We start from the raw sequence: 72,089 nt of genomic DNA, 5'->3' as shown, positions 1-72,089 counted from the left end.
TACCGTGCTGCCCCTTTGTTACACAACAGCAGCTGAGGATGAATCTAAACTGGGGGAGATGACAGCACAAGGCACGCTCCCAGAAAGTAACCGCCCCCAAAAAAGATAAGAATAAAAGGACATTATATTTGAAGTACTAAAGCAAAATACGACAGGCGCTGGGCATTTGAAATAAAAACATTTATCATTTCAGATTGATCACTATTCATTCTGAAATAGGGGTGCGATTCAACCGCCATGTTGCGCCTGGTCCGGATCTGGGCACGCCAGTTAAATAGCGAGAAAGACCAAAATCGAGATTCGCGCCAGGCTTATCTCTAGCAGTGACTAAGATATGAAGGAGCACTCCCTTGCTCTTCTTCAAAGTGTGTAGGAGAATCTTTCACATCCACCCGTGAGGGAAGATGGGGCTTCGGTTTAACCTCTCATTAGAGAGGCAACATCTCTGAGTGCTGCATTGAAGTGCTAACCGAGACTCTATGATCAGATGTGTGGAGTGGAGCTTGAAGTTGAAACCATCTGACTCAGTGACAAGAGCGTTACCCACTGAGTCTTAACACTCGCCTGTGTGTACAGGTGAGAACTGCAACCAGTAGCCCCAATAAAGCTTTGGCATCTGTCCAGAAAATTGCCACTGCATGTGTATGTATACATGACAGAATCAGAATAGTGCTGTCAGAACTAACTGCAGGAAGCCTGCCAGCAGTGAGGGAAACCCAGCAAGAAAAAGCAGCTTGCCCTGATTGTCAGTCATATAAACAATCTTGTGCATTTAACTTGATGTTGCCTGCGGCTGCACAGGACCCATGAGTTCCTAATATTTTAAACCTGGCCCAAACACAAGTATCGCACACCTTTGAGAATTCCTGAAATTTGGATTGCACTGTATGTAGTCTAAACACGGAGCTCACAGTTCAATATACTACCCGTGCTAGCACAGCGTGAGGAAGTGAAGAGAATTTAGCTAGTGCCTCTCCGCATCCTCAGACTATTCAACGCACTTTGCAACCAATGGTCTACTGTCTGAAATGTCACATAGGCAGTCACGGATAACGTTTTGCGAATGAATGACCAGATGACGTGTTTTTACTTGAGAAAGGAATGTTAGCCAGTTCACCATGGCTGGGCTCCAATTAATTCTACTCTCCTGCTCTTTCCCCGTCACCCGATAGATACATTTACTCTTCATACATTTATCCAATTCTATTTTGAATATTGCTATTGTGTTTGCTTCCACTGCCTATGCGTCAAGTGCTAGAAATTGGGATGAGTGTAGATTTAGTGTAGTTTTTGCGGTGCAGACCAGCTGGGCTGAAGGGCCTCTTCTGTACTGTATGACTCTCTGGCTCCCTGCTATTCTCCAAACTGCGAATTATTAATGCTCACCTGAATGGGCAGATGGTTTTAACGTTTCACCAGCAAGGCAGCACTTCCAGCAGCGCGGCATCCCCTCAGCACAACATTAGATTTGTCACATGTGTTTGAGAAATTCATTTAAGCTAACAATTCAGTACAGTATTGAGGGAGTGGAGCAGAAGCAAGAGCACTACAGCTGAGCCAGTCAAGTTGTTCAAAAATCACAATGGCCACAGGCCAACAGATGGTGATAGGCTCCCTTCAAGAACCTCCTTCCACAGAGCTCTAACTTTCCCTTGCTCCACCATAATGCACACCAAAAGTCTCCACCCTCCTCCTGACCCCCACATCCAGTGCCATATAAACATACCGTTGGAGTTTAGTAGGTTTTCAGGAAGAACTATTCCTCTGGTATTGATATTGTAAATGTGTTGATGAAGGTTTGTTCAGCTTGACATTTCTAGCAGTATTAAACGTGTCTGAAAATATTCACAACTTGCAAAGAAATAACCAAACAGAGAATGTGTTTGCAAATGTCCTTGGTGTTGGAGAATGTGATGGCGGGAGGAATTCTTGCTCCTGTCTGTGTCTTTCATTCAAACTGTTTCCTCAAGGCCCCCATTCTCTTACACACACTCTAAGGAATGTCCTAGGAGCCACTTTTTGCGCATGTACAGGATATCTTGTTTATTTTGGTTCTGACAGCTCATTAATGATATCAGGATCCCTGAAGACTGCTACAATTTTAAGCAAAATCATTTGATTCTGCGTTACTTTCCAGAATTATTCCTTTTTTTAAATGAAGGTGAAACTGGAGCATTTTAAGTTAGAAATAAAAGTGTTTCTGAAAAGAAATTTCCACTTCAGACAATTCCAATTATGATCTGATATTTTTACTTGAAATCAATTTTGAAGAGACAATGGAATTGCATTCAAAGCAGAGTAAGGTGAGAATTTTAACTCCCAGGCAGGAAAGAGACCTGGTAAGCATCGAGCATCGTGGGAACAGCAATGGGAGGCCCCAGCCTGATTTCAACAGCCGGAGCTCATTAACATGCCGCTGGCCAATTTCCTGAGCAGGAATGATCGGAAAACAGCGGAGAGTTGGGCAGCCCAGAGTCTCTGAAGCCAGGCCTTGGGGTAAGTGCACGGACTGAGGAGAGAATGAGAGGTTCTGGGTTGGTCAGGGCCGTGGTTCCGATCGGGGCAGCTTCCACTTCATGTGAGGGGCCTGTGGGATCACTCCCTGGCCCAAAGCAAAGTTTTAAACTAATTTAAAATCATTTTCTCTGGATTCTAGAGAGTTGGCTGTAATGTCTTAACTCTTCAACATTTATACTTAAAGCATATTTTGATGTATTTTAAGCTGATGATTTGTTTGTGTTAACAGTGCTATGCAGTCGACTCTTTATTTGAAGTCACTCAGGTCGGCTCGTTAGCACATGGGTTAGCACTGTCGCATCACAGTGCCAGGGTCCCAGGTTCGATTCCCGGCTTGGGTCATTGTCTGTGTGGAGTCTGCGCATTCTCCCTGTATCTGTGTCGGTTTCCTCCGGGTGCTCCGGTTTCTGCCCACAAGTACCGAAAGACGTGCTTGTTAGGTGAGTTGGACATTCTGAATTCTCCCTTAGTGTACCCGAACAGGAGTGTGGCGACTCGGGGTTTTTCACTGTAACTTCATTGCAGTGTTAATGTAAGCCTACTTGTGACAATAATAAAGATTATTATTATTAATCTGGTAAATGCAGTGAGTTTTGCTGCAAGTGAGGATCGACACCCAGACCCAGAAAGAAAGAAGACAGTTTTCTCCAAACCCTACTGTCCCTCACACATTTTGAATGGATGCATAAACTCTCCAACCTGATCGCTTCTCGGCCTTTTGGCTAAGATGAGCGTGAGGTCAGGTGTAATGCCTGGATCTGATATGTCTCTCGTGTGGGAACCATGAGTTGGATTCAATTTCAATTTGAATTGGTTTTTGGAGCAGGCAAGGAGCTGGATTCGGGGTTCGCCCCTCTCCACACTCTCAGCTCTGGCTTTGTAACTCTGATAAAGTAATTTAATAAAAAGAAATAAATAAAACTCTCCAACCTGGTGTTTGGCTTCCCAAAAGCTCCTCCCAACGAGAGGACCGAGAGAGAGTGTGTAAGCGGAGGACTCGCAGGGTGGGCATCTATGCTAGCTTCTCTCCAGAAATGGAAACTGAGTCTCTTAGTGGGTGAACAGCTACTCAATTTAAGTTTAGTTGATTAAAAGATTTCAGTTCAGTGAAGAGATGGATTGATTGGTGAATGGATCTAAATTACAGTGTGGTGGCTCTAAATTACAGCTAACCGCCTGGCTTGCTGTTCGATGTCTGTCACTCCACCCTGCTTCTCACTCCTGGGTCATGCATTCTCCCCGTGTCTCCCCTCACAAAAGCCATTTTTGTGGCACTTTTTCACTTTGCCATCCTGCTGATCTTACCCAGTAGCTAGGATACCTATGCTAATTTCAGGGTGCACGGCGAACCGTTTTGCACCTGCCCGTGACCCCACCCGCAGGTCACGACCCCATTTTGAAAAAGCCTGGACTACAGAAGAATATTCAAAAGTTGGGTGTATCCTTGAATGAGTTAATAACACATGTTACTAAGAACATAAGAAATAGTAGCAAGAATAGGCCATACAGCCTATTTACCTACTCCACCATTCAATAAGATCAAGGTTGATCCTTGGCTGAGTTCCACTTTCCCGTTTGGTCCTGAAGATGGAAAAGTTTCATCGCACCCAATAATTAAACATTGAGGAAATGTACAAATTGAATTGTTGACTGAATTGCACAAGAATAAAGTTGTATTATACATTGACGGTAACATGATCTATACATATTGGATACTGAGTCATCACCTCAATCGGTCTAGGTGGACAGGAGACAGAAATAGCTTAGTGGAGATTGTTATCTTTCTCTTCCTGACATCATCATTGAGTTTTCAGATTTAAAAAAAAAAAATTTAGAGTACCCAATTTATTTTTTCCAATTAGGGGGCAATTTAGCGTGGCCAAGCCACCTACCTTGCACATCTTTGGGTTGTGGGGGTGAAACCCACGCAGACACGGGGAGAATGTGCAAACTCCACACGGACAGTGACCCAGGGCCGGGATTCGAACCCGGGTCCTCAGCGCCATAGGCAGAAATGCTAACCACTGCGCCACCGTCTTTAGGATGCCCAGTCGACATACCTATACCATAAAATATCATTCTTTCCCCATGATTTATGTTCAATTCTATGTGAACAACCTGTGCCATTTTTCTCTAGAAAAGAGAAGGCTGAGTGGTCCTTGAGATTAGAGCGGCACAGTTGCACAGCAGTTAGCACTGCTGCCTCACAGCATCGGGGACCCGGCCCGTGTGGAGTCTGCACTTTCTCCCCGTGTCTGCGGGGATTTCCTCCGGGTGCTCCGGTTTCCTCCCACAGTCCAAAGGTGTTCAGCTTAATGGATGGGCCATGTTAAATTGCCCTTCAGTGTCCAAAGATGTGTTTGTTAGGTGGAGTTATGGGGTTACAGAGATGGGGGAATGGGCCTAGGTAGGGTGCTCTTGCAGAGGATTGGCGCAGAGTCCATTTTGGGTGCAATTGGGTGCGACCGTGTTGTTCCTAGCGCAGTTGCAGACGTGATGGGCGATTGGTGGTGGTCTGCTGTGCCCTCCACAATCTAGCACAGCAGTGTGGCAACATGCTGGAGGAGGAGAGGCAGAGGAACATGCGGCCTCGCCTGAGGAGGAGGCAGATCAGGAGGGGCTGGAGGACGACCCCGAGGAGGAGCCAGAGGATGAAGGACAGGCTGCAGCAAGGGTCCGACATGCCAGAAGGACCAGGGAGGCCCTCATCATCTCCAGATTCCCGTAGGATGAAGCTGTGTCCGTCAGCTGAATACCCCCCTCCCTTTTACCCTGCAAATCCCCCCCACTTCCCCCCCAGTCCCCACTTCCCCATTCCCTCCACTCAGTTCACCCCACCCCTCATTTCTCTCCCCCTCAACCCCTCCCCCATTACACCGCCCCTCCCAGCCACCCTAGTCCCCCCTCCAAGGATCTGTGCAACATCACTCCAGGGTGATGGATTTGTGTTGGCACTGTCAGTAGGTCATTATTCAAGACAGGAGAGTGATGATCACTGACTGTGAGGGAAGTGGTGGTGCTCGTCAGGGTCTGATAGAGTCTGGCTCCTGCCTGCTGCTTTCTGTGCCCTCTGGTCTTTGATGCCCTTGGCGGACATCCTCTGGAGGGCCTGGAACCAGAGGGTCCTGGCTGACTTACCGGTGTCACAGGCGTCACTGTGCCATCCTGTTCTGCCTACTGCCCTTGAGATGTACCGGTGTCAGGATGGGGAGAAGTGGCAGACCCCGGATTGGCCTCCAGTGCTTCCTCCTCTCTGAAGGTGTCCTCAGGGCCCTGGGGGTCAGCTGGAATGAACTTCAGAAGCCTCTGAGTGATCTGCTCCTGCCAGTCCTGGAGGCTCCCCATTGTCTGCACATGGTGTTGACGCCCTCAGCGATGCTCCTCAGTGACAGCAGCATGCTCTGGAGTGTCTCGGCAATGTACACCTGTGTCTGGGACATGTCCTTATCGACTGGGACATGACATCAAGGCCAACAGCCATGGTCATCATAGACTGAGCTATACATTGGACACCACCACTCTAGGAGCAGGCGTCATGCTTCAGGTTTACCACTGCGGTCGCCACCCTTGCAGTGTTGGCCTCAGTGCCATGCATTGGCGGCATCATCCCCTGAAGCCTGAAGCCTTTGGAACTCATCCAATCAGCTTTGCAATCACTTGAATGTCGCTGGCACCCCCTCATGAATGTCAGGGCTGTGTCATATAATCTGCGTCAGCTCCAGGATAACCTTGTCCAGAGGTTCAACATCTGGCTGGGACCCAGCTGTGTCCTGGGATTGAGCGGACCTCCAACTGCTGTCGCCCTTGCCTGTTGCTGCCTCCACCTGATGTACATCAGCAACTGTGTGGTACTCACCAGATTGTGCCCCCAAAGTTCGTCCACTAATGTCGCCCACGTGGTGTGTGTCTCTGTGCCGGTGGAAGGTGCGGGTGATAGCTGTGACGCCTTGCCACTGGTCTTCTTGAAGCTCTCTTCCGAGGTGTTCCCTTGAGTGGCGGAGGTGGGGGGGCAATCCGGATTGATCGGCCTCAGCAGATGGTGATCTTGCAAGACAATGGTCATGTGGTCAGTGAGAGGGAGAGGTTAATTTTGTGGGACATCAACAACTCACTTGAGACAGGTCATCTGGGTGAAGGGGCAGTGGATCCTCATCTCTCTGGCATAGGCAGACCTTGCTGTTGGCCACTGCTCTCATAAGAACATAAGAATATAAGAACTAGGAGCAGGAGTAGGCCATGTGGCCCCTCGAGCCTGCTCCACCATTCAATGAGATGATGGCTGATCTTTTGTAGACTCAGCTCCACTTTCCGGCCCGAACACCATAACCCTTAATCCCTTTATTTTTCAAAAACCTATCTATCTTTATCTGAAAAACATTTAATGAAGGAGCCTCTACTGCTTCACTGGGCAGGGAATTCCATAGATTCACAACCCTTTGGGTGAAGAAGTTCCTCCTAAACTCAGTCCTGAATTTACTTCCCCTTATTTTGAGGCTATGCCGCCTAGTTCTGCTTTCACCTGCCTGTGAAAACAACCTGCCCGCATCTATCCTATCTATTCCCTTCATAATTTTATATGTTTCTATAAGATCCCCCCTCATCCTTCTAAATTCCAATGAGTACAGTCCCAGTCTACTCAACCTCTCAAAGAACAAAGAGAACAAAGAAAAGTACAGCACAGGAACAGGCCCTTCGGCCCTCCAAGCCTGTGCCGACCATGCTGCCCGACTAAACTACAATCTTCTACACTTCCTGGGTCCGTATCCCTCTATTCCCATCCTATTCATGTATTTGTCAAGATGCCCCTTAAATGTCACTATTGTCCCTGCTTCCACCACCTCCTCCGGCAGTGAGTTCCAGGCACCCACTAGCCTTCGTGTAAAACACTTGCCTCGTACATCTACTCTAAAACTTGCCCCTCACACCTTAAACCTATGCCCCCTAGTAATTGACCCCTCTACCCTGGGGAAAAGCCTCTGACTATCCACTCTGTCTATGACCCTCATAATATTGTAGACCTCTATCAGGTCGCCCCTCAACCTCTGTCGTTCCAGTGAGAACAAACCGAGTTTATTCAACCGCTCCTCATAGCTAATGCCCTCCATACCAAGCAACATCCTGGTAAATCTCTTCTGCACCCTCTCTAAAGCCTCCACATCCTTCTGGTAGTGTGGCGACCAGAATTGAACACTATACTCCAAGTGTGGCCTAACTAAGGTTCTATACAGCTGCAACATGACTTGCCAATTCTTATACTCAATGCCCCGGCCAATGAAGGCAAGCATGCCGTATGCCTTCTTGACTACCTTCTCCACCTGTGTTGCCCCTTTCAGTGACCTGTGGACCTGTACACCTAGATCTCTCTGACTTTCAATACTCTTGATTGTTCTACCATTCACTGTATATTCCCTACCTGCATTAGACCTTCCAAAATGCATTACCTCACATTTGTCCTGATTAAACTGCATCTGACATCTCTCCGCCCAAGTCTCCAAACAATCTAAATCCTGCTGTATCCTCTGACAGTCCTCATCGCTATCCGCAATTCCACTAACCTTTGTGTCGTCTGCAAACTTACTAATCAGACCAGTTACATTTTCCTCCAAATCATTTATATATACTACAAACAGCAAAGGTCCCAGCACTGATCTCTGCGGAACACCACTGGTCACAGCCCTCCAATTAGAAAAGCATCCTTCCATTGCTACTCTCTGCCTTCTATGACCTAGTCAGTTCTGTATCCACCTTGCCTGCTCGCCCCTGATCCTGTGTGACTTCACCTTTTGTACTAGTCTACCATGAGGGACCTTGTCAAAGGCCTTACTGAATCCATATAGACAACATCCACTGCCCTACCTGCATCAATCAACTTTGTGACCTCTTCGAAAAACTCTATCAAGTTAGTGAGACACGAACTCCCCTTCACAAAACCATGCTGCCTCTCACTAATACGTCCATTTGCTTCCAAATGGGAGTAGATCCTGTCTCGAAGAATTCTCTCCAGTAATTTCCCTACCACTGACGTAAGGCTCACTGGCCTGTAGTTCCCTGGATTATCCTTGCTACCCTTCTTAAACAGAGGAACAACATTGGCTATTCTCCAGTCCTCCGGGACATCACCTGAAGACAGTGAGGATCCAAAGATCTCTGTCAAGGCCTCAGCAATATCCTCTCTAGCCTCCTTCAGTATTCTGGGGTAGACCCCATCAGGCCCTGGGAACTTATCTACCTTAATATTTTTCAAGACGCCCAACACCTCATCTTTTTGGATCTCAATGTGACCCAGGCTATCTACACACCCTTCTCCAGACCCAACATCCACCAATTCCTTCTCTTTGGTGAATACTGATGCAAAGTATTCATTTAGTACCTCACCCATTTCCTCTGGCTCCACACATAGATTCCCTTGCCTATCCTTCAGTAATCTCCTCATAATCCAACCCCTTCAGCTCTGGGATTAACCTTGTGAATCTCCTCTGCACACCCTCCAGTGCCAGTAAGTCCTTTCTCATGTAAGGAGACCAAAACTGAACACAAAACTCCATGTGTGGCCTCACTAACACCTTATACAATTGCAGCATAACCTCCCTTGTCTTAAACTCCATCCCTCCAGCAATGAAGGACAACATTCCATTCGCCTTCTTAATCACCTGTTGCGACTCATGCACTAGCACACCCAGGTCTCTCTGCACAGCAGCATGTTTTAATATTTTATAATTTAAATAATAATCCCTTTTTGCTGTTATTCCTACCAAAATGGATAACCTCACATTTGTCAACATTGCATTCCATCTGCCAGACCCTAGCTGATTCACTTAACCTATCCAAATCCCTCTGCAGACTTCCGGTATCCTCTGCACTTTTTGCTTTACCACTCATCTTAGTGTCATCTGCAAACTTGGACACATTGCCCTTGGTCCCCAACTCCAAATCATCTATGTAAATTGTGAACAATTGTGGGCCCAACACTGATCCCTGAGGGACACCACTAGCTACTGATTACCAACCAGAGAAACACCCATTAATCCCCACTCTTTGCTTTCTATTAATTAACCAATCCTCTATCCATGCTACTACTTTACCCTTAATGCCATGCATCTTTATCTTCTGCAGCAATCTTTTGTGTGGCACCTTGTCAAAGGCATTCTGGAAATCCAAATATACCACATCCATTGGCTCCCCGTTATCTACCGCACTGTTAATGTCCTCAAAAAATTCCATTAAATTAGTTAGGCATGATCTGCCCTTTATGAACCCATGCTGCCTCTGCCCAATGGAACAATTTCCATCCAGATGCCTCGCTATTTCTTCCTTGATGATAGATTCCAGCATCTTCCCTACTACCAAAGTTAAGCTCACTGGCCTATAATTACCCGCTTTCTGCCTACCTCCTTTTTTAAACAGTGGTGTCACGTTTGCTAATTTCCAATCCACCGGGACCACCCCAGAGTCTAGTGAATTTTGGTAAATTATCACTAGTGTATTTGCAATTTCCCTAGCCATCTCTTTTAGCACTGTGGGACGCATTCCATCAGGGCCAGGAGACTTGTCTACCTTTAGCCCCATTAGCTTGCCCATCACTACCTCCTTAGTGATAACAATCCTCTCAAGGTCCTCACCTGTCATAGCCTCATTTCTATCAGTCACTGGCATGTTATTTGTGTCTTCCACTGTGAAGACCGACCCAAAAAACCTGTTCAGTTCCTCAGCCATTTCCTCATCTCCATTATTAAATCTCCCTTCTCATCCTCTAAAGGACCAATATTTACCTTAGCCACTCTTTTTTGCAGAAACTTTTACTATCTGTTTTTAAATTCTGAGCAAGTTACTCTCATAATCTATCTTACTCTTCTTTATAGCTTTTTTAGTAGCTTTCCATTGCCCCCTAAAGATTTCCCTGTCCTCTAGTCTCCCACTAATCTTTGCCACTTTGTATGCTTTTTCCTTCAATTTGGTACTCTCCCTTATTTCCGCAGTTATCCACGGTCGATTTTCCCTCTTTCTACCGTCCTTCCTTTTTGTTGGTATAAAGCTTTGCTGAACACTGTGAAAAATCGCTTGGAAGGTTCTCCACTGTTCCTCAACTGTTTCACCATAAAGTCTTTGCTCCCAGTCTACCTTAGCTAGTTCTTCTCTCATCCCATTGTAATCTCCTTTGTTTAAGCACAAAACGCTAGTGTTTGATTTTACCTTCTCACCCTCCATCTGTATTTTAAATTCCACCATATTGTAATCGCTCCTTCCGAGAGGATCCCTAACTATGAGATCTTGAATCAATCCTGTCTCATTACACAGGACCAGATCTAGGACCGCTTGTTCCCTCGTAGGTTCCATTACAATCTGTTCTAGGAAACTATCGCGGATATATTCTATAAACTCTTCCTCAAGGCTGCCTTGACCGACCTGATTAAACCAATCGACATGTAGATTAAAATCCCCCATGATAACTGCTGTTATCCTTGGGCAACTCCGCGATCTCGAAGGCCCGTTCCTCATAGAGAGTGAGGACTCTGATCTCTGAAACTCCTCCCCTGCCTTCGCCCTTTCCCTCGTTATGGGCTTACTTCTCCTGCGGGGACATAGAGAGGAGATTGTGAGTCGCACGATAGATGGGTCAGTGGGATTTAGCCGGGGGCATGTGTGGGCACCATACCTGGACATGAAGGGGTTGTGCTGGTGGCTGCCAGGGGGTTCTGAGGAACAAGCTTGAAGACCAGATGTGGAAAGGGTGTGAGGTGTCAGCCAGTGGATTGTGGGGGGAGAGGGGGAAAACCTGAGGGGTGGGAGGCAGATCTGATGCCAGGAGAGAGGTGGTAACTTACCCTTGCAGCTCGTTGGAGGTCGTTTGCCTTCCTCTGACATTGGACAGCGGTCCTCCTGGTCAGGATGCCCGCACTCACTGCAGGTGCCACTGCCTCCCAAATGGCATTGCTGACCCTGATGCTGGTTCTCCAACCCCCTCGGTGCCCCATCTCTCATCGACGGCATCGGGAAACCTGGTCATGTTGACATCGCCAAAATGAAGAACAGGTCTGTGCGCTGCCATGCTTGTGTGTTGACTGGTGATGGAGTGTTTGAAAGCAGCTCCCCCTTTGTTAGCGGCAAGTAATTGAGGCGTGAGTTGGGCAAATCAGATGGCGAGGGAACCAGGAATGGCATGATTCACATGGGGGCTCAATTTTGGCATTAAAAGCCGTTGAATACAGGCCATGATCTCGCCAACGTGGCCACTGAGAAACACCCCGCCAAACACGCCCAAAAGCAGATCCTACTTTCTACTTAGGGCAGCATGGTAGCACAAGTGGATAGCACTGTGGCTTCATAGCGCCAGGGTCCCAGGTTCGATTCCCCGCTGGGTCACTGTCTGTGCAAAGTCTGCAGGTTCTCCCCGTGTCTCCATGGGCTTCCTCCGGGAGCTCCGGTTTCCTCCCAAAGACGACCAGGTTAGGTGGATTGGCCATGATAAATTGCCCTTATGACCAAAAAGGTTAGGAGGGGTTATTGGGTTACGGCAATAGGGTGGAAGTGAGGGCTTAAGTGGGTCGGTGCAGACTCGATGGGCTGAATGGCCTCCTTCTGCACTGTATGTTCGATGTACTTTTGTCTGCTGAATCGTGTCATTTACGTCATTCTATGTAAATCATTGAATAGATGAAGGTGCTTCACTGCACAGCAGGACTCAGGAAATTTTAATTTTGTGCTTTATGTGAAATGGGCACTAGCTATCAACTTTCTAGCAGGGACCTGAGCCCTGAACTGCTTGCTCCTCATATTCTGCTCCTATCAACTTTTTCTTTCACGCTGAATTCACTTCCAAAGCTTGTTTTTCTTATTGTTAATTAATCACTTTTCAGTCAACAGATGGGATGTTTGATGTTCATTAATCACAACAGTTAGATATAATAGTGATATTTGCATTAATCAAGCACTTTATCAGATCAAAAAGTTGAATTGTCTCAAAGCACTTCACACAATGAATTACTTCTTACAGTGCTGCATCAGTTGGCATCCTTCAAGCATATCAATAATCTCACTTTGTTCATATTATCCGTTCAGGTTCATCAATATTTTCAGTATTTTGGACTTGGGGGATGGTAGAGAGTTCAAATCTGAAATTTCTCAGGCCAGCACGGTGGCCTAGTGGTTAGCACAGCTGCCTGACGGCGCCGAGGTCCCAGGTTCGGTCCCGGCTCTGGGTCACTGTCCGTGTGGAATTTGCACATTCTCCGTGTCTGTGCGGGTTTCGCCCCCACAACCCAAAAATGTGCAGAGTAGGTGGATTGGCCACACTAAATTGCCCCTTAATTGGGTAATCTAAATTTATATATTTTTTTAAATCTGAAATTTCTCCAAGCATTTACAGTTTAGTATGGAGCTGGCAACATCCCATCAGCTGTTCCTGAATATCTGGGAATGGTTTATTAAACTAAATAGTAGGTCTGAATAAAGGAACAATAATTCTTACCGAAATGTCTGGCATTAGATAGATATATATTTATGAAGAGGGAAAGTGCCTGGATTCCTTTTACATCTCTCCTTTCTGGAAATGAATGTACGAATGTACTGTCTACTTCAGATATTTCCGGTCTTTTTAGAATAAAAATCCTTCGATGACACTGGCAAGATCCCATTTATTGCCCACATCACGTAGCCCTGAGAAGGTGATGGTGAGCTTGTTAGCTGGGGAGTTCAGAATTAGGATTCCTGATCATTAATCATCTGAACTTTGCTCATTTGCATTCTTAAAGTTCAAATTCAATCCCACCCACCCTACCTCTCCACTGTATCTTCACTATAATAAAAGGATTAGCGTTATGCCGTACCTTACTATACATTGGCGTTACCGCCAATAAAGTATTTTGCAGTGTAGTCACTGTTGCAATGCAGGAAATAGAGTAGCCAATTTTTGCACAGCGGGATTCCACAATGGCCTAATGAGCTGGTCATGGGCGGTATTTAATGGAGGAGATGAGGGTCTCTCCTGCAAACCAGCATCATGGGCAGGATTGTCTGTCGGCCAACTCCGAAATCGTGATATGGCATTTGGGGCAGCACGGTAGCATTGTGGATAGCACAATTGCTTCACAGCTCCAGGGTCCCAGGTTTGATTCCGGCTTGGGTCACTGTCTGTGCGGAGTCGGCACATCCTCCCCGTGTGTGCGTGGGTTTCCTCCGGGTGCTCCGGTTTCCTCCCACAGTCCAAAGATGTTCAGGTTAGGTGGATTGGCCATGATAAATTGCCCTTAGTGTCCAAAATTGCCCTTAGTGTTGGGTGGGGTTACTGGGTTATGGGGAGAGGGTGGAGGTGTTGACCTTGGGTAGCATGCTCTTTCCAAGAGCCGGTGCAGACTCGATGGGTTGAATGGCCTCCTTCTGCACTGTAAATTCTATGATATGCGATTGTGCGGAGAATTGGCTGTGAGACCAAAATCGTGGCCAGCGCCGGGATCCCGCCAGAATGCCATACTCCAGGACCCCGACAGCGGCATCAATGTGTTCTACTCTGTATGTACAATAAAAACCATCTGACAGAAATGGTTTCAGTTTAATATCTCGTTGAATGACAGCCCCTCCGACAGTGCAGCACTCCTTCAGTACTGCACTGAAGTGTCAGCCTCGACTTTGGACTGGTACTTGCGCCCACAACCTGCTGACTAGGAGGCAACTATGCTATCCCTGAACCAAGCCTAACACCATGTTCAAATGAAGATCTGCTGTATTGTCTCCAATTCCAATTACTTCCCCGGAGGTTAATACGATAAAGCTCTTTTCCTTGCACAGTCACCCCTTCTTCATGCCGTGTACAGATGTGTATAATGTCAAACCTGACCTTACCTAACTACTGCTATGCCCCCTAGCAGAACTAGGGGGCATAGCCTCAAAATAAGGGGAAGTAGATTTAGGACTGAGTTTAGGAGGAACTTCTTCACACAAAGGGTTGTGAATCTATGGAATTCCTTGCCCAGTGAAGGCTCCTTCATTAAATGTTTTTAAGATAAAGATAGATCGTTTTTTGAAGAATAAAGGGATGGCCTCCTTCTGCACTGTAAATTCTATGATAATCTATGAACTGGTGACTGAATTGTTCACACATCGCAGTGCTCTTAAACACCTAGCCAGAGTCCTACCCTCAATTACAAATGTTATTTTTACACAGAATGAGAATGAAGCAAAAGTGCCTCATTGTAACCCAGTCTAACCTAAGCCTGTGCTTCAGTGCATATAAACGGTATTCAAACTACACATTCAAGTAATAAAAAAAATCATATTAAAAGAGTTTTCTTTTAAAATGCAGTGAAACAAATTTTAATTGTAATTTTTGTAAATCTTCTGCCATTCTTTATAAAATCTGAATGAATGTTTATTTGTCTGATAATGCTTTGTGAAATGCTTTGGGATGTTTTACTGTTAAATGTTCTATATAAAGGCAAATTGCTGTCGGGCAGTACGGTGGCGCAGTGCTGTCTCACAGCGCTGAGGTCCCAGGTTTGATCCCGGCCCAGGGTCACTGTCCGTGTGGAGTTTGCACATTCTTCCAGTGTTTACTTGGGTTTCGCCCCCAGAACCCAAAGATGTGCAGGGTAGGTGGATTGGCCATGCCAAATTTCCCCTTATTTGGAAGAAATCAATTGGGTGCTCTAAATTTATTTTAAAAAAAGACAAATAGCTGTGGTTGTAAATACATTGCCTCCTTTAGATGGGCCTAAGCAGTACTGAGGTTTGTAATAATGGTTCAAGGAAAGGTATATTTAACTGGGAGGATAAAACTGCAAGTGCTAGAAATCCAAACTTCAAAAAAAGAACGTTGTTAGGGGAGGTGGTGGTGTAGTGTATTGTCACTGGTCTAGTAATCCAGGGGCCCAGGGTGATGATTTGGGGGAACGAGTTCAAATCCTACCACAGCAGGAAATAAAAGTCTGGAGTGAAAAAAGTTGATCGCTGTAAAAGCCCACCTGGTTCACTCATGTGCATTGGGGAAGGAAATCTGCCATCCTTACCTGGCCTGGCCTACATGTAATCTTATTCTTTTTATTATTGTCACAAGTAGGCTTACATTGACACTGCAATGAAGTTACGGTGAAAAGCCCGTAGTCACCACATTCCAGCGCCTGTTCGGGTACACAGAGGGAGAATTCAGAATGTCCAATTCACCTAACAACACGTCTTTTGGGACTTGTGGGAGGAAACTGGAGTGCCCAGAGGAAACCCACGTAGACATGGGGAGAACGTGCAGACTCCACACAGACAGTGACCCAAGCGGGTATTGAATCTGGGACCCTAGAGCTGTGAAGCAACAGTGCTAACCACTGTGCCACCGTGCCGCCCATTGTGGCTCCAGATGAGCAATGTGGTTGACACTTAAATGCCTTCTGATATACAAGGACATGGGCAGTGGTGCAGCGAGTGACATCCATATCTCCTGATCGAATATTTTTAAAAATTCTGTCAGCATCTAATAATAGTAAGAAGTCTTACAACACCAGGTTAAAGTCCAACAGGTTTATTTCAAATCACTAGCTTTTGGAGCACTGCTCCTTCCTCAGGTAGTATCTGATAAGGCAGTTAACACAGATCAGCTGCTGCAGTTGTAGACAGTCAGATGTGGCAAAGCTCAGGACTTGAAATGTTAACAACTTTCCTTTGTCAGGCGTTGATGGGTCTGCAATGTGTTTCCAGCATTTGTTTGATCTCCTTAAATTGCTTAGAATTTCTTTATACATATTTAGATATTGGTGTAAAGAGTGCAAATGAAAAGTGGATCTTGAATTCATAACATGGTTCTAACATCACCCTGAAAATTGCTTGTGTTTTTATCTTACTGCCTCAGTGATGTTTTGAGAAAAATAATCAGGAAATCTCAAATTTTTAGTTGCTGAGTCCAGCAGAAGAGCACAAAGTGCCATCAATAGTTGCTGAATTGATTCTGCACGTGCAGGAACAAAAGCACTTCTTGCTAAGGGGTTAACTATAGTCAGAATATGGAGATGCCGGCATTGGACTGGGGTGAGCACAGTTAGAAGTCTTACAACACCAGGTTAAAAGTCCAACAGGTTTGTTTCGAATCACTAGCTTTCGGAGCATTGCCTTTCCCTTCAGTTGCTGCAAGTCACCAAAGTCTGCCCAGAATGAGGAAAGAGATGGAAAGGGGGAGACGTTGATTTCCCAGATGAGGAGGAGGTTTTAGTCTGAACCTCATTGTTCAACCTCCGAATTGTGACGTCACAATGGAGTTCTGCCTGAATCAACCAATACAAATCACTCTGCTCCACGGTGATGTCTGCGGCTTCCAGTGCGCAGAAAGGAAGTGAATCCAGGGAGGGTGCAGACTCTGGAAAGGTTGGCACAGGTCTCTCTCTCTGAAAGACATTAACAATCTTTGCTCCCTCAGCTTGACACATTTATTTGTCTGGCTAAAAGGATGGTCTCTTTCCTAATGTTCGCAATTAAAGGGACTTAATTACCTGCAAAGGCTTGCATTCAAAGTATTGTCTTGCATCTTTGACTTTGTCTATATATGTTTCTCGAATCTACCTCTTCATTCACCTGAGGAAGGAGCAGCGCTCCGAAAGCTAGTGATTCAAAACGCACCTGTTGGACTTTCACCTGGGGTTGTTAGACTTCTTACTATATTCATAAGGCTTTGTCTGGCACTATGCTCATCATGTAAAGCAGATGGAGTGGCGTAGCGGTACTGTCACTGGACTAGTATTCCAGAGACCCAGGGGACACAGTTTCAAATCCCACTCATGGCAGATGTTAATTGTTGCAAAAAAGCCATCTGTTTCACTAATGTCCTTTAGGGAAGGAAATCTGCTGTCCTTACCTGGTCTGACCTACATGTGGCTTCAGATCCAAAGCATTGTGGTTGACTCTTAAATTCCCCCCTCAAGGGCAGTTAGGGATGGGCAGCGATGGCCACATTCCATGAAAGAATAGAAATAGTCCTTCAGATTGAGAATGTAGGGGTGGAAGGGGGTAGGTTGTTCAGTGCTTGCTGAGTATAAATGCAGATGTCATGGTTTAAAAGAATTATCTGCCATCGAATTTCTGTGAATGTCAAACCGCTTCAAAGTCAAACTAAGATTGAAATCAAACAGAAGGCATTAACTTCCTGTTTCATTATTGGGGCATTTCAAGACTCCACATACATAGCACATCCGACCTCCACGTGAAATTCCTGTACCATGCCACTTTAGTCTGACTCCTCTCTCCTTCGTTCACATTCATCACCCTTTTCGTTATTCTCTTTTCTTGTTTCTATATTCCCTTTCCTTTCTTCCTCAGTTCAGTCTTGCACTTTCCAAATCGGAACTTTAATCCTTTTGAAAATTGACCAACAAATAAGTGGGACCATTCACTTAACTTTGATGGAGGAAGCGAGCGAATGACAGACAGAAATGAGACATTATTAACCCCATAATATTTAACTATAGCCTCTATTACTGAGCAGCAGATTTCGAATCAGCAACTATGAAACAGTCATAAAACAGTGATAATTGACGAGATGAGATATTTATAGAAGTGAAAGGAACCACACAACCTTCTCGCCATCTGTACCAGTCTCTGAGTCAACTCCAATTTAAAATTACTTCAGACTGACTCTGCCAATCTGCAGATAACAGCATAATTTTAAACTGGAACAGGACAGATTCATGTCCTCTGAGAGGGAAATAAGAGCCGAACATGGGTAGAAAAGGCACATTTCACAGTTTCCTGCCACTTAATAAACACCTCGAGTTTTATGGGAACCCGCTGTTTCCAATAACTCACGCAATTACACACTTTAAAATCAGTGTGATTAGATTCAGTTCATCAGTCCCTTTGCAACAGGCCCATTAAAGTAAAATTAAAGCAGGAACGTCAGCTTCCAATAGAGGCGAATAAAAATTTCAGCTGTAAATCTTCAGAGAAACTTAATGTCTTAAAAGGTGTAATGTGCCCTTTGAGTGACATACCTAGGATCGATCAATGAGGAATCAATTCCTTGCAATGTATCAAAATAATAATAATAATCTTTATTGTCACAAGTAGGCTTACACTAACACTGCAATGAAGTTACTTTGAAAAGCCCCTAGTCGCCACGCTCCGGCGCCTGTTCGGGTTTGGGAGAATTCAGAATGTCCAAATTACCTAACAGCCCGCCTTTCGGGACTTGTGGGAGGAAACCGGAGCACCCGGAAGAAACCCGCGCAGACACGGGGAGAAAGTGCAGACTCCGCACAGACAGTGACCCAAGCCGTGAATTGAATTTGGGACCCTGGAGCTGTGAAGCAACAGTGTTATCCACTGTGCTACCGTGCTGCCCACGGTAGTCTCCAAAGGAGACTTTCAGAAAGGTCTGTGCTCAACTTTAAATGTACAGTTTTACAGTGTCTGGAAATCATAGAATCATCATAGAATCATAGAAATTACAGTGCAGAAGGAGGCAATCCGGCCCATCGTGTCTGCACCGGCCCTTGGAAAGAGCACCCCTCTTAAGCCCATGCCTCCACCCTATGCCCGTAACTCTGTAACCCCACTCAAACTTTTTGGACACTAAGGGCAATTTAGCATAGCCAATCCACTTAACCTGCATGTCTTTGGACTGTGGGAGGAACCCTGAGCACCAGAGGAAACCCACTTAGACACGGGGGCGCCACACAGACAGTGACCCAAGCCGGGAATCGAACCTGGGACCCTGGAGCTGTGAAGCAACTGTGCTAACCACCGTGCTGCCTGTAATAAGTGTCTGGTATTAGTATATGTTAGTAGGAATATCTGCGTAGTATCATAGTCAAACTAAACATTGTGTTGTTATAATTAATAGTTACATGGTTCCAATTTAAATGATGATCTTGGTTAATAAAGTAATTAATCAACCTCTGTCATTAACATAAACCATAGAATACTGTGATTATTCATAGAATGCATAGAATTCCTACAGTGCAGAAGGAGGCCAATTCGGCCCATCGAATCTGCACTGACCCCCCTAGGCCCATTCGTCCACCCTATCCCCATAACCCCACGCATTGATCATGGCCAATCCAACTAATTTACATATCTTTTGGACGCAAAGCAGCAGTTTAGCATGGCCAATCCACCTCACCTAAACATTGTTGGGCTGTGCGAGGAAACAAGAGCACTCGGACGAAACCCACGCAGACACGGGGAGAAAGTGCAAACTCCACACAGAGTCACCCAAGGCCGGAATCAAACCCGGGTCCCTGCGTGGTGAGGCAGCAGTGCTAACCACTGTGCCACCATGCCGCCCTGATTCCTCCAGGTGCTCCGGCTTCCTCCCACAAATCCCAAAAGAAGTGCTTGTTAGGTGAATTGGACATTCTGAATTCTCGCTCAGTGTACCCGAACAGGCGCCGGAGTGTGGCAACTAGGGAATCTTCTCAGTAACTTCATTATAGTGTTAATGTAAGCAAACTTGTGACAATAACGATTATTATTATAACAAATATTAATGGTTGTAAGATATTGAATGCAAGATTCTGCTCATAAGTATACTGTAATACCTAAGATAATATGCCTTAACACACTTATTTAATGTAAGTAGTTACTTCATAATAGCCTCAAAAAATAAACAATATCTTTACAGTCTTTAGATCTTGATGAAGGGTTGGGCAGCACATTGGCGCAGTGGTTAGCACTGCTGCCTCACAGCGCCGTGGACCCAGGTTGAATCCCGGCCCTGGGTCACTGTCTGATAAGAGTTTGCACATTCTCCCCCGTGTCTGCTTGGGTCTCACCCCCACAACCCAAAGATGTGCAGGGTAGGTGGATTGGGCATGCTAAAATGCCCCCTAATTGGAAAAAAAAGAATTGGGTACTTTAAATTAAAAGAAAAGATCTTGATGAAAGGTTACACACCTAAAACAGAATAACCTAGATTCTCTTTAGAGATCTTAATTGATTTATTTTTTACTCATCCATGGGATCTGAACTCTACTGGTAAAATGAATATTTATTGATAATCTCAAATTGCCCTTGAGAAACTGTGGTGACAATATACACCCACATCGTTATTTTGAAGGAAATCCAGGAATTTGACCCAACGACCATGAAGGAATGGTGAAATAGTTCCAAGACAGAATAGTGTGAACTTGAAGGGGAACTTGCAGGTGGGGTTCCCATGCTTCTTTTCTCTTTATTCTTCGAGGTGCTGTATGTCATGGTTTTTTTGAAGGAGCCTTGGTGAGTTGCTGTCGTGCATCTTCTAGATGGTACACAATGCACACCATTGGTGGAGGGAATTGATTTTTAAGGTGGCAGATGGGTGCTGATCAAGCGGGCTGCCTTGTTCTGGATTATGTTGAGCTTCTTGAGTGTGTTGGAGCTGCACTCATCCAGGCAAGTGGAAAGTATTCCATCACACTCCAGATTTGTGCCTTGTAGACAGTGGACAGGCTATGAGGAGTCAGGAGCTGAGTTAGTTGTCATAGAATTCCCAGCCTTTGCCTTGCAGTTATAGTCACAGTATTTATGTGGCTGGTCCAGTTAAGTTTCTGGTCAATATTATCTCCAGGATAATGATGGAGGGGGATTCAGCAACAGTAATGTTGTTAAAGATCAAGGGGATGTGGTTAGCTTCTCTAGTTGGATCTGCTGTATACTTCCAGTGTACAGGGGTTTGTTTTGTGAATATCTTTCCTTTTACATTTTTTTCAATACACCTCTCGCTCTCCTTCTACAGCCTGAAAATTTCAAAATCCCACCTAACAACTGCTTTGATTCACTCTCTTCCCGCCGACAGCAATATGGGCCTTGATCCATAGTTACTCAATGATAAATATGGATGGTAATCTGCAGAGAATAAGCTTTTTATTTAATAACATGCTTTGGCTTTAGGATCTCTGATGACATTTTCTAATTTGACTAATTGTCAAATTTATTATTATTTTTTGTTTGAGAAGAAAGTAACATCTTTGATGCAACCGAAAAATAGTCTATTTCAACCTAAGAAATTGGTAAAAGCTCAGAACACTCCAAAAAGAAGAGAATTTAATCATCTGAAAGTAAATAAATGCATTGAGCTTAGTTTCTTTGTAATGGCAAATGTCAAAACATGACTGTCTAAAGTGGGAACCCAAACATTGAAGGGTCAAACAGTCGGCTCTGTAAAGACGATGTTCACCATAGAGAAATGTTAATGTTAAAAACAAACATTTTAATATTTACCAATCAATACAGAAAGGTCCCCAATTTTAATTTTGTAAAGCAAGTGACTTTTAAACTTACTTTCCTAAAAATCACCTCAGTAGACATCCTCAAACATCTAGCCCCTAAAACCAGTTAACAGAAGCACCTCATCCTTTCCAAGCCTAATTCTCTGATATTTAACTCACCACCCTTTTACAATGACAGTCTATTATCCCGGTTTCCCAGTCCTCCTCCTCCACCCTCCTCCCCGTCCACTTCACCCTTGCCAAGTGTACTGATGCCTCCCCACTCACTGGTACAGTTGTGGGGTTTGATTTCTGCCCCCCCCATTAACTCTGGGTCAATAGGTCCCATTTCTTATGGTCTTATGGGTTATGGGGAGAAGGTAGGAGAATGGGGATGAGAAAATATCAGCCAGGGGGCGGCTCGTGACGCAGTGGATAGCACAGGGACTGCGGCGCTGTGGACCAGGGTTCGAATCCCAGCCCTGGGTCACTGTCCGTGTGGAGTTTGCACATTCTCCCCGTGTCTGCGTGGGTTTCACCCCAACAACCCAAAGATGTGCAGGTTAAGTGGATTGGCCACGCTAAATTGCCCCTTAATTGGAAAAATAAATAATTGGGCACTCTAAAAAAAAATGTTTTTTAGTCAGTCATGATTGAATGGGGGAGCAGACTTGATGGGACGAGTGGCCTAATTCTGCTCCTATGTCTTATGGTCTAATAAGTGCCACCTTTTTTTCTTTTGGTCCAATTCAAATTGTTGCTGCAGAGGCCATGCATGGGCTCTGGGCTGCATTCGTGATAAAGATATAAAGGTGCATCTATAAAATACCCATCACAATCTCAGGATGTCACGAGAGCGCCTCAAAGGCAATGAAGCACTTCTGAAGTATAGTCACTGCTGCAATGTAGGAAAAGCCCGTCTGTGCAGAGCAAGATTCCACAAAGCGCAATGTGACAAATGACCGGGGGCTGCTGTTGGAGCTGGCCGGTTGAGGATAACTTAACGAATAGCGGAAAGAACTGTGACATTCTTCTTTCAAATAGAATCGTTTACACCCCCATGAGAGGATTAACATGCCGCATGGCTCGGGGTTGTGAAGTCAGGGCGTACATTGGAAGTGGGGGGGCAGTTGTTTTGCTGGCAAATTCGCCTGTCAACCCGTGCACAAGAAGCTTCCACAATCAGCATTGAGAACAATGCCCAGGCCATCTGAGATGGGGGGTTCAGGAATAAATGTTGAGCAGGACACCAAGCTAATATTGCAATAATGCCAAGGGATCCTTTACCTCCAGCAGAGAGCAAAACGCCTTTACCTGAAAAGGTGTCATTTCCAACAATGCAACAACGCACTCTCAGCGCGGCACTGCAGTGTCAGCCTGGATTGTATTGCTCCAATCGGTGGGGACATGGACCCTCAATTTCCAGCCTCAGCAGCGACAGAATGCTAAAGCTGAACCACTAAATTCACCATTCCCACACTGGAACGAATCGACATTTAGCCACTGCGCCAGATGTTTAACATTCGTTTACCTGTTTCCAAACGACCGTTCCGGTGTTTTCTAGCTTTGGGAGGAAGTACATACACCGAGCAAACTTCACCCAGCAAACTTTTCATGTTGAAACCACTGCTATCATAAAACGTAAGAATTATTTGTTAGGCTGAAGCGAATATTTTAAATTGGGGCTTGTCTTCAGCTGTCTGCAAACAGTTTTGAGAAAATTTGAACGCACCTGGAAAGGATTTCTTGCCGTACAGAATATAGCAGAGGTTTATTTTGTTAAGCGCAAGTTACTAAAATTGACTGCCAACTTCTTTGGAATTGCGCATTTTTAATAAATGAGAAAACAAATATTTCACATGGTGGATAAGGAAGCGAAGATTTAGGCTAGTAAAGGAGGGACTGTCAGTATTCAGTAAATTACTGGGATTAGCCCACAAATAGATATCGACATATTTAGGTGTTAGGTGTAGATGAGGTAAATTCGTGATTTGAAATAAAAAGCTAAACTACCATGATATCAAACAATAGATAATCACATCAATGATTTGGGGGATTTAGTGGAATATGAAATGACACTGGTGATCTTGTACTTTTCTCCCCACCTTCTCATTTCTCCCCCTCGCCCTCAGTTTTTATTTTGTTCCATTTTATGTGGTGTCTCTTCCTGTGCCTCGAGTCACTGTCTTGTTAATCGAGAGTGTGCCCGAGAGCCCCGCAAATCGTGCACATTAGCTACACCAACCGCCGACATTCAACTGTGAGTCTGAATCAAATGGAAGGTGACTGTCAAGATCATGGGCAGTTGATGAAATTAGATTCCGCTGCAGCTCGTGACAAGGTCCCCAAAATCAGAGCCAGCAAGAGGTTGAATTAGTGTGGCGCCTGGTGTAAAAAGGGTTAAAGAGCACGGGGTCTGAATGATCAGATTATGGAGAGAGCGATGCTTTTACCCGAGGGTGCAGACTATGGTTTGAATTGTATAACGCAAGTATTTGATTAAATCTTGCATCCACTATAACTAGTCGTACCAAAGGTGTATAGAAAACCAGTCCATCTTGGTAAAAGTGACCTTCTTGACCCTCTGCAAATGTTCCAAATCGGCATCTACACGCTTACCAAGAGAAGGCATTTATTTCATATTTGTACAGCATCGAGGTTTAAAATATACATTAAAATCTAATCAAAAACATATATAATGCTGCATTTTGGTGAGAGTAAATTATATATGTCACATTGCCCTATGTTATGGACAGGGTTACTTCATGTGCAGGCTCTAGACTAATGTTTCTCGAATTTACATTAGACATTCCTACACTCATTTACACTAGACATTCCTTTCCCACATTCCTCGTTGAATTCATATCATTTGCTGTTTCAAAATAAACATTACAAATTAGCAATATGCTTCAGTAATTTCAGAAATGAGTTATTGCCTCTGACTGCCTGTGCCATTAATAATAGTGTATAAATGTGTGCCCTGATCAGAGGGAGACAGTTCAATCCTCATCCTAACTACTGCACCTTGAAGTGAGATGATGCCCGATCCGTATTGGGAAGAATCGTCAATTTCTGTGACGCTTTGCAAGGGGCTCTGTGTTGAGTTAATGGTTGTTTAAATGCTTGCTTTGTTGTGGAGTGCAGGTCCCACAGGTTTGTCACAATGGGGGCAAGCTTGAGCACTTCACGCTCAGTCGAGGCGGGCGGGGGGGCTAATGGTTTTAACACGTGGAGGAGGGCAGCTGTCTAGGTCGCAATACACAACCGCAAATTGAGGCTGCCTGCAACACAGGTCTGACCGCAGAATCCAGCAGAGAATAGATAATCTGGGAATGCCGTTGCATTTTCCGATTCCCAAATTTGCACTCACCTTCATTTCAGGGACAGGATATATTGATTCATTTCTTGTCAATGTGAATTGGATAAATAAATTACATCCCGAACGTAGAACATACAGTGTGGAATTGTAAGGTGATTGGCTTTGCACCCGAGTTGTTTTGTCTTGCTCATATATTTCTAAAGTTTAAGAGTTTGCAGGGACCTCGTGATAATGTAATTTCCGCTCTTTATAAATATGTCAATATCCTTTGATTTAAAATCGGCCCAATCACATCTTAATGATAAAGACCTGCCTGTAATGTGAGGTAAATGTAACAGGTTAGTGAGTGGCACTAGATTTCTTCACATAAACAAAAACTGTAAAATTGTAAAAACTGTATGAAGGTAAACCGCAAACTGTGTTAGTGTAGGATCCAATTAACAAATTGTTTTTTGGGGGGCCACTATTACTCTCTTTTCATCACCATTCTACCCTCCTAGAAACGATGAGTCTTTCATGTTTTCTCATGTTATTTATTGCAACCAGCCCTTTTTGATAGAAATCTGATTTACTTTTCCTGTTTAAAGTAATTTATCTCCGGGTGGGTTATATGCATGAGCAAGAGATGGTATTTCCCGCCCGAATTCACCCAACGTTACTTTCGAAAGTTGGAAACACACGGAGTTGATCATCTCACCGCCTTCGAGATCAAAGTCTTGAGGACACTCCAACTAACCGTCCAGATGGAGGGCTTGAGGAGGTTTCGGTGCCTGGGAAATGACAAATGGACACATCCCAGCACAGTGACAGGGGTGGGGGGGGGAATATTACACACAATTGAGCTAAAGTGCATCTTTAACAGATTGCCGATTGGGAATGAAATGAATCACAAAAGATTCCCGGGTTTGAAAGATTGCTTGCCTAATCTCGGTAGTGTCTTAGACCCCCGTTTTTAAATGTCTAGTTACAGCACGGGAGTAGGCCATTCGGCCTGTCGTGACCACGCGGGGTGGCCCTTGAAAGAGAGCTTTGCTATGGCCAATTTAGCCCAATCTTCCACGCGCGCAAACATAACTCAGTCCCTCCTCTGAGTGAATGTTCAATTTGCCTTTTTGAAAATCACTAGGCACAGTAATCACTTTGCTCAATTTCTCTTGTCACTGCAGTCATTGAAGGCGATTGTTTTTTTTAAATGAAAGAAAAATGGTTTGTCTCCGATAAAATCCTTCCTTGTGTATTCCCTCCCTCGGTTTTCCTCCCCACCCACCCACAGCCTGGGCGGAGTTTGGACAAATCAGCGTTAACTATGCAAATATACACGTTACCTTAGACCAATGAGACACAGGCTGATATAGACTACTAATAAGGAGGGAGCCAATGGGAGTTGAAAGTGCCTGAGGCAGTAGTGTGTAATATTTAATAGGAGCTGTTACCTGCGAGGCTGGTACATGAAGGTTGGCACCGCAATGGACATTATTACCTATCAGTAGCTCCAACAAAGTTTGCCCACTTCCAGTTTTTAAAAAAAAGTTTACATTTTGTTTTTACATTTTCTCTCTGGACAGTCCATGGGAGGATCGACTCCAAACTCCGGCTCCAATTTCCCCATCAGCATGTTGAACCAACCAGAGTCCAGCGAGAACTTCAGCAAAGAGACGGACAGGAATAAACCCCTGCAAGACTTCCAGGAGCTGAGATACGGGATGCAGGACAGATTTTACTTGGCGGGAGAGCAGTGCCAGGGCACCCCGGACGCTGTCCCCCTCCCCTACCCCAGCCAACACATCTCGGCCGCGGGCATCACCGTGGGCAACGCCAGCAGGTACTTGAGCCCAGCCTTGCCCAACTGCCCCTATCCTGCCAATAGAGCGCAGGTCTCCGCAGCACCGAGCTACCCAGCCCCGGGTACCGAGGTCTATTCGGCGGGCAGTGACTCCTTCTCGGCCCCTTACCCTCACTCCTTCCAGCGGACTTCACTGTACAGCGTCCCCGGTTTGCAAGCATCCGGCAAAGTGCAGATCCTACTCTGTAACTATCAGCTCTGGGCTAAATTTCACAAACACCAGACGGAGATGATCATCACCAAGCAGGGCAGGTAAGTGTTTTGATTGGGGTCACTTATCTCCACCCTTCCCAGTGCATCCATGCTGCAAATTCGAGGTGAAACCGAATGAATCTTAGAAACAGCTCGCTTTAAAAAAAAAACGTTCAGACCGGTAAAGGCAAGAAAATCGACATTTTAGAAATTTCAATCAAATTCAAACTTTTAATGGGGGCAGGCGGCGCTTTCTGATCTGCTGCACCTGAGGTTAGATTTGTCCCCACTCTCCGCTTGTTCAGTCAGTCCGCTCGAACACTCAGCTCTCGCTTCAACTGCTGGACAAACGCTGAGGTTAGCTGGAGACGCAAACCAACCCCCTGGGTTTCAGGATTACAGAGCCTGTGGTTTCCAAAACTTGTTAAAAAAACCCACCTCTTTCGCTTTTATACTAAAGGTTATAAATTCGGTACTACATCACAACACCAAAATGTTAAAAAATAATATGCTTGATCCTTCACCCGCCAGAATACAGGGGCCATTGCTGTTTGTTTCCGTGTCGGTTGTATTTTCTTTGGGGAAGGGGGGGGGGGGGGGATATTGGCCCTCCCCTTAAAACTTATTCCATTTTCTTCCTTGCCTCCCACCCCGACATTCACAAAGACCAGGGTTCCTCTGTAGTGAAATCTATCCCCAACCAGCGAGGGCTCTAACGTTTCCCTCGGCGCTCTTTGCTTGTGTAGGAATGGCCTCGATCCTCCGTTCACGCTGACTGTATCTTGTGTGACTACTGGCCCCGTACAGCTCAAGTCCCGTGGGTAAGAAGCTGGCAGAGGTTGGCAACGAACTTCCAGCCGCTTTTAACTCACTTTACTTTTGGGCAGAACAAATTCACCTCTTTGGACCAAAGATGTACAGGCTAGGTGGATTGGCCATGCTAAAACATTGCCCCATGGTGTCCAAAGGTGTGCAGGTTAGGTGGATTATCCATGCAAAAACATTGCCCCTTGATGTCCAAACATGTATAGGTTAGGTGGGGTTACGGGATAGAGTAGAGGAGTGGGCCCAGTGAAAATTCGATGGGTCGAATGGCCTCTTGCACTGTAGGGATTCTATGGTAAAGGTATGGATCTCTGGAAATCAGTGGGAACTGTTTAAAACGTTCTCCACACTATCTCAGTGGCTCTGTGCTCAGCACCCATTTAACGGTTTGGATGCATAAGGGAGCATTTCTATCGACACATGTGATCTCATCTAGGGCGTGGATTTAATCAGATAACGATTTAGCTCTGCATCTTAGATAAAGAAAAAAAGAGTTCAGGATCATTTGAAAAATGTTGAACAGCCATTCAAATCGGCGCCTTCCCTAATCAATACCTGTCTACATTGTTAAAACGTTTAGTGGCTGAAGGGGTTAATGCTGGGCGGAGGGGATGCGACGCAGACGAACAGAACGTCCTTCCACCTCCCGCTGAAGTTGAAATCCGAGTTTGTAGGAGGCTGTAAGTGATGATTTCGGAAAATGCGGCAACTCCCCTCGAATCTGAAACATTAAAAAAAACACCAAACCGTTCGAGGGTGCAGGTGGCTGCTTCGATCTTGTTTTGTCAATAAACTATAGTTTGAATCTTCAGCAGGCGGAGACCCCCAAGTCGCACCTGTCACTCACGGTCACGAAGGCACCCCCATTGCTTGTAATCCAGGGTGAATGACTCCTTTGTATGGACACAATTTCCCAAACTTTTTGTTGTTGTTTATTGAGTGGACCTGGATCTTCCAGGGGGGTCGCAGATTTTGAGACTGGGGGATAGGTTAAGTGAGCACCGCACATCTGAACGTGCTGCAAGTGGGGGGGAGGGGGGAGAGATGGCATTAAGCCTCTGCTACTTCAACCACTTGTCTTGATCACTGACGAGGCTTGAGGTTTGTAAACTTAAAATCAACTCCTTTATTCCTGCGAGGCTGCTGCGCGCGTGTGTGCACATGTTCCTGCACCGCAGCCAATCTGTTAGTGAATGTGGTCGCCACAGAGGTTTGAGATCGACTGCCGTGTGAACGTTTGAATTGTTGGCACCACCAAACTTAAAAAGTCGGTTTAACCCAATAAGTCCCGAAAAGAAAATGTTGGAGAGCATTTCCTCTGCTAGGATGTGATGGTGCATGGGGATTGTTCGATGGCACAGGGTCGTTCTCCAAAGCTTCCCCGCCATCTGAGTAGTTGGAATGATACAATGTAGCTGGTGACACCAGAAAAAACTCCAGCAATGCAGAACACAGCCATAATTGGCTGTCCTGTCCCCTCCCAGACTGCAGTTACCTAGCAAAAGCCTCAATCCACTACCCAGAACATCATTCTTCATGCCTACTTTTCTTATCACCCCCTCCCCCGTTTTACCATCCATCGCTATGGCGGCCTTTACTGATCTTGGCTTCCCACCAGCATTGTGCAGGCGTCTTGACCAAGTTCACCCAACATGAGCCTGAACAATTATCTCTGATGGTTAGTTTGCGAAGGGGAGGCAAAGTCAAACTTTCCTCTGGCCTGGCACACCCGATATACATCCCCCACAGAAATTGGCTAACCAGGATCGGGAATTCTGGCTCCCAGAATAGAGTCCAATTTGGACACTAAAATAAGCAAAATACTGCGGATGCTGGACTCTGAAAGAAGCGGAGAATGGCTGCAATAACCCAGCAGTTCCCCCTACGGATGCTGCCAGCCCCTCTTGAGTTCCCCCCTCCCCACCCCCAGCCATTCATCTTGTTTGTTTCAGATTCCAATTTGTAGTTGTTAACTGGATAGCCTCAGCAGAGAGCAGATGGAACCTTTAAGGGGCATTTTTTAGACGGTGCACTTGAAACGCCTCTGCTACTCATTAGGATAGGTTCTTGGCGGCCAGGGCAGACAGGATGTGCGGAAGAGCCTCTTCCTGTGCTTTAACCTGACCTCAGGTCAATCGCTGACCAGTTAGTTAAGTCGGGGTGCAGAATTTGCGCGCAATTTTAAACGCAATTTAAAAGGACATGCATTGCAAATTCCATACAAATATCCCAATTCCTGCTTTTTGTTTGGAGGGGGCTTGGGTTTTGCTTTTAATAAGAAACTTTCCCGTGTCACGATATCGACCAACATAAGAGAGAACTTGCACTGTAACCCCCCCCCCCCCCCCCCCTCCCCCAACCTCAGGACGTCAGCAAAGTTGCTTTGCAACCCAGGAACCCGTTCTTGCAGTGTGGTAACCGGTGTCATATAGGAAATGGGAGTTGAAATCGTGTGCAAACAAAAGGCAATGCATTAACAGGGCTATGTTTTTCGCAGAAAGAGAACAAAAAACGTTTGAACACTTTATTGGGGGATTGTGCTGAAAACGGACTAATATAAATAAGAAGTTCAGCACTAATTCCTATAACATTCAAATTTTAAGTTTCATTTCAGTTACCCCCTCCCAAACAAAAAAAAAAATCATGTTTGGTTAAATTCCAGTCCTTTTCGGAGAGTTTCATCGCTGGCTGCATTTCTTTTTAGAATTACAGTCAACCCATAATCTCAGTTTGAGGACAAGTGTATATTTGAGCTGTTATGACTAATGCCGAATGAGCCGTAATGTCTTTATGACCAGGGCCACTTGTTCATTTTAAGATGTTTCTTGTAAAATTAAATTAGATCTTGATATTGGCCGTGTGGTATGGTAGCTACTTGAACAAAAATAGTCTAACCAGAGACGAGGATATTGAAGAAAAGTGAGCCAGAGTTATTGTGCTGAAGCTACTTTTTGTCAAACTGTTTAAACAGCTGCTGGGGTGTAAACCACAACCCCGTTCCGTTTTATGTATACTTATTTCTAATTTAATATTTTCTCTCTGAACTTTTGTATTTGTTTTTAGCCTTTCTGTGCCAATTTTAATTCTTTCTGCCTGTGGTTTCTGTGGAATTTATTCTCCCCCCTTCCATATCTTATCTCTCTCTCTGTGGCTCCTGTGCTATTGTTTTAATCTCTCGATCTGCATTTGCATCTTCATGCCCGCATTTCTCCCCCCTCCCCATTTCCCCTCTCTGCCAATGTGCTCTTTCTCTGCTTCCACCTGCCCTGCCCTCTCTTGTCCCTTCCTCTCCCTCACCACTTTTCTGGGAGAGATTTGCAATTTCGCCCTTCACTTCACTTTCAATCTGGGTGTCTCCTCCTCTCCGTGGTCGTGTGCCCTGTGTTGCTAATCCTGGGATGTCTTGAAGAGCCCTATCCGGGGTTTCAAGTAGTTTCAGCAGATTGTAGCGGCCTTTTGTGTATGTGTGTGTGTCTAACCTCCCCTCTCGTGCTTTCATCTCCATTTTACGGAAATGAATGTGCAAACCACAAGTCAAAAACTTTGTTTGCTTCTTAGCCCCGGTGCTCAGAATCTTCCCCAGTGAACAGCACTGTCCCCCCCCCCCTTCCTCCAATCTCTTCCTGCAGCACTTTGCAACAGTCACCCAGTAGCTCACCTCCCACCCGACAATGAGGGAGCCAGTTTGACAGCTTTGGAGAGCGGCGCCGAGATATTAGGGGATGGAATTATTTCTAAAAAGCAAGCCCCGCCCCGCGCCCTCTTCGTCAGAATAGTTCACTGTGAAATGAGTAACCCAGGAGGTGATTCATCAAACTGAAATTTTTTCTAAAGTGTAGGAGTTTATTTTAATTCTCTCCTCTTCAAAGAAATGGCCTTCCTCTCCTGCCCCCCCCCCCCCCCCTCCACCCTTTCATTCATAACCGTGCTCAAAGGAAAAAATACTGTACTGTACACAATATTCCCTTTCAGAATGATATCCCCCCCCCTCTACTCGCTAATTACATTTCTTCTAAATAAAATAAATACTTTCCCCAAACCTTTTCAGGGGAATCAAGTGGATATTGGCTTTCCCTGGTTCAATTTTTTAAACCCGTTTTTAATTAGAACTATCCTTCATGGGATTCAAATACTTTTACAAACATTGATCTATTTTGCACCAACCTATTTAATTGGTTCTCAGTTTCCATTTTGAGGCCCTTAAAGTAACCTAAAGTTTGTCTCAACTGACTATTATGGGCATGGTACATACACCCTGCAGCAATAGTCCTTACAAGGCTGATCCCTATTAATTTCTTTCACCTCTAATAAAGGGGGGCACCATGGTGGCACAGTGGTTAGCACTGCTGCCTCACAGCGCCAGGGACCAGGGTTCAATTCCAGCCTTGGGTCACTGCCTGTGTTCTCCCCCTGCCTGCGTGCGTTTCCTCCAGGTTAGGTTATGGGGTTACGAGAATAGGGGGGGGGGGGGGTAGTGGACTTGGATTGAATGCTCATTCAAAAGGTTGGTGTAGACTCGATGGGCTGAATGGCCTCCTTCTGCACTGTAGGGATGGTATAATGTTTATATATAAGCAGAAAGATACTTTCTTGCTCCTGGTATTTGTGACAGGCTGAAACCAAAATGCTAGCTAAAGATTGCACCCATGAACAGCTAATGTCAATCTGGAAACTGCCAACCCCATTCTAATAGTTGTGCCACAGGTTTGCAAATAGTCAACCATTAGCATTAATCTTTATAAATAAACCTGGGGCAGTTCTGTATGCTTCATAGCTTTCATATTATTTGCAGTGTTCATGTCACTTCAGTGAATAAAGGCAATATTTTAAAGTATTGCAAGCTCAGCAAACCAAAGTTTGCTATTTGATATATATATAGCCTGCTCCAATACATATCTTTTTAATAATTATCATTCATGGGATGTGGGTGTTTCTGGCCAGGCCAGCATTTATTTCCCATCCCTAATTGCCTTATTGAACCGCTGCAGTGTAGGTGGCTCTGTCTTGCATGTTCTGGTGTTGGTTCAAGTGGGTGTTGAAGTACGGCCAGGTGAGGGCAAGCAGCTTGCCCAATCTCACGGTCAACAACCATCCTGTTGCCAATCTTAATGGGCTATGTACAGACAAGTGAGTGTCAGCAGGTCCTCAGTCAACATATGCATTTTACAACTGGAGTCACTGGACGGTCAACAGAACTTTTTGGCCAATTATGTTTTTGCCATCCCAAGGTTAAAGGAGCTGAGGTCACATTTAGCATTGCAACTGTTCAAATGATCTGAGCACAGATCAGGAGTGGAGCCTGAGTCAAAAGTTTGAAGGGCCTGAAATTATATGACCATTGAGGGAACAGTTTGAACAATGATAACTCAGGGTTTTAGCAGACTGAATGATCATCTGTATTGGCTCATAGTTGTTATCAAACTGCATCATGGACAGATAGCAGCCAATTGCAACCTATTTTAATAATTGCGAAAGTGGATGCCTGTCAAAATGCCAAAACCTTGTAGCAATTTTGTGTTGCTATAAAATTAGTAGCAATTTTTATACTATTGTCCACTTGAATCGTGAAAAATACAGTACAAATTTTTTACCATACAACCATGAGGTGTTTAGAGAAGCATTTTGTGTTACATCAAATTATGGTCAATTTCATTTTTTCCCTTTTTTATAAATTTAGAGTACCCAATTCATTTTTTCCAATTAAGGGACAATTTAGCATGGCCAATCCACCTAGCCTGTACATCTTTGGGTTGTGGGGGCGAAACACATGCAAACTCGGGGAGAATGTGCAATCTCCACACAGACAGCGACCCAGAGCTGGGATCAAAGCTAGGACCTCGGCGCCGTGAGGCAGCAGGGCTAACCCACTGCGCCACCGTGCTGCCACAACTAAAGTCAATTTCAGGCTTATGAGTGGTGGGAGCACATTGAAGTGCTAAAGCGGCAGACAGAATTTGAATAAAAAGAAAGACTTGCGTTTATTTGGAGTCTTTCATGGCTACAGGACATCTCATGGCAACGTACAGCCAATGCACTATTTTTTGAAGTGCAGTCACTGCTGTATGCTGTAATGCAGTAAATGTATGCACAGCAAGCTCCAAATAACAGCAATTTGGCAATCACGAAAGAATCTGTTTTAATGGTGTTGATTAAGGACTATCGGGAACCCCCACCCCTCTTTGAAATATCGTAGGTACAGTTTTTCTCCAGTATGTTGGTCCCAATATCTGAAATAATCCAAGGACTCAAAGCAACAGATTTAAAAAAAAAATCTTTATTGTCATAAGTAGGCTTACATTGAAACTGCAATGAGGGGCAGCACGGTGGCCTAGGGTTATCACAGCTGCCTCTCGCCGCTGAGGTCCCAGGTTTGCCCGGCTCTGGGTCACTGTCCGTGTGGAGTTTGCACATTCTCCCCATGTTTGCGCGGGTTTTGCCCCAACAACCCAAAGCCGTGCAAGTAGGTGAATTGGCCACGCTAAATTGCCCCATAATTGGAAAAAATGAATTGGATACTCTAAATTTAAAAAAATACTGCAATGAAGTTACTGTGAAAAGCCCCTAGTCGCCACATTCCGGCGCCTGGCCGGATACACAGAGGCAGAAATCAGAATGTCCAAATTACCTGACAGTACATATTTCAGGACTTGTGGGAGCAAACCGGAGCACCCGGAAGAAACGCACGCAGACACGGGGAGAACGTGCAGACTCCACACAGACAGTGACCCAAGCCGGGAATCAAATCTGGGGCTCAGGAGTGGTGAAGCAACAGTGCTAACCACTGTGCTACCGTGCCGCCCAGATTTTTGCGCTAGTTTGCTTTAAAATAAAGTGGTTTGATTTTTTTTTCACTGCGTGTCTCGACACTTCCCTGCACTCTAGGGTAACATGTACACTGTGCTCTTAGAACCATTTTGTCTGCAGATTATTTGTATCCAGCATTAATTATCAGCCAATGTACAAACTTGAAACCTATGCTGCCTTCCAAGATTAAAAGGTGTTTCTTATCACACCACTGATATCAAGATTCAGATATGTGACATACTGAGGTGTATGTGCAGGCTTCAGCAAAACAAGCTTTTGAATTTTTGATGAACTCATCATCTTGAAATATTTTGTCGGGGGTGGGGTGTTGGGTGGTGGAAAATATCAGCCCAGTTTGTCTAAATATTCACAAAGCATTATTGAGATTTTCATGTGTCTTTTGATACTCCTGGAGGCTGAAAGCAGGTTTATCATCCTGACTTACTATACTCTGCATTGTTCATGTGCATTATAGGCATTGTCCGATTTTTAATTATTCCTCTCAAGTATTCATATTCTTTGTATGTGACAGTGTTGTAATATCTGGCACTTCAACTCTAAATATGCAATATTTAGTGTGTCTTGATATGACATGCGTATTCCTTCACACTGTATGTGTGTAAAAGGGATTACTCCTTGTGTACAGCAAGCAGCAGATAAATGCTCACCTAATTTGATGGGAAACATATGCCAATATTCTTCTTCTTAAACAGAACAGCTGAACGCATTGGGACATTTTATGCTCAGATAAAGTATCATAAATTGACAGGATATGCATAGCAAGTCAAATAGCATGGCAAACTAAATGGAGAGGGTTAACCGTTTCAAACGGACCCATCAATTCTCAAATGTTGAGGCTGTCCTTTTTAGATACAGTTGACTGCTGTCTATTTTTCTGCTTCAGATTTCTAGGATGTAACATTTTCCTCCCCACCTCTGTTTTTTTACCTCTGGTTACGAAGACAAGACTTTTTTTAAAATGTGTGTGTGTTGTGAATGTCTGTGAGTGAGATCATATGCTGTTGCATTTTCCTGAAGTGCTGTTTATTCTTCAATGCTCGGCGTTAACAGAATATCTCATTTGGCCTGTGTGAAGTCCTTGTCAGCTCTGTAGTAGCACGTGTTGGTGTTGTTCTGGGAGTAGCTGAACTCTGCATTACCCCAATGCTGTCAAGAGACATGTTTATAAACCTGTTCAATGAGCCACGGCATTGTGGGCCCTGAGGCTAGATGAGATTTAGCTTCTTAGAAGCAACCGTTCCGCCAACTGCATTAAATATGAAATAAAGCCCACTTAGGAGGGCAGGGTTTCAAATGGTAATGTCCAACTATTGCATCTTTAAATATTTGATCATGTGCATCTTAAATGCCATAATTTGCATGTAGTTCACGGTGTATATACCCGTATATAGAACGATTGAGGTGTGCTCTAATTGCTTTAGTCATGAAAGGGAATTTCTTAAATTTGACTCAGTTCAGGAATCTAATGAGTAATGTTTTAGAATAAAAATTGATGTCTATTGATTTCTCCAATAGCCTACGAGCATAGCCAACACCAGCAACCATTCCTTATTATTCCAGTACAAGAAATAGTTGAAAACATAAACAGGGTACAATGTATAAAACTGCATGTCATCCTTACAGCTGAGTGGGCTTTAGAAATGCCCAGGAAGTAATAGCCACCCAGAATTGTAATTTCTAAATGTGAGCATGTGCCTCAAGCCTGGGACTGCTTATATTAACTCTGTGAATGATAAAACATAATGTACTCTACTCATGTTTTAAATAGCTCTGCTCTAAGCTGTTTTGCCATCAAACTTTTCCTTTCAGTAGAAGGCATTGCCTGCTCTCCCAGTATTTTATTCTTAATGACTGTTCTTCATGTAGGAGCCTACATGACGATTATTAGAATCATAGAATTTACAGTGCAGAAGGAGGACATTCGGCCCATCGAGTCTGCACTGGCTCTTGGAAAGAGCACCCTACCCAAGGTCAACACCTCCACCCTATCCCCATAACCCAGTAACCCCACCCAACACTAAGGGCAATTTTGGACACTAAGGGCAATTTATCATGGCCAATCCACCTAACCTGCACATCTTTGGACTGTGGGAGGAAACCAGAGCACCCGGAGGAAACCCACGCACACACGGGGAGGATGTGCAGACTCCGCACAGACAGTGACCCAAGCTGGAATCGAACCTGGGACCCTGGAGCTGTGAAGCAATTGTGATATCCACAATGCTACCGTGCTGTGAACTCCACAGACACTGAAGCAGTCCGTGTGCAAATGCCACAAGAACTGGACAATATCTAAGCTTAGGCTGACAAGTGGCAAATAACATTCGCGCTACACAAGTGCCAGGCAATGACCATCACCAATAAGAGTGAATCAAACCATCGGGCTTGACATTGAATGGAATTACCATCACTGAATCCCCCAATATGAACATGCTGGGGATTACCATTGACTAGAAACGGAACTGGCCATATAAATAATGTGGCTACAAAAGCAGGTCAGAGGCTAGGAATCCTGCGGCGAGTAACTCACCTGACTCCCCAAAGCCTGTCCAACAACTACAAGACACAAGTCAGGAGTGTGATGGAATACTCTGGACTTGCCTGGATGAGTCCCAACTCCAATAAGAAGCTCAACACCATTCAAGAAAAAGCAGCCCACTTGGCTGGCACCCTTTCCGCAAGCATTCACTCCCTCCAATACCGACACACAGTAGCAGCAGTGTATACCATCTACAAGATGCACTGCAGGAACTCACCAAAGTTCCTTAGGCAGTACCTTCCAAACCCATGACCACTACCACCTAGAAGAACAAGGGCAGTAGATACACGAGAGCATCACAACTTGGAGGTTCCCCTCCATGTCGCTCAACATCCTGACTTGGAAATATATCGCCGTTCCTTCACTGTCGCTGGGTCAAAATCCTGGAACTCCTTCCCTAATAGCACAGTGGGTGTACCTACACCATATGAACTGCAGCGGTTCAAGAAGGCAGCTGCATTGTAGGGATTCTAAGATACATGTATAACTCCTGTGACTTGCTAAAAACAATGTTTAATGTTCCCAAATGGCCTGAATAGTAAATGTGCCATCCAGGGAGCAATGGAAAGATCAAATTTGACACATCACAGACAGACGGCAACAGGGTCCTATAACTGACCTCAGAATCCCTGGCTTAAGGAGGCTAAAATTCTGCCAGGGTTTTCCCTGCTGATTTATCTCCAGTGATCACACCACTAGCCACCTCCCACCCACCCGCACATGTTGTGAACGCTAATGTTGGAGGGGCGCTGGATTTGTCAAACAGTTTGGGACTCAAATTCTGGATTCAGACATGTGGAATGCCCCGTTGGATAAGATAGACGTCTGTCAGCAAATTTGGATCCTTTCCCTTTCATTAGTTGCCGTGATCGGGGTGGATGGGGGAAAAAAATTGAGGGTGGGAAGGTTGAAGAAAGAAAAGAGGGACCAATGTTATAATTATGACATTCGGCCCATCGACTCTGCTCCACCATTCAACCATAGCTGATATGTTCCTCATCCCCATTCTCCTGCCTTTTCCCCATAACCCCTGATCCCCTTTTTTATCAAGAACCTATCTGTCTTATGTTAATCGGGTCATCCAACCTCAGCACGTCTTAATCCTTTACACCTGTATTTACACACAACATTCTTCAAAACTGCAGTCATTAGCAAATTTACCACATCAAATAAAGTCCTAGACACAGATAGGGGACTGAACAACAACTTGCATATTCTGCAAAAATAACTTAAAAAGAGGAAGGGGTTACAATGCATGAATCTATCTTGCACTAGGCTTGGTAAACACATTGATATCAATAATCTGGAGGAAACATTTCATTCAAAGGGCCTGTACTGCGGTGTAATGTTCTATGTTCTAAACCAGTGCTGTCTAATAATGCAGCAGTACACTTCTTAATTCACTTTGTTTGGTTAGCGTCATTGCTAAAATAGCAGCTAAAGGAATGTTACACAGACGGTCCGATGCAAATATTACAAACAGTAATTTCTGTAATACAAATTTCTCTTGCCTGACGCAACTAATAAAACTATTGGCGTTCTAACGAAATGTCATTCATATGAAACGTTTACCCAATCTATTTGCGGAATGGACTGCTACTCGCGAATCAATGTTTATAGCCACAACAGAAGAAGTCCAATCCAGATGTGATATAACCCCTGGCGCAGCCCATTGTTTCCAAGATGGACGGATGCCATAAATGAATAAAAAATTGAATTGGTTTCTTAAAATTCTCATCCTTGTTTTAAAAATCCTTCCATGACCTCACCATTCCCCATCTCTGTAACCTCCACCAGTCCTACTGAAACCTCTGCGTGCCTCCAAGTCTAGTCTTTTTTAAATTTAGAGTAGCCAATTTGTTTTCTTTTCCAATTAAGGGGCAATTTAGCGAGGCCAATCCACCTACCCTGCACATCTTTGGGTTGTGGGGCTGAGACCCACGCAAATACGGGGAGAATGTGCAAACTCCACACAGACAGTGACCCGGGGTCGGGATCGAACCCAGTTCTTCGCGCCGTGAGGCAGCAGTACTAACCACCGTGCCGCCCTCGACCCTAAATCTTAAACTCCCACCCTAAATCTCGCCTTGACTTTATGATGCTCCTTCGAACCTACCTTTTAATCAAGCTTTCTTCACTTGTCCTAACATCTCTTTATCTAGCCTGATAGCAATTTTTGGTTTTAAGTCTCCCCTATGAAGCGCCTTGGAACATTTTGCTACACCAATGGTGTTACATAAATGCATGTAGTTGTTGCTCCTTCATCTGTAATGTTGTCTGAACGGATAGTTGTGTACAAAAATTTCACTTACAGTTAGACATTCCAGTGGCAACCTTGTAGTGATCCTATACAACCGAGTGCTACTCTTGTAGTCTAATGGAATGACTGCCTAATAGTCCAACCCCTCTTCTGTGTGATGTTACTTCTATATCTACTTTACCTGCAGAGAAAAGACACAAATATGCTTCCAGAAATTCTAATTTAGTACTCGAGAAGTTGAACGACAGTTAATATCTGACGCGTCTTGCGGTCATCCCAATTCGGACATCTGTTTTGGGACCTTTCGGTTAACCTCTTTGGAAATGATCTGGAGCTCAAAGTCATAGTTACGCAGGCCAGACTTTCAGATGATACATGGCTAATGAAGGGGTAGACTCAAATGGAACAGGATAAACTACGGCAGGATTTGAGTACGCTTGAGAGTTGTGTGGACGGATGGTAGATGAAATTCAATGTGGAGCACTGCAAAGCGCTTCACATGGGGATAACAAAGACCCAAGAAAGGACTATCTTTATAGGGATAGGGTGGAGGTGTGGACCTTGGGTAGGATGCTCTTTCCAAGAGCTGGTGCAGACTCGATGGGCCGAATGGCCTCCTTCTGCACTGTAAATTCTATGATATCTCTTAAATAAGAGCGAGATAAGGTGCATGGAAAATGATCACAATCTGGCAGTCCTGATTGACAATAAATTGAAGCTGTTGCAACAATGGTTAGTCACAGTGAGTAAAACAAATCAGATCCTAAGATATCTCAGGATCAATATTGAGCCGAAACAGAATCAATCCTGACACATGATAAATCATTGGTAAAACTACACTTTAGACAAGTGAGGGTTTCCTCGCCTCATGTCTAGCTCTGTTTTAAAGTAATTAACAGATCAATTATTATGATTAGTCAAATACTCATTATTGTTGTATCATGTGATTTACCAGGATGGTAGAAAATAAACTAGATGGACTGTGGCCACTTTTAATCTAGCAATTCCTCTGTTGTTAATTGCAATTACTGATATAGGCGATTTCATCGCACAATGTTACAGTTAGTGGCTAGTGCATCAGAGAATTAACCCAGGAAATGTCTTGTGAAAGATTCATGAATCCATTTTTAAAAAAAGTTGCAAAGACACTAAATAAAGAATGTCAGGAACCCAAAATCAAATCAACCTGGAAACGTTTTTCTGCCCCATGGTCTGATCCAAAACCCAAGAGTTGAAACTTTTAAAACAATGCTGGATTTTTAATTACCGGTACTTCAGTTGAGGTTGAAAAAAATTCATTTGGAAAATACCACTGCTAGATTTGTGACTTTCTATGTAACCTCTGGAACTGTATTCTTATCAATTCAGAATACAGATCCAGCTTCCCTTGAATCTTTAGCAAATGGTCATTCGCCAGGTTTAAACTGAAATTAAGGGTTTTAACACTTCTTTGACTAAGTTTTTATTTATTATTTCGTCCTTTGCCCCTGCTAATTTTTTGCCTGAACACCGAGGGTTTAGCCTCAGTCCTCCTGGCCTGTGTGCCGCTGTTTCTAACAAGGGAGTAAATTTAACAAAAAGCTAAAAGTCTTTGATATTTATATTCACTGAGCAACATGCACCTTATTTATCTAGATCTTAATGCATAAATATGCTTTCATCAGCAATTAGCAGGAAACCAATCTTCACTCGCTGACATTAGTTTGAGACAGTTTGTTCTTAAATATATAATTTACACATTCAGCAGCTTATGGTTTCCAAGTAGATTGCAAAGTTAAAGCAACCACGGACCTGAACAATGCAGGCACCTAACATTTAACTTTCAGTCTCATTCCTATTTAAGTCTGCATGCATGTGCAAATTAGTCATAACTCCCATGTCAATAAAATAATTTAATCACCTCCTTTGTGCCAATATAAATGCCTTTGTCGATATGAATATAAATTGCAACTCAGCACATGACCAAAATTCTTATTAATGTAGGCTCAATATTTCCAAAGAATTGGACAAACTCACTTCTGTCAGCATCTATTTTATTTACTTTCTATTTCACCAAGAATTGTTAATATCAAAACAAAGGGTTTCTTAAAGCTGAGATATTCATCAACAAAGAGTTTTCAGTTTTAAAAAACAGTTCCAATTGAGGGGCAATTTAGCCTGGCCAATCTACCTACCTGCCCTGCGCATTTTTGGGTTGTTGGGGTGAGGCCCACGCAGACATGGGGAGAATGTGCAAGCTCCACACAGACAGTGACCCTGGGTTGGGATCGAACCCGGGTTATCGGTGCCGTGAGGCAGTAGTGCTAACCACTGCGCCACCCTGGTGTTTTCAGGGAAAAATAGGTGGAACCTTTCACCCTCAATCTGACCTTATGTCAGTTAGTACAATTAATGGAAAATGCTCCAGAAATGCCAAATCTAATCATGGCCCAGCCCCACCCTCCATAGCTCTGTAATCTGCTCCAGCTCTATAACATTCTGAGAACTCCTCCAATTCCAACTTCAATCTCTTTGTTTCATCATGGTGGCTGTGCCTTCAGCTGTCTAATGTTTTGCATTCCCCCTTTTAAACCTCCCTGCTTCTTCCTCAAGAGTCTTGTAAACAATTTGATCAATGGTTTTGCCAGCCCTTCTCTCTTTGGCTCAGGAGAAATATGTTAAGACAGTTGTGGTAGCAATTTTGGGGAGAGGGGTGGTGTTTTGTAACAGTTAAGTTGCTATGTAAATGTAAGTTGTTGTTATGTTGTTGCAGAATGGTGTAGCAGGCCACATGTAGAGGTGACACAGCTAAGTTCTTTTGGCTGGTAGAGTGTTCTCTGTTTCAGAGTACACTCATCTGATCATTCACCGTATAACTAGTTGATGGCTCAGAATTAACAGTTTAATTACTGTCCACTTGTTGTCAGGGAAGAAATGTCCTCAGAAACAGAAGGGAGGAACTGCCAAAACAGCCGCCCAGTGGTACAGTGGTTAGCACTGCTGCCTCACAATGCCAGGACCCGGGTTTGATTCCAACCTTGGGTGACTGTCTGTGTGGAGCTTGCACGCTCTGCCCCTGTCTGCGTGGGTTTCCTCCGGGAGCTCCGGTTTCCTCCCAGAGTCCAAAGATGTGTAGGTTAGATGGATTGGCGCCTTAGTGTCCAAAAATGTTCATAGATCATAGAATTTACAGTGCAGAAGGAGGCCATTCGGCCCGTCGAGTCTGCACTGTCCCTCACAAAGAGCACCCTACTCAAGCTCACGTATCTAGCCTACCCCGTAACCCACTAAGGGCAATTTAGCATGGCCAATCCACCTAACCTGCACACCTTTGGACTGTGGGAGGAAACCGGAGCACCCGGAGGAAACCCATGCAGACACGGGGGAGAAGGTGCAGACTCAGCACACAGTGACCCAGCAGGGAATCAAACCTGGGACCCTGGAGCTGTTAAACAACTGTGCTAACCACTATGCCACCGTGCTGCCTTGTTAGTTGGGAGATAAGGGCGGGGCGTGTGCCTAGGTAGGGTGCTCTTTCAGAGTGTCAATGCAGACTCGATGGGCCAAATGGCCTCCTGCACTCTAGGGATTCTATAATTCTATTCTATGAACACAGAAATAATGCTGACTGAGTTCAGAAAACACAAAATGTTTTATTTGCATGTGGGTAGTAATGTTTTTTTTTTGACATCTACTTTTTTTAAAAATGGCAACTCATGAACAATATATAGTCAGGCATACATTCGCACACTTTTGTTAAAGTAGGAACTTGCATTTATACAGCACTTTTTGCAAGTTTAGGAAACGCAAAATGCTTTATAACCAATGACGTACTTTCTGAAATGAAAGCGTTGTTCTAGTGTCAGGAACCATGGCAGGTGATTTGTCCACGGCAATATCCAATAAAACGCGACAGGCTAAGGGATTTGGACAGGCCCAGTGAGTGGGCATATGCATGGCAGATGCAGTATAATGTGGATAAATGTGAGGCTATCCATTTCAGTAGCAAAAATAGGAAGGCAGATTTTTATTTGAATGGGCGTAAATTGAGAGAAGTGGATGCTCAGTGAGATCTTGGTGTTCTCGTGCATCAGTCGCTAAAAGTAAGCGCGCAGGTACAGCAGACAGTGAAGAAGACAAATGGTATACCGGTCTTCATAGCGAGAGGATTTGAGTATAGGAAAGGAATGTTTTACTGCAATTGTCTAGGACATTGGTGAGGCCACACCCAAAGTATTGTGCAGTTTTGGTGCTCTTATCTGAGGAAGGATGTTGTTGCTATGGGAGAATGCAGCGAAGATTTACCAGGCTAATTCCTGATATGGCAGGACTGTCATATGAGGGGAGATTAAGCCGGTTAGGATTATATTCATTGGAGTATAGAAGAGCGAGAGGGGATCTCAAAGAAACCTAGAAACCTATAACAGGTTCAGTGCATTGAGTTCAGGGAACTCAGTGCATTCTATGCTCGGTTCGAACAGGTAACCAACAATCCGCTGTCGAGTGCCCCAGCAGTCCATAACTCACCCATACCCACCATCACAGCTTCCAAAGTCAGAAAGTGAACTCTCGGAAGGTGACGAGCCCCAGAACGCCTTGATCCACTGCAATTCGCATACCGTCGCAACCGGTCCACAGCAGACGCCATTTCCCTGGCCCTACACTCATCCCTAGAGCATCTCGACAACATGGACTCCTACATCAGACTCCTATTTATTGACTACAGCTCCGCCTTCAACACCATAATCCCAGCCAAGCTCATATGAAAGCTCCAAAACCTAGGACTTGGCTCCTCCCTCTGCAACTGGATCCTCGACTTTCTGACCAACAGACCACAATCAGTAAGAATGAACAACACCTCCTCCACAATATTCCTCAATACCGGGCCCCGCAAGGCTGCGTACTTAGCCCCCTCCTCTACTCCCTGTACACACACGACTGCATGGCAAAATTTGGTTCCAACTCCATCTACAAGTTTGCTGACAATACGACCATAGTGGGCCAGATCTCGAATAACGACGAGTCAGAATACAGGAGGGAGACTGAGAACCTAGTGGAGTGGTACAGCGACAACAATCTCTCTCTCAATACCAGCAAAACTAAAGAGCTGGTCATTGACTTCAGGAAGCAAAGCACTGTACACACCCCTGTCAGCATCAACGGGGCCGAGGTGGAGATGGTTAGCAGTTTCAAATTCCTAGGGGTGCACATCTCCAAAAATCTGTCCTGGTCCACCCACGTCGACGCTACCACCAAGAAAGCATAATAGCGCCTATACTTCCTCAGGAAACTAAGGAAATTTGGCATGTCCACATTAACCCGTACCAACTTTTACAGATGCACCATAGAAAGCATCCTATCGGGCTGCATCACAGCCTGGTATGGCAACTGCGCGGCCCAGGACCGCAGGAAACTTCAGAGAGTCGTGAACAAAGCCCCGTCCATCACACGAACCTGCCTCCCATCCATTGACTCCATTTACACCTCCCGCTGCCTGGGGAAAGCGGGCAGCATAATCAAAGATCCCTCTCACCCAGCTTACTCACTCTTCCAACTTCTTCCATCGGGCAGGAGATACAGAAGTCTGAGAACACGCACGAACAGACTCAAAAACAGCTTCTTCCCCACTGTTACCAGACTCCTAAATGACCCTCTTATGGACTGACCTCATTAACACTACACCCTGCATGCTTCACCCGATGCCGGTGCTTATGTAGTTACATTGTATACCTTTTGTTACCCTATTATGCATTTTCTTTTATTCCCTTTTCTTCCCATGTACTTAATGATCTGTTGAGCTGCTCGCAGAAAAATACTTTTCACTGTACTCCAGTACATGTGACAATAAACAAATCCAATCCAACAGGATTAGACAGGGTAAATTCAGAAAGAATGTTCCCGATGGTGGGGCAGTCCAGAATTAGGGGTCATAGTTTAAGATAAGGGGTAACCACCTTTTGAAATTTTTTTTTAGAGTAACCAATTCATTTTTTCCAATTAAGGGGAAATTTAGCGTGTCTAATCCACCTACCCTGCACATCTTTGTGTTGTGGGGGCAAAACCCACGCAGACACGGGGAGAATGTGCAACCTCCACACGGACAGTGACCCAGAGCCGGGATCGAACCTGGGAACTCAGCGGCATGAGGCAGCAGTGCTAACCACTGCGCCACCGTGCTGCACAGGGGTAAACCTTTTACGACTGAGGTGAATCGAAATTTCTTCACCCAGAGAGTGGTAAATCTGTGGAATTCACTACCACAGAAAGTAGTTGAGGTGAAAATGGTGTCTTGGTTTAACAGCTCAGAAAAAGGAGCTCCCTTAGTACATAATACAGAAAGTACATATTACTGAGTGCTGGGTGGAAGCATGGGCGACCCAGGTTCTGGTACCTGTTATTGATATTTGGATTGTCTATTCCAGAAGTGGTGACCTTTTCGTTTCAGTGGAAACTTCTTATTTTGATTGTGTTTACCGTAATTTCATGAGGTACCGTGCATTGTTGGATTGATGTTTGTCTTTCTTGCAAACCATCTGGGAATATTGTTAAATGTACTATTTTTGGTTTGAATACTCATTTTCAGGTAGGGAAGGTATATTCAGGGGATGGAATGAGGGGCAAACAGTGATTGGATGTGGATGCGATGGAATCTGAGATGTGCAGGAAGCTGTGTGCTTTTTTTTGAACAACAGCTTGGGGAGCCTTTGGTTCCACATTGCTTTCTCCATGGCAATGCCTCAGCCAATCAGAGTTGGCGTGCCAACCAATCAGCACCCTTTTCTCCTGCAGTATAAATTGATTGAAATTTGGTTTCCTTGTATTTGTCCTGAAGAGTGCAAAATAAAAAGTTTTGGCAACAGGGATCTGTTTTCAGCAATGTAGTCTGTTGGGATGCAAGCCAATGGATAGTGAAGGTAATGAGGATAAAATAAATCCTAGCATTTTTCTTTTGCAATAGTAATTAGTATTTATTCCAATTTAGTGTGAATGTTTAAATATTTAGACGGAGTCTAAGACTGCAGTTTAGTCAACTGATTTCCAGCGTCGATTCAGAACTGCAGTGGCTTTTCAACAGACCAAAAGCAGCATAAAATCTGATGTTCCAGCACTTATTCTAATATAATAATAGTAACACATGAGCCTGGTAGCAGTCAATGTGGTTCTCCGGTGAACATCCATCTGGCAAAGGAAGAAACTGGAGCCAGTCTGTCTTCAACATATGTTTATTCACAGAACTGAGTATAACATAAGTGCAGACTCCTTTCCCTTCCACACAGCCCCCCAAACAGATTCTTACATATCTGCCCTAACCTTTCCCCAATTAGTATCAGCTGCTCTTCATCACAACTCTAGCACAGACAATAATTGTCGCAGCATTTGCAACGTTAACACTCCCAACAAAAATAGCAACGGTCTAAATGCACTGAAGTTTTGTCTTCACTGCATTTCATGTCCCAAAAAATAATGCAAAATCTTCTTCCGGTGAATTCCTTTTATGTGATTGATTCCGCCTGCTTATGCTTATGCTTAGAGATGTCACGTTGCATTTCACTATCCTTCTGCATCATTGTGGTCTGACGTGCAACATGTTGACTTAGAAGTGTGGACAGTTCTTTAAACTAAAGCAAATTCAGTCTGTGAATTGTGATTCCTAATAGCAGTGTTCTGTAGAGCAGTGAGTGACACATTTGGACGTCTCAGGTAGTCCGTTGTGTCATATTATGTGTGTATGTGTGTGAAACGCTGGAACAGATTGTCCAAATAACTTTTACACAAACCTATTAACCAGCATGCTTTCAGATAAATTAGACTGGCTGTTCTCTTACCTGTGCTTGTTCTCTGCCGTTCCGATAAATGTGTGTTTGATTTCCCCCGCCAAATTACTTCAAAACAAAAGGTGATGTGGCCAAACAAAGTCGAAATGCCTCTCTATGTTTGACATATCCGGAATGTGAAAAATTCTTGAATCATGTGTTCTCTATCCAATATATCCAACTTTTCTTTACAATGGAGAAAAAGGAAAGGGATCTCAGTGAGATACAGTATGTTGCCATGTAGTCAAAGAATGAAAGCTTGCATTTCTATAGCACCTTTCACAACTTCAGGATGTCCTGAAACACTTTACAGGCTATTAAGTACCTCTGAGTGGAGGCCTTGTGGCGCAGTGGGTAACACCCCTGCCTCTGAGCCAGATGGTCTGGGTTTGAGTCCCACCCCAGGGCTTGATGGCCAAGGAAAGTGCATCCATAACATGGTCAAACGGATTTGAGTGTCAACCTGAGAATCCTTCCAAAATACCCCAGTGGCTGGCAGTAAGAGCGGGAGAGACTCCTGGTTGGCCACGCTTGATGTTGAATGCCGCCCCCTCAAGCTATAAGCCTCTGCTGACAGACTAGCGACCTGTTCTGCAAATTACCAGCTATGGAAAGAGACAAAAGCCTGCCTTAGTGCACCACTAGGTGCAGGGAGAGAATTGGAATCAGAAGTACTTCAGAAATGCTGCATTAATATCGGAAATAAGGCAGTCAATTTGCACACTGCAAAGTCTCACAGGCAGAAATATGATCATTAATGACTGGATTATGACGGGATGAATGTTGACCAAGGCATTAGACAGAACTCCCCAACAATTCTTCCAATAGTGCTATTCGATCTTTTACCAGAGAGGGCAGATGTGGCCCGATTCTTCCAAGAGATGGAACCTCTGACTGCCCCAGTCCTGCAACTGCCACCTGTGCTCAGGTATCTGGAGAGGGCCTTGAAGCCAAAGCTTTATTGACTGAGCCACATAAACGCGCCAGATCAGCCACTCAGCGCTGACATCTGGGTGGTTTGATGTTTCACCGTCCATGCCTCCTGGACTGATGTTGTCTCAACTTAAATTTTTTAATTTTTTTAACATTTAGAGTACACAATTCATTTTTCTAATTAAGGGGCAATTTAGCGTGGCGAATCCACCTAGCCTGCACATCTTTTGGGGTTGTGGGGGCGAAACCCACGCAGACACTGGGAGAATGTGCAAACTCCACACGGACAGTGACCCAGAGCCGGGATCGAACCTGGGACCTCAGCGCCGTGAGGCAGCCGGGCTAACCCACTGCGCCACCGTGCTTCCCTATCTCAACTTCAATTAACAGGCTGATGAGAAAGAGGAGACTTGAGTCGCTGTGGAGTTAATTTTAAGTCCAGGCTCCCCAAGGTGACTGCTATCCCGCTTAGAACATGAATCTCGCAACTCCTCCTCCAACACGTGAGATTTTAGATCACTGCGAGATTCGGTTTCATTTCAAATCGACACTCTAATCGGAAACCAGTGATGGAACTGGGCTGCAGTATGCTCTCTCTCCACTGAAGCAGGTTTTACTGAGAGCGTATCACCCATGTGTTCCACTCCTCTTTCCTGCACACACCAGAGTGAGCAGTCAGAACAATCTTTAAACCAATGAACCGGAGCAGGGTTTCCCGCCCTGCTATTCTGGATGTGGACTCCAGATATTACTGGTTTTCAACTCTTTTACAATAAGTCTACCAAATGCTATTTATCCCAAAAAATAAATCCCGAGACACGTCACATGCCCCAAGGAGAAAGTTCTAATTCATAAACATTGTATAATTGAGTCACAGCACTAACAACCAATGTTCTCTCTCCACACACTACCCAGTTACCCTCCACAACCCAAAGATGTTAGGTTAGGTGGATTGGCCACGCTAAATTGCCCCTTAATTGGAATAAATAAATAATTGGGCACTCTAAATTTAAAAATAAAATCCACCTACCCTGCACATTTTGGGGGATTGTAGGGGTGAGACCCACGCAGACACGGGGAGAATGTGCAAACTCCACACGGACAGTGACCCAGAGCCGGGAGCGAACCTGGGACCTCGGCGCCGTGAGGCAGCAGTGCTAACCACTGCGCCGCCATGCTGCCCCGAACACACTGTCTTTAACCACCATCCCATCAGCAGCCTCCCAAACCTCTCTCAAGTTTGTCCTTGAACCCCCCAAATACCCATCTTTCCCAAAATCCCTCCACTCAGGTATCTGTCCCGACCGCAGTACCGAAGAAGCTCATTTGAACGTCACAAATGACATCCTATGTGACTGTGCCAAAGGTAAACTCTCGCTTCTTGTCCTTCGCGAATGCTTGCAGCCTTTGACACGGGGTGACCACAACATCCTCCTCCAACACCTCTCCATTGACAAACTGCATTCACCTGCTTCTTCCATATCTAATCATAGCCAAAACATCCTTTGTGATGGTTTCTCTTCCTACCCTTGCATTGTCACACCTGCAGTCCTCCAAGGATCTATCCTTAAGCCCCTCCTATTTCTCATCTCAATGGTAATCTGACTTCATATCTTATGTCGCTCAATGCTATCTTTTTATTTCCCACTCCTGTGAAATTTCTTGGAACTTTTATTATGTTTTTTAAAATTTGGTGTACCCAATTATTTTGTCTCCAATTAAGGGGAATTTTAAAATTTTATTTATAAATTTAGAGTACCCAATCCATTTTTTCCAATTAAGGGGCAATTTAGCGTGGCCAATCCACCTACCCTGCACATCTTTGGGTTGTGGGGGCGAAACCTACCAAACACGGGGAGAATGGGGCAGCACGGTAGCCTTGTGGATAGCACAATTGCTTCACAGCTCCAGGGTCCCAGGTTCGATTCTGGCTTGGGTCACTGTCTGTGCGGAGTCTGCACATCCTCCCCGTGTGTGCGTGGGTTTCCTCCGGGTGCTCCGGTTTCCTCCCACAGTCCAAAGATGTGCAGGTTAGGTGGATTGGCCATGATAAATTGCCCTTAGTGTCCAAAATTGCCCTTAGTGTTGGGTGGGGTTACTGGGTTATGGGAATAGGGTGGCGGTGTTGACCTTGGGTGGGGTGCTCTTTCCAAGAGCTGGTGCAGACTCGATGGGCCGAATGGCCTCCTTCTGCACTGTAAATTCTATTCTATTCTATGAATGTGCAAACTCCACACAGACAGTGACCCAGAGCCGGGATCGAACCTGGGATCTCGGCGCTGTGAGGCGGCAGTGCTAGCCACTGCGCCACCGTGCTGCCCATTAAGGGGAAATTTAACGTGGCCAATCTACCTACCCTGAGCGTTTTTGGGTTGTGGAGGTGAAACCCACGCAGGCACGGGGAGAATGTGCAAACTCCACACGGACAATGACCCAGGGCTGGGATTCATTCGAACCTGGATCCTCAGCACCGCAGTCCCAGTGCTAACCACTGCGCCACATGCCGCCCTGAACTTTTATTATGATAAAGTGCTGCAAAAACATAAATTGTCATTGCTTTATCCAAAGAGTTACTGATTTTCAGTTCTTATTCTTGTTTCAATTTCATAATAAATAATAAGGTTGTGATATGAAAAAGTCCCTCTGACATTCTCTGATTTGCTGATTTTCTGGTTGCTCAATTTTCCCTTCATGAATGAATCAATGTGGATGAGTTCTGACATCTGAAAGTACTTTTTATGTACTTTAAAAAAAATCTAGTACTTACTATTGTAATACTGGAACTGTAGCAGCAATTTGCACACAGCTAGGTAGGTCCAACACACATGTATCTATGAAATTGAACAGGGTATTGTAGCGATATTAGTTGTGGGCTATTTTTGGGGTCAGGACAAGCAGGCTGCTGTATTTATGATTAACTATTGTGCCCATTAAAAAAAATAATCATAGGATGCGGGCATCACTGGCTAGGACAACATTTATTGCCCATCCCTAATTGCCCTTGCCAGGCTATTTCAGAGTGAACAACATCCCTGTGGGCTTGGAGTCACATGAAGGCCAGATCAGGTAAGGATGGCAGATTCCCCTCCCAGCAGTGAACCAGAAGGGTTTTTTACAACACTGGTTTCATGGTCACCATTAGACTGAATTCCAATTTCACTCGCAGCTGGGACTCTGCATTACTAGTCCAGTGACAATAACACGATGCCACCCGCTCCTTATCTGCAAATGGCAATCAGTGAAAAGTCAAAAGCTACTTTTCCCTCTACAATTTGATTCTAGGCTGAATGGGAGAAAGTCGAGCAATTCATTTCTTTTTTTCTAATCCATGTGTGCAAAGTGTTGACCTTTTCCTTCCCCTCTTTTTTTTCCAGGCGGATGTTTCCTTTCCTGAGTTTTAACATCACGGGGCTGGAACCTACTGCTCATTATAATATTTATGTGGACGTTGTCCTGGCAGATCAGCATCATTGGAGGTACCAGGGAGGAAAGTGGGTGCAGTGTGGCAAAGCAGAAGGCAGTATGCAAGGTTAGTGTGCCTGAGGCTAAATGAGCGTGCACTCGTGAATACTGTACTAGAATGGTCTGCATTGTGTTTTAAATCATTCCACAAGGAAAGAGGCGCACTCTGTGGTATGCAATGCGCGGTCCCCTGTGCACTGGTACATGTGTCGGGGTGAAAATTCATCTCAGGATTGAACTGAAGTTGAGGCAGCACCAATCCTGTTGGCATGCATGCTGACACATCAAACCACCCAGGGGCTGGTGCTAAATGGCACAAAATGGAGAGTCTTGCTTCCGCAGCTCATAAAATGCAGCTCCAAATATTTCATTCCATTGAAGTCATTAAAACTGGCCATCAGGCATTTATATTTTTTATTATTTTAAAAAATAAATAAATTTAGAGTACCCAATTCATTTTTTTCCAATTAAGGGGCAATTTAGCGTGGCCAATCCACCTAGCCTGCACATCTTTGGGTTGTGGGGGCGAAACCCACGCAAACACGGGGAGAACATGCAAACTCCACACGGACAGAGACCCAGAGCCGGGATCGAACCTGGGACCTCGGCGCCGTGAGGCAAATCAGGCAACTGATTTGATATTGCCCATTTTGAGGCACTACTATTAGAAATTTCCAGATCGGGGTGGCACAGTGGTTAGCACTGCTGCCTCACAGTGCCAGGGACCCGGGTTCAATTCCGACCACGGGTGACTGTGTGGAGTTTGCAGTCTCCCGCCGTCTACATGGGTTTCCTCCGGGTGCTCTGGTTTCCTCCCACAGTCAGGTTAGGTGCAGGTTACATGGATTGGCCATGATGAACTGCCCCTTAGTGTCCAGGGATAGGTCGAGGACGTGGCCCTGGGTGGGGTGCTCCTTCGGAAGGTCAGTGCAGACTCGATGGGCCAAATGCATTCCTTCTGCACTGTTGAGATTCTATGATTCTCTACCAAAAAAATAGTCTATGATTCTCATTGACTATACACGACAGCAGATGCCCATGGACCCAGATATGTATATAATCCCGAAGCTGTAATTCTACAAGGTGAAAGCAGCTTTACCTCAGTGATTTTGCTCAATATACTTCAATGTACTTGTGGTAATATAGCAGAGAAAAAATAAACCCATGCCCCTATATCATACCAATGTCATGCCAATGGCTAATAGTGAGGCTTCAATTTTACTGCTCTAATTTGATAATTCGCTAAGTCATCATTGAGCACTGGCCAACTTTTAGCAGTACAGGGCAGCGTGGTGGTGCAGTGGTTAGCATTGCTGCCTCAAGGCGCTGAGGTCTCAGGTTCGATCCTGGCTCTGGGTCACTGTCCGTGTGGGGTTTGCACATTCTCCCCGTGTTTGCGTGGGTTTCGCCCCCACAACCCAAAGATGTGCAGGCTAGGTGGATTGGCCACACTAAATTGCCCCTTAATTGGAAAAAATGAATTGGGTACTCTAAATTTATTTTTTAAAAAACTTTTAGCAGTACATTCAAAAGGCAAGGCTTTTCCCAAACAGAGTTTCCAAATATCAAACTACTTCCCATTCATTATAGTCTCAACTGGAGGTACAAAACTTTACAATTGCTCCCACTGGTAGCAGACCAGTTTTTAAAAGCAAAATGTGAATGCATAATGTCGCAAAGATGTGAAAGCTGCAAGTTAATTTGTCCTTTAAATTCACCGGAGAACCAAAATAATTCTCCCACCAAAGGCTGAGCGCAGTACAGTTGGGAAAGATGGTTTAGGAATTCAGGTAACTGGGACAGGTATTCCCATTTGCTGAAGAGAAACATGTTGCTGAAGCTTTTGGTTTTGCACTCTTCAGGACAAACACAGGAAGACCAAATTTCAAACAATCACTACAATTTATACCACAAATGTAGATAAAGCTTCAGAAAAATGTCTCTTTTCAGTAATATTCCAAAGTCTGTAGTACCAAGACTGTTTGTATAACTCCCATTCATTTTGAATGGGGTTTCAATGGAGGATAAAGCACGTTGAGTGGGATTGGAAGAGTGAGGAGCCAAAATAATGGCTTCATGGAACCCTTCAATGCTGAGAGATGGAGAAGGAAAGGGTAGTTTCAGTGATTAGGGCCAAGATGGCTGAAGGCTCGGCCATCAGTAATGGAGAGAAGGGGGATGGGGATATGTAAGTGTAGAAGGTTTTAAAGCCCAGATCACTATCCAGCATCTCATTGGGTTTGGTTATGGCGATTGGCACAATTACAAAGTCAATTGGCAATCACTCCCTAGATCCGATATGAAGTGTGAACATTTGTCCAAAATAGGGGGAGAAAGTTGTCCTGCATTTCACTGAGAAAAGGGGGAAAATAATTTAAAAGAAAACTAATCCCACTTTAGAATTAAAATTATCATTGCATTTTCTGTCTTTCTTTGTGTTAATCTCTGATCGAGTCAGAAATCAGAGGTGGCCCCTCACCCACACAATATGGACCTCCCTGTCTTTGACACACAGAACTATATTCTACATTTCTTGTTTCACATACTCCAAATGCAGCTTACTGTATTCCCATGATAGTCGCTGTGCAGTGTAGTGTATGTCCTGGTCTTACTTTCCTTCTCAGATTAAAAATTCATTCATGCCAAGCACATCAATAATTTGGATAAGTCCCAGACAGCACAATATTCACTCATGTCAGTTGCAATCATGTTTGATATATGAGATGTTCATTGTGGAGCTCTGACGGTGGGTATTTCCCAGTCATTTATCTCCTCTCCCCCAGGCCTTATTGGGGTACAGTTCTACATGCCCAGTCCATCTGTACCTTACAACTAGCCAATGCTTACGGCTGTGTGAACCATGAGAGCGCTTGGCCACTTGGGGTACGTCAGCACATCCTGATTCTCACTTGATATTCAGACACAAACATTCCAAAAGGATCACTAACCAAATGAGCAGAAAACCTGCCCCTTGTTCTGTCCTGGCTATGAGCATGTAACTCACAATTGATTGGAGATTCAATCTAGAAGTTCCCTGATCTGTATGTGAGAAAGGAAATACTTGCATGTATATCACACCTTTCACAACCACCGGGTTTTGTTATGGCAGATAAAGTGGGCGGGGTGTGGCACCCCCCCCCCCCCCCCCCCCCCCGGGATTCTCCGTCTCGCCAGCCGGCCAATGGGGTTTCCCGTGTTGGGCAGCCCAGTATGTTTGAAGTCTAGTCACTGTTGTAATGTAGGAAATCTGGCAGCCAATGTGTGCTGCAAACTGTCCTAAATAGCGATGTGATAACGACTGGGTAATCTATTTTTCAAAGAGTCGGTTAAGGGATGAATATTGGCCAAGGTATCAGGGATTACTGCCTGCTCTTCCCTGAAATAATGGTGTGGGATCTCTTGTGAGCTCAGTTTAACTGGCATGTCACCCAAATGACAGCAGGCAAGATTCTCAGGCCTCCCCGCGGCCTGTTTCTTGGTGGCAGGTGGCGGGCGGCCTGCTGTTGGCCGGTAGCAGGGTCTTCTGGTCCCGCCGATGTCAATGGGATTTCCCACTGAATCCACCCCATGCCGCCAGGAAACCTGCGGCAGGGTGCGGCCAGAAGATCCGGCCAGTGTGAACAGATGGACGATCTCACCCAGCAACTCCAAAGGTGCAGTACTGCCACCAGCATTGTCTTTTTCCTTCTTTTTTTCAATTAAGGGGCAATTTAGCGCGGCCAATCCACCTACCCTGCCCATCTTTGGTTTATGGGGATGAGACCTAGGCGGACATGGGGAGAATGTGTAAACTCCACATGGACAGTGACCCGGGGCCGGGATTGAATCCGGGTCCTCAGCACTGTGAGGCAGCAGTGCTAACCTTCTCATTCACTCCATACTGTCAAAGATTGGTGTGAGAAACGTACAAATTACTGAGATGCTGTTAGTGTGCCAATACTTAACATCGGAACAGGACCCGAGCTGACCTGTATGTTGCTTAATCTGATTGCCCATTAATCGTTAAAAATCCATCAATCTCCGTTTTAAACATTTCAATCAACCCCCAGTGCTTTTTGAGGGTGAGTGTTGCAGTTTTCCTCCACTGCTTGTATGAAAAATGATTTCCGATATCACCCTTAAGTGGCCAAATTCTATTTTTAATTACTTTGACTGGAGATAGTGATCCTTTCATTTTCAATAGAATCATAGAATTTACAGTGCAGCAGGAGGCCATTCGGCCCATCGAGTCTGCACCGGCTCTTGGAAAGAGCACCCTACCCAAGGTCAACACCGCCACCCTATCCCCATAACCCAGTAACCTCACCCAACACTAAGGGCAATTTTGGACACTAAGGGCAATTTATCATGGCCAATCCTCCTAACCTGCACATCTTTGGACTGTGGGAGGAAACCGGAGCACCCGGAGGAAACCCACGCGCACACGGGGAGGATGTGCAGACTCCCCACAGACAGTGACCCAAGCTGGAATCGAACCTGGGACCCTGGAGCTGTGAAGCAATTGTGCTATCCACAAGGCTACCGTGCTGCCCCAATAGATTAACACCTCCTGTGAAGTAGCAGAGAAAGAGGGATTTGTAGAATATTTTGTCCCTGGGGATTTTAGTTCTGCAATGATAGTGGTAAAAAGATCAAGAGTTGTCCGAATTACGCCCAATGCATTATTATACAGCCTCTGATTACTTAAAGGTCCAGCTATCCAACCATTTCTGTATAGATGCAAAGCAGCTTTGGGATCAGAACTAGTTTAAAGTGGCAGTGCCATTCTGAAGTGAGCTTTCGAGCTGCTTGTACTAACCTGGTGGTTCATTTCAACCCATTACCGCAGCAGCAGGACACCATTTACACAAGTGTTGTCAACGGTTTGCCAGGGGGAATAACAAAATCTGAATTGGAAATCACCCGTTCACAGTGACAGCGCATTCTTTGCTGTTGGAAGCAATCCCATAAACATAGTGATGACCTTCAGAAGGCTTTTGGCCCGAGTGCAGCATTGACTATTGATTTTTTTCTCCAATTAAGGGGCAGTTTAGCGTGGCCAATCCACCTACCCTGCACATCTTTGGTTTATGGGGGATGTGGCCCATGCTGACATGGGGAGAATGTGCAAACTCCACATGGACAGTGACCCGGGGCCGGGATTGAACCCGGGTCCTCGTCGCCGTGCGGCAGCAGTGCTAACCACTGCACAACCGTGCCACCCTCAGCCTACTGCATAAAAAGATTTTCATGACTGCTCCTATTATTTTATGCCATCAAATTAAATGCCATGTCTTACGTTTCTCAGAACTCACCAACTTGAAATGAAATGACATGAAAATCACTTATTGTCACAAGTAGACTTCAATGAAGTTACTGTGAAAAGCCCCTAGTTGCCACATTCCGGCGCCTTTTTGGGGAGGCTGGTACGGGAATTGAACCGTGCTGCTGGTCTGCTTTAAAAGCCAGCGATTTAGCCCAGTGAGCTTTTTGGATGTCTTATCAGATCCCTTCTTTGCTTTGGTGAAAACTGTTCCAGTTTTACGCACCGCACCTCACTGTTTAAGCCTTCCATCACTGGTATCATTCTTTGCAGGGGCTGGTTTAGCAAAATGGACTAAACAGCTGGCTTGTAATGCACAACAAGACCAGCAGCGCGGGTTCAATTCCCGTACCGGCCTCCCCGAACAGGCGCCGGAATGTGGCGACTAGGGGCTTTTCACAGTAACTTCATTGAAGCCGACTTGTGACAATAAGCGATTGTCTCAGAAGGCAATAAGATTTCTAGGTAGTAAAGACATCAAGGGCTAGTGTGGGAAAATAACATTGAGGTATGAGATCAGTCATGATCGAATTAAATGGCAGGGCAGGCGAGAGGGGCCAAATAGCCTACTCCTGCTCCCATTCCCTGTATTTGTGTCAAAGAGGTGGAACATGCAGCGTGGGCCGAATGGCCTCTGTACTGAGCCATTCTATGATTTGCTGTAAACTTGATTCCAACAATGATTCATGTAGGTGTGGAATCACCTTTTATTTTGTACTCTGTGCCTCTTGTTAAACCTTGGATCGCATTGGTGTCTTTTAAAAATAGTTTTCGGTGCTTTGTCCTCTCATTTGTAAAGAGGGAATTGCACAGTTCTGCTGTGGCCAAATCTACCCTGCAGTATACATGATCTACCCTGTTCTGGCATCACGGTTAGCTGCTGTCAGCAGAAGAGTCATAAAATGCTGCTTAAGATCACATTCCCTCATCTTAATAACTTGTTAATGGCTACATTAACAGCCGTTCATCTGTGCATTAACAAATGAGCTGATCATATTGGCTTTTGTTTAAGTGAGTAGATCTGTCATGGCTTAATTTACAGTTGTTAAGATCCCATTTACAAAATGACTAGGAACTTTGCACGTGCCTGTATTAAATCAAGTTTACATTGTAAATCTGTGGCTATCTGTAACTCTGGAGAATTAAGATTGATGGTCCACTCAGGTAGATGGATAATTTGCCGCTACTGATTGTGCAAGGCCATTCCAATTCCTAAACAAAAAGAGGTCCTAATAGAACTTGTCACACTGTTTTTAAGATATGCTGGGAAGGCTAGCACTGCGGGATCGTACTGGCTAACGCAAGACGAACGAACAGTTTGGTAGCAGTGATATGGTTGTACTCAAGAAACATGGACAAAGGGCAGCACGGTAGCATTGTGGATAGCACACAATTGAGTTACAGCTCCAGGGTCCCAGGTTCGATTCTCGACTTGGGTCACTGTCTGTGCGGAGTCTGCACGTTCTCCCCGTGTGTGCGTGGGTTTCCACCGGGTGCTCCGGTTTCCTCCCACAGTCCAAAGATGTGCAGGTTAGGTGGATTGGCCATGATAAATTGCTCTTAGTGTTCAAAATTGCCCTTAGTGTTGGGTGGGGTTGCTGGGTTATGGGGATAGGGTGGTGTGTGGACCTTGGGTGGGGTGCTCTTTCAAAGAACCGGTGTGGCCTCAATGGGCCGAATGGCCTCCTACTGCACTGTAAATTCTATGATCCCAGAAAATTTAAATGAAAGTAAACCAACAAGTCAGGACTATAACATTGCGGGGGGCCCCAGGAGCTGGATGCCAGAGCTTGTGAGGCCACACGTTGCCCGTGGGTTGGTAGAGTTTCTATTCTAACACACAGACACTGGTTAATGCTGTTCCTAATGACCCGGTCTGTTAAAAAGCAAATATATGGATCCACCCCAATCTATTGCAGTATAACTGGGGTTCCTGCTCCTTCAGATATTTCGACGAGCTGTTTCCATGACTCATGGATTTTCCTTCAGTGATCCGCTGTCTCTGCAGCCATGGCATGGTAATATTTTCCAGCCAAATCGTCATATTGTAACAATCTAGTGTTACAACTGTCTCCCTACAGTTTCTGTGCAAGATTTCCAATGCCTTAACATTCCTGCGATTTAATGCCTTCAGTATTCAGGCTGACCCGAGTACGTGGCCTCCTGATGGCAAGGTTTCAGGAAACTCAAATATCGGGAAAATGTACAAAATCTTTTGCCCTCTGCTTGACGTCAATGTGGATCTTTTTCTCTATCCTTTACCCAGCATATCCTTGCTCCCACAGCTGAGTCCAACTGCGGGGCTGGTTTAGCACACTGGGCTAAATTGCTGGCTTTGAAAGCAGACCAAGGCAGGCCAGCAGCACGGTTCAATTCCCGTACCGGTAATTGACCCCTCTACCCTGGGGAAAAGCCTCTGACTATCCATGCAACTATCCATATTTCCTCCAGCAACAACGCTGGGATTGGGGACTCGACTGGAGCCAGTGCAAGCCACCACTTATTTATCATCTGGCCCCAAAATGTGCAGCTTGTTTTAGCGAAAAATTGTCCTTTGGGCTACAAATCGAGAAGAAGCAGAGGTCACACTGCCAGCTTCGGTTACGTTGGTAGCACACTTGCCTCTGGATTGGAAGGTTATGGTTTGAAGTCCCACTCCAAGCACTTAATGCTTGCTGATTCTTCTCTGTGCAGTATATGGGGAGTGTTGCATTGTCAGAGGTGCTGTCTTTCAGGTGTGATGTAGACTGAAGCCCCCCTCGTCGAATGTAAAAGATACATTGGCACAATTTGAAGAACTGGGCAGTTTAGCCTGACACCACGGCTAACCATCATCCTACAACTATCACTTAAAAAAAAAAATTTAGAGTACGCAATTCATTTTTTCCAATTAAGGGGCAATTTAGCGTGGCCAATCCACCTACCTTGCACATCTTTGGGTTGTGGGGGCGAAACCCACGCAAACAAGGGGAGAATGTGCAAACTCCACACGGACAGCTGTGATGCACAAGTAAACTTGCTGGGATTTGAGAATCCTAGAGAGCAGGGAGTCTTTTTATTAAAATAAATAAAATAAATAAGTTTTCAGCCAGCTGTAGAAGATCCAGACAGTGGGAGCCAGTCTGGGCCATAGCAGGGTATAGAATGACTCAGTCTAAAGGTCAATGGGCCACTTTTATGCACCTTCTTTAAGAAACCAAGTTCAGTGTCATGTTAGTCAGCGTCTCATTTCCACGTCTCAGCCAACAACTAACATTTCAGTAACGCACTACAACATTTACCACCAGTTCCAATTGCCCATCCTTGTTGCAAGTAAGTGCTTGTTAGCTTTTTTTTACTCTGCTAACGCTCTTTCTTAGAAACACTAGTGACTCATTTAACATTCTGCTGAAGTGCAGTGTGCATTCTATCTGTGGTGAGTCATCAGTTCCTCGCAGAGTCAGGTTGAAAACCTGCCTGTATGTAGACTGACTTTGTGATTTGAACACAATCATTCCATTGTAGGCAACCGAACGTATGTCCACCCAGACTCGCCGAACACAGGGGCCCACTGGATGCGGCAGGAAATCTCCTTTGGCAAACTCAAGCTGACCAACAATAAAGGAGCATCCAATAACGTCACTCAGGTAAGCCAAGCCAATCTCTTGACTCTACCCGGAAGTAAGGATGGACATTTGGCCAACGCTGGAGACCCGAGAGGGTGTTTGACAGGCATAAAGTTAGGGAACTGCCCCCCTGAGAGGTGTTAAATGAAAGGTTTTGTTCAATGGTTTAGCTAAAGTGTCAAAATCTCATTGTGTAAGACACATGTCAATGGAGAAATTAAGCATCGCACCAACCCGATTTTTGACACGCAGAGACCCAGAACATCGGGTGCCAAACTAGAAACAGGCAATAATTAGGTGTTTTCCTTCAATACCTCCACTCTAAACAGCAGCCCCCCCTCCACCCACCACCCCCTCTTTCCAGAGCGCACCTGTGTGGGCTGCCTTAATGTTGGATCAGCCAAAATTGTCAGCCCTTCTATCAAGTGGCACCCTCAGCTCATCAGATGACACCCCCTACGTGTCACGTGACCAGTGAAGCAAACGCTTCACTGGCTTGCCATGTTTCTTTAGGCGTGTTTCCACTGGTGCCTGCCATACTCACCAAGCTAACCACGGCACGCGAATCTAGTGAGAATCAGCAGGGCATTTGAGTCCAGGCGTTAGAATGCTAAGGTGGTGTTTCATGTAACGAGGCGTCATTGCAATGTCTTTCTGTATTCTCACTGCCTCCTGTGATTCTATTGCAGATGATTGTATTGCAATCCCTACACAAGTACCAGCCTCGCCTCCACATCGTGGAGGTGAAGGAGGACGGCACTGAAGACCCATACCTCACGGCAAAAATACAAGCCTTCATATTCCCCGAAACACAATTCATCGCCGTTACCGCCTACCAGAACGCAGACGTGAGTTCTCAGCAATAAACGATTCACCCATTTTTTGGCCAGCCAACATTATTTGAGAGTGGGACGTGACACGTATCTCCCAAATAACCAGTGAATTGGGATATATTAGGAGTGGCCAATAGTTCATGGTCTCCTGGAGTTTGATTGTTAACAGGAATTGGCAGTACTGGTGGATGGTGAGGGTGTGTATCAAGGTTACACCATCTAATGGTGAAGGAGTTCTTGGGCAAGTCTCATGGTTTTCCCACCCTTTCAGACTCTAGTATCTCTTGTTCGTCTTGACATAAACCATGAAGTAGACACATCTTTAATGTGCCTTCTCCTAGCCTACAATATGTGCAGCCTGGAAGCCTTCTTTCCTTTGGTATGGTGGGATATTGCAGTGTGGAATCCAATGTAAGAAGTACAAGGAGTTTTCTGAGCTTCCTATGGTGCTGGGTCAGATTAGAAATTTACTCTGGAACATAACATACCAGCTGGTACCTTTATTGAATGCGAAGAGTTCCCAAAGGCATATGGAATGTAGTTGTTGATAGATTAAGACATTAAAGGAGTTTTCCCCTCCTGAGTTCACCGACACACTGCATCAGATACCTGGCCATTCTTCACACATCAGCCCAGTTAGTGAGGATCAGCAGGCTGTTTAAGTGGGAGGATGGGGCTATTGCGACCAAGTCAACCTCCTCCCAGTTGATAGGCCCACACAACTACTCCTTTGTGAGAGTCACTGGATGGGTGGAGGATGCCTGGTGTGTTCCTCTGCTCCCAAACAGTCCAATAATGGCACCCTGCCGCTGCTTCGGCTGAAATCAATGCAACTCTGGCCAGCCGTGGATTGAATTTGGAGTCTTTTCAGAGTAACGTCCTTTCCAATGCACACAAGTGCAAAACTTTGGGAAGGGAAGAGCACAAGAACTAATAAATACATTTTACATCAATTGAGAGTTGTCACGAATATATTTGATTCACATGTTGGAGAAATGGTGAAGGGGCAATCTGCAAAATTGAGAATATTCATTGTTGAATTCACACTATATTAATGGGCATTACCAGGAACTCAAGGGAACTCTCCCATGCGTCTGCCAGCGAGTTCAATGATGGACGGGGAGGGGAGCATTCGGCGAGAGGCCCAGAGATTGGTTTTAGACGGGCGTGAATTTCCTGCGGGATCTTCCACTGGATAGATCTTGTAACAGATCTTGTATCCGCCTTAGCGGATCTGAACCCCGCTGGTGTGATTTGCATCCCCTTAATGGGATATAGATGAGGGTCTGAGTGGAATCATCCCTCAATGGGAAAACATACCAGTCCAGAGCACGTCTAGAGCAATGTGGCATGCAGAAGTTGGGACTTACCTGGAGAATGCCTGGGGCAACCTCCGGAGTTAGGGATTGAGGCCACCTATGACCCTGGAACATGGGACACCACAGCAGTGGGTGGGGGGGGGGGAAGCATCTATCAGGTGGATCATCCAGCTTCAGTGTCATTGAGGAAGTCCCTCTTCCGGCCTCAGGAGTCTTCCTGGAGAGCCATCTTCTTTCTTCAATGGTAGATCAGTGATGTTGGGCATCTTTTAAATACGGCGCCCAGATATCACAGCGGAATTGCGCCATCCAGCCCATCCCACCACAGAAGACGCTGCAAAACCCGTGGATGCACGATTTATTCCGTGGGCCGCAGAAGATGTGGTGAGGTTTCCCATTGGCCCCTGCAGTGGAAAACACTCCCAGCCCCCTCCCCAGCCGTGGGCCATAGAATCGGATGGGAGAATTGTGTGCACTAAAGATGTAATTTGTGATTGCAATTCTGAGACGAGCAATTGCCACTGGTGGAATGAGCAAGGAAATCCTTAGTATACTCGTACAAATGTTCAATGTTCGATCTCGGCTCTGGCTCACTGTCCGCGTGGAGCTTGCACATGCACCCGTGTTTGCGTGGGTTTCGCCCCCACAACCCAAAGATGTGCAGGGTAGGTGGATTGAACACGCTAAATTGCCCCTCAATTGGAAAAAATTTATAATAAAAAACAAATGTTCAATGATTTTACCAGAGGGCTTAAATCGTTGAACATTTGTTTGTGATGATGAACCCCTATGAGAATAAGGCCCAAGTGGGTCTGAATGGGTGAAAAGAGATGCAAAAATCTACTTTAGCCTAGGAGTGGAAATTCAAGGGAACAAGAGAATCATTTAGAATTTTTTCCCACTGAACTGAAACATTGAGCTGGCTTATTTTAAAAGTATTCAATCAGTCAAATTGCAGTAGGCAGGCAATGTTCAGGGGAATGTAGGAAAATATGCCGGTGATTAACTGTTGTGGAATATTTTCTTTCAGATCACGCAACTTAAAATAGACCACAACCCTTTTGCAAAAGGCTTCCGTGACAATTTTGATTCGTAAGTATATCTATCGTGCAATATCTACAGCGGCTGCAGCTGATCTCTGTCATTTCTAAGTCTGACTGCGAGGAATCAAAGGGAATAGTTTTCAGCCCTGGCACAAACTGAGAGGGTAGATGGTTAAAATGTCACTGGTAGAGTGGCATGTGGCGCAGTGGTTAGCACTGGGACTGGGGTGCTGAGGACCCGGGTTCGAATCCCGGCCCTGGGTCACTGCCCGTGTGGAGTTTGCACATTCTCCCCATGGCTGCGTGGGTTTCACCCCCACAACCCAAAGATATGCATGTTAGGTGGATTGGCCACGCTAAATTGCCCCAAAATATATAATTGGGTACTCCCTAAATTTATTTTTTAAAATGTCACTGGTTACTAGCCCACCGTGCAGAGGTCAGGAACTGACAGCTTCCAACCTTAACTAGATTGGCTGCAGACTGGAAGGATATCCACCCAAAGCTGCTCCTTTCTCACCTATATATATATATAATGGGTCTCACTGGCGCAGTTTTAACTTACTGGGCTGAGGTGCGAAAGCCACAGTGCATTTGCTCCCCAGTCAAGCCTAGCAGATAAGATCCCACAAAAAATGGTACTTTATTTTGCTCCGTTGCCGACTAGGACAAGCAAGAATGCTTCCCCCAGCAGCACAGGGAAGACATTGGCCTCCCAGCTCACCTTTCCAATCTCCCTTTCAGTACAAGCATCTCCTCTCGAAACCACACCCACACCATATTCCCAATACTAATGTTACGCTGGGACCATTCCCATGTGTTTTCCAGTGACATCAGGCATCTCCCCACTATTTTTAGGCAGCAGGCAATGCTGCACTGTTTCCCTGAAAGCCCAGAAGACAGACTTGTCTCCATCGATTTCTCAACACTCCACTCCGTCGCGCCCACTCTCAATTCACCCTGACCCTGAATTAAAATCGAGCGACACATCATCTCATTGAGATTGGCAACAGCCCTGGATTGGGCATGCAAAGCGTGCATGGAGTAAACCAACAGGGCCGGCACGGTAGCACAATGGTTAGCACTGTTGCTTCACAGCGCCAGGGTCCCAGACCCCAGCTTGGGTCACTGTCTGTGCGGAGTCTGCACGTTCTCCCCGTGTCTGCGTGGGTTTCCTCCGGGTGCTCTGGTTTCCTCCCACAAGTCCCGAAAGACGCGCTGTTAGATGAATTGGATATTCTGAATTCTCCGTCTGTGTACCCGAACAGACGCCGGAGTGTGGCGACTAGGGGCTTTTCACGGTAACCTCATTGCAGTGTTAATGTAAGCCTACTTGTGACAATAAAGATTACTTTACATAACTTCCCAGTGTAAACCTTTCTGCTGCTTGCACAGCGAGGACCAGTAGAGCTACTCGAGTATCGTCCTTCTGAGTTATGTGGAAAGAAGTCAAGTTCCCAGTGATGGATCTGGCCAATGAGTGAGACTGCTGGAGACTACTTGACTGAGTTATTGGGAGGGCGGCACGGTGGTGCAGTGGTTAGCACTGCTGCCTCATGGCACGGAGGACCCGGGTTCGATCCTGGCTCCAGGTCATCGTCCGTGCGGAATTTGCACATTCTCCCCGTGTCTAGTGGGTCTCACCCCACAACCCAAAGATGCGCAGGGTAGGTGGGTTGGCCACGCTAAATTGCCTCTTAATTGGAAAAAAAATTAATTGGATACTCTAAATGAAAAATAAAGACTGACGTATTGGCATAGTAACCTGAAGTACAGGATCAACTTGATTCAGCTCAACTCAATCAATTTTGCTTTCCCATCAGTGGGTTCACCATCTAGATGCTAGATGCCAACCTTATTGCAATGAAACCTGGATTATACCCCTTGCAATAATTCTAGACTATCCTACTCCACCCCCCCCCCACCCACCCCCGAAGTAGGATAGTTCAAAATTATTCTTGGAAATTCCTACTTATACTATAATAATAATCTTTATTGTCACAAGTACAAAGAACAAAGAACAAAGAAATGTACAGCACAGGAACAGGCCCTTCGGCCCTCCAAGCCCGTGCCGACCATACTGCCCGACTAAACTACAATCTTCTACACAAAAGTAGGCTTACATTAACACTGCAATGAAGTTACTGTGAAAAGCCCCTAGTCGCCACATTCCGATGCCTGTTCGGGTACACTGAGGGAGAATTCAGAACGTCTTGAATACCTAACAGCCTGTCTTTTTGGGACTTGTGGGAGGAAACTGGAGCACCCGGAGGAAACCCACGCAGACACGGGGAGAACGTGCAGACGCGGCACAGACAGTGACCCAAGCCGGGAATCAAACCTGGGACCCTGGCGCTGTGAAGCAACAGTGCTAATCATTGTGCTACCGTGCAAACTTGATAGAATTCTCTAACTATTCTTTAGCGTATGATCTACCAATTTATTTTCAGGATGTAATACCTCACCATCCACTTATCAAATCATTCATTTAGTGGACAGAGTGCATACATTTATACCGTAAGAAATTTGATCCGCACTGTGAGCAGTTCTCGGCGCCACTTCTTAGGAAGGATGTGTTAGCTTTAGAGGGAGGGCGATGTAAAATTAGGAGAATGGCATCTCTACTCCGAAGGTTAGATTACAAGGAAAGATTACACTCACTAAGTTTGTATTCCCTGCTGTTAGAAGGTTAATGAGTGACTTGATTGAAGCTTTCAAGATACTAAGAGGAATGAATAGTCTGGATAATAAGAAACTATTTATACTGGTTGGGGAGCCAATGGCTGGGGGACATAGACCAAAAACTAAGAGCTAGAATTTTCAGGAACGATGTAAGGAAACAGATCTGCACACAAACGCAGTTCAGAACACTCTTCTGAAAGCAGCAGTGAATGGCAAATCAATTAATTCTTTTTTTAAAAATCATCAAGTCTTATGAAATATTTGTTAACTTGAACTATTTTTGCTGCACAGTAAGAAGTCTAACAACACCAGGTTAAAGTCCAACAGGTTTGTTTCGATGTCACTAGCTTTCGGAGCGCTGCTCCTTCCTCAGGTGAATGAAGAGGTAGATTCCAGAAACATATATATAGACAAATTCAAAGATGCAAGACAATGCTTAGAATGCGAGCATTTGCAGTTAATTAAGTGTTTACAGATCTAGAGATAGGGGTAACCCCAGGTTAAAGAGGTGTGAATTGTGTCAAGCCAGGACAGTTGGTAGGACTTCACAGGCCAGATGGTGGGGGATGAATGTATTGCGATATGAATCCCAGGTCCCGGTTGAGGCCGCACTCACGTGTGCGGAACTTGGCTGTAAGTTTCTGCTCGGCGATTCTGCGTTGTTGCGCGTCCTGAAGACCGCCTTGGAGAACGCTTACCCGGAGATCAGAGGCTGAATGCCCTTGGATTCCCTTGCATGTCAAGGGCATTCAGCCTCTGATCTCCGGGTAAGCGTTCTCCAAGGCAGCCTTCAGTACGCGCGACTACGCAAAGTCGCCGAGCACACATGAGTGCGGCCTCAACCGGGACCTGGGATTCATGTCGCATTACATTCATCCCCCACCATCTGGCCTGCGAAATCCTACCAACTGTCCTGGCTTGACACAATTCACACCTCTTTAACCTGGGGTTACCCCTATCTCTGGATCTGTAAACACGTAATTAACTGCAAATGCTCGCATTCTAAGCATTGTCTTGCATCTTTGAATTTGTCTATATATGTTTCTGGAATCTACCTCTTCATTCACCTGAGGAAGGAGCAGTGCTCCAAAAGCTAGTTTTTGAAACAAACCTGTTGGACTTTAACCTGGTGTTGTAAGACTTCGTACTCTGCTCACCCCAGTCCAACGCCGGCATCGCTGCATCATTTTTGCTGCTGAGTGAGGTTAAGCTCCCAACAAACCATACTTATTTCAAGCACCCAAGTAATTTAGAAGAAGTAAAGCACTTGTCCCTTCTTTTTAGCAACAGAACTGGCGGATTGTGACTAGTTGTGGGTTGCAAGAAGAGTTTACTTTTAGCACTCTATTCCAGGTTTCTGCCAGATCAATTATTAATTGTAAATCTGAGATCAATAAGGTTTTGCTATCCAAAGGTATTAAGGGATATGGGGCAAAGGCAGGGATATTGATTTAGGTCGCAGATCACCCCTGATCTCACTGAATGGCAGAACTGCTTGGGGGTCTAAATGGCTCCCTCCTATTTCTATGTTCCTATGAGCGTCTCTTTAACTGTTCTTTCAGAATGTACGGCAATTCCGAAGGAGACCGACTAACTCCCTCTCCACCAGACCAGCAAAACTGCCAGCAGTTGGTTCCAGGGACACGGTACCAGCCTTTCCTACATGATCAGTACATGAATGCCCTGCCACAGGGTAGGTACTACAATGGGGATCGGACATTGTCCCATGCATCCAAACACAGGGAAGACATTACAAACCCTCACCGATGGTTCATGTCGCCAGTGCAACAGGCCAGCGCCAATAGACTGGATTTTGGTTCCTACGATCCAGAATACACAGGGAATGCATTTATGACTTACAGTATGAAAGGTTTTCCTCCTCTTCAAGCAACCCCCCACGCTCTGGGCTACTACCAGGAGCATCCATTCAGTTCAGGGAATGCATGGGGAGCGAGGGGGGCTTCTCAGTATCACCACAGCAAGGCTGGCTCTGCACTGACCTGGTACAGACCGCTTGCTGATACCAGGCCAACGCTGGTCAACATAGAGGAAAAAAGCAAAGAAACCGAGGACTCATCCTGGCTGGAGCCTCATTCCGTAAAGTCAGCTGACTCTTCCGATTCGGGATTGTACGAGGTGGATTGCAAGCGGAGGAAAGTGTCTCCTTACACCTCGAGCACTGAGAACTCTCCCCCCAATCAGAATGGTGAGAAGTACGAGAAAGAAAATGGAACCGATACTGGGTATTACAGCTTTTACACCAACTGAATCACTTCCGTGGCAGTGTCGAATACTGCCCAAGCTTCACATGTCATATGATGTGTCATCTGTGCTGCAAATGAATTCTGCATCGAGCCCTAAGACGGCTCACTACCCAGCTCCATGGTGGTGGGGGCAACAACCTTTTCAGATCTTTCAGGTCCAGAAAGCTATCTAGGAAGCAATGTTGACTTTCAGAGAGATCCAGGAAATGTTATAATCCAGCTGGGGAGATTTTATTTGTAAAATTGGCCTTTCCCACACAGGAAGTTATCTGCAATATTTTGAGGTGTATGAAGTGTTTATATTGAGAAGCTAAGTTTTGTTGGTTAACATTTGACGCAAATGGGGGTTGCAGGAAAATATAAACACTTCATTCAAGCAGAATGTTATCAATCATTGCTGAATTTCTAAGTCCCAATATGTCTTGCGGTGTTCTGTAGCTTGCAGGATCCCATTCATGTATCTTAAGGATTGCAACATACAGAGGGACAAATTGATACTTTGAAACAGGCAACAATTGTATTCCATTTGAACCATTTAAATGGCTGCCAAGAGGCGGAGCCCAAATACGACCGTCCCGTTTTAGTTGTGATCCAAGAAGTATTGTTTCAACTTTAAAAACGTGCTTTAAAAAAAAGTAAAAAAAAAAAAAAAATTACATTGCATTTCTCGGCAATGATATTGTTTTTCAGGTTACCTGGCGCCTCTCCTAGTAGCGGAACCCACATTATCGGGGTTGTGATGTTGTACATGGGCCTGTTCCATAACTAAGCGGTTCATTGCTTTTTTTTTAAAAAAAAGGAGTATCTTGCTTCTACTGAACAAGTTAAATGTCCAGAAAAAGAGCTGTGCTGAAGTTGTTTTGCAATGTTGTTCTCCACACCCCCCTCCCTCCACAGCTGGATCTTAAACCTAGCAGCATTCACCTTTCGCTTTGCTCCCCCTTTATCCTTCTGATTTCTTTCTCTGATCTCTCATTCCCTTAACCACCACTTCACCTCCACCCCCCGCCTCCCCCTGTCTGGTGTGCAGTCCCATGGCTTCAGTATCTCAGCTAAATCTCCATTCTGCAGTAGTTAACCTGGAAAGAAGAATGGAAATCTGGATATTTATAATTGTGGTGGGCATCACTGCCAATCTTGCTTTTACCTTCTCCCGATGTCCATTATGGCAGAGCATTCTGGATGGCAATGGTGAGTGGGGAATCATGGTTAATATCTTTCGTTGTCCCTACTTTCAGCTGCTGAGGTCAATCCGGTAGCCAGCACCCACTCCGCCACTGTCCTGAGCTGAGATTAGCTAACCCGGAATAGAGCAGGAATCAAATCTAGGTTTTAAAAATCAATAAATTTAGAGTACCCAATAATTATTTTTTTTCAATTCAGGGGCAATTTAGCGTGACAAAACCACCTACCCTGCACATCTTTCGGTTGTGGGGGTGAAACCCATGCAGTCACAGGGAGAATGTGCAAACTCCACACGGACAGTGACCCAGGGCGGGGATTCGAACCCGGGTCCTCAGTGCCGTAGGCTGCTGTGCTAGCCATTGTGCCACCATGCCGTCACAAATCTAGGTTAATTAGCAATTGAGCCATTGGGAAGGGAAGAACTATTCTGTATCAGCATACATGCCACATGAAGACCATCATGTAAATATATATATTATGTAATTATTTGGGACCAATTGTAAATGAATTCATTTATATAAATGTGAGACCAACATTGAACGCGAATGTGACTTTGAAAATCAAAATGCACAACAAATAAATGATGTATATATTAAAAGAAAATATTTCTCATATTGTGTCAATGTTATGTGTAGAACCACTCAACTTTTATTCCTAATTTATTAAAACCATCGGTTTTGTACAGGTTAATGTATATGTTTAATAAATAGAAAGAAATACACAATGGTTGTAGCTATTTCATTTTGTAATAAAAAAAAAAAGAGAAAAACCTCCAAGTCCAACTTTCCATTATTGAAATTGTTTTTTTTTAATTGAAGCTGAGGATTTCCGGTGATATTTGGAGGACATGTCATTTTAATAAGGACTGGAGAGCTATACTACATATTCGCAGTTAAAATGGTACAATGTGTAATTCCTAATTCCATGTGTACCTTTATGGCTTAATTGATGGAAAAACTTAACATTCTCAGGTCAAATTGGCACAACCTGCGATCAGCCCTCACTGGTGAAAACGAGCACATTCTGAGGCAGTTTGTGAGCTACTTGTAAATGTTCAAATGCCAGAAATTTAAGCAGGAAATGACTGACTTTACTTTCTTTATTGAAGTGTGGTAGAAACCTGAAAGTATACCTAGCATTTACCAATCTTACAGATAAATCAAATGCTTTATATGAGATGTAGCTTTAAAATCGTAGAATTTACAGTGCGGAAGTGTGCAGACTCCGCACAGACAGTGGCCCAAGCCGGGAATCGAACCTGGGACCCTGGCGCTGTGAAGCAACTGTGCTAACCGCTGTGCTACCCAAATTGTACTCTTCAAAACTCAAGTGGATACAAATCTAACCTCCAAAACCTTTCCTTGTAAGACAACCCGCCCATTCCTGGGATTAGTGTAGTAAACCTCTGAACTGCTTCTAACGCGAAGTTTCAGTATTAATACAGGCATCCAAATTTTAACCTTTTTTTTATTATAAATTTAGAGTACCCAATTAATTTTTTTCCAATTAAGGGGCAATTTAGCGTGTCCAATCCACCTACCCTGCACATCTTTGGGTTGTGGGGACGAAACCCACGCACTTTGAAAACCTGATATTTATTTTTTCCATCTCCAGATCCTTGCTGTTGCCTCTACACCACCCCACCCTTCCAATACCAATTTCCTGAAAGCACTGTCTCTCAAAGGGGACTTTCTGTAGCCCAATAGTCCTCTGGACTGCATGGTAACCACAGTGGTTAGCACTGTTGCTTCACAATGCCCAGGTCCCAGGTTTGATTCCTGCTTGGGTCACTGTATGTGCAGAGTCTGCACGTTCTCCCCATGTCTGCGTGGGTTTCCTCCGGGTGCTCCGGTTTCCTCCCACAAGTCCAGAAAGATGCGCTTGTTAGGTGTATTGGACATTCTGAATTCTCCCTCTGTGTATCCGAACAGAAAGCCAGAACAGGCGCCAGAATGTGGCGACTAGGGAATTTTCACAGTAACCTCATTGTTAATGTAAGCCTACTTGTGACAATAATAATAAAAGAACGATTATGATTCTTTTCCTAAGTGTCTTCTTTGCAGGCATGCACCTATCCTGTGATTGATAGAAAGTCCATTCAATTGCTCCAGTTCATGAAAGACGGATGTGGAGATGCCGACATTGGACTGGGGTGGGCACAGTAAGAAGTCTTGCAACACCAGGTTAAAGTCCA

General features: G+C 45.0%; 1 protein-coding gene across 1 annotated transcript; it reads left to right on the top strand.

Moving 5' to 3' along the window:
* The first annotated feature begins 26,418 nt into the window (after nucleotides 1–26,418).
* On the top strand, nucleotides 26,419–71,888 carry tbx21 (T-box transcription factor 21). The gene is made up of 6 exons (XM_072487408.1): nucleotides 26,419–27,085; nucleotides 51,575–51,729; nucleotides 60,469–60,590; nucleotides 61,259–61,417; nucleotides 63,752–63,813; nucleotides 68,009–71,888. Exons 1-6 carry the CDS (start codon nucleotides 26,559–26,561, stop codon nucleotides 68,712–68,714), a joined length of 1,731 nt encoding a protein of 576 aa, XP_072343509.1. The 5' UTR covers nucleotides 26,419–26,558; the 3' UTR covers nucleotides 68,715–71,888.
* Nucleotides 71,889–72,089: the final 201 nt, after the last annotated feature.

This window comes from Scyliorhinus torazame, chromosome 21 (assembly GCF_047496885.1).
Source record: "Scyliorhinus torazame isolate Kashiwa2021f chromosome 21, sScyTor2.1, whole genome shotgun sequence".
NCBI lineage: Eukaryota > Metazoa > Chordata > Chondrichthyes > Carcharhiniformes > Scyliorhinidae > Scyliorhinus > Scyliorhinus torazame.
The sequence above is the reverse complement of the archived record's forward strand: the minus strand, read 5'-3'. Positions and strand labels throughout refer to the sequence as shown.

What these genes read in the sequence shown, in the direction of transcription:
- tbx21 (XM_072487408.1), top strand. Translation starts at nt 26,559, where the DNA reads ATGGGAGGATCGACTCCAAACTCCGGCTCCAATTTCCCCATCAGCATG. An exon ending in AGCAGAAGGCAGTATGCAAG is followed by an intron (nt 51,730 to 60,468) that starts GTTAGTGTGCCT and finishes ATTCCATTGTAG; the next exon opens with GCAACCGAACGTATGTCCAC. An exon ending in TTCCGTGACAATTTTGATTC is followed by an intron (nt 63,814 to 68,008) that starts GTAAGTATATCT and finishes CTGTTCTTTCAG; the next exon opens with AATGTACGGCAATTCCGAAG.